Source organism: Spea bombifrons, chromosome 4 (assembly GCF_027358695.1).
Source record: "Spea bombifrons isolate aSpeBom1 chromosome 4, aSpeBom1.2.pri, whole genome shotgun sequence".
Lineage (NCBI taxonomy): Eukaryota > Metazoa > Chordata > Amphibia > Anura > Pelobatidae > Spea > Spea bombifrons.
In genome coordinates this window covers 93,157,112-93,229,200 of record NC_071090.1, presented here as the reverse complement: position 1 = coordinate 93,229,200, position 72,089 = coordinate 93,157,112, and the positions used below count along the sequence as shown (strand labels likewise).

Sequence of the window (72,089 nt, the reverse complement as noted above, 5' to 3'; positions counted from 1 at the left end):
GTCGATCTCGGGCAAGCCCCACCTTTGGACGATTAGATTGAAGGCTCTCGGATGCAGAGCCCACTCGCCGCTTAGCACAGGAGTTCTGCTCAGGAAATCTGCTTGAGAATTCAAAGTTCCTCTGAGGTGAACGGCGGACAGAGTCATGTGATGGGCCTCTGCCCAAAAGGAAATCCTGAGCGATATACGGAGAAGTTGAGGACTCCTTGTGCCCCCTTGTCTGTTGACATAGGCTACCACTGCTTGATTGTCGGAACGAAGCAAAATGTCCTTGCCGGCGAGCAGATGCTCCCAGTGATGCAGAGCTTTTTCTACTGCAAGTAACTCCAGACAGTTCGAGGGAAGAAGTGTTGTAGCTGGAGACCAGAGACCCTGCACAAACAGGTCTTGATACGTAGCTCCCCATCCCTTGATGCTGGCGTCGGTGGTGAGAAGTACCTTGGAGACAAGAGACCATCTTTTCCCGGCTGCAAGGACGTTCCGTTGGAGCCACCAGGAGAGGGAAGCTCTGACCTGCGGAGGAAGACAGACACGCCTGTCCAGAGCCAAGGGGGTGTCTTCTAGATGGTTGAGGACAAATCTCTGAAGTATTCTCATGTGGGCCAGAGCCCAGGGCACTGCATAATTTGCGGAGACCATCTTGCCCAGCAGGGACATACATAACCGTAAGGGGCTGCGGTGCGCAGAGCGAATTCTGCGTACTAGGAATCGAATCCCCTCTATTCTGGCAGTCGGAAGGAAAGCCTTCCCGGAGCAGGAATCCAGGCGAAGACCCAGGAACACTAGATGTTGAGAGGGAATGGTGCAGGATTTGTCCCAGTTCAGAATCCAGCCGAGACTTTGTAATGTGTTGATCACCGTGGAAAGATGAACCCGAAGAATCTGCGCCGACCGGGCATGGATAAGCCAATCGTCCAGATAAGGAACGACTGAGATACCCTGAACACGGAGATGGGCCGCCACGACTGCCAAGAGTTTTGTGAAAACTCTTGGTGCTGCTGACAAACCGAATGGCAGGGCTTGAAACTGGAAATGCTGGACAGTTGAACCCCGAGGAATCGCCACTCTCAGGAAACGTTGATGAGACGGATGGATGGGAACGTGGAAATATGCATCCTTTAGGTCTAATGAAGCCATGAAGTCGTTGAGGCATAAGGTGTCGAGGGTGGATCTCACTGTTTCCATCTTGAACCTGATGAACTGGAGGTGACGGTTCAAAAAACGCAAGTCTATGATTAAGCGAAGGCCACCCGGTTTCTTGGGGACCAGAAAAACCGGAGAATAAACCCCCTGGCCTTGTTCTGGCCAAGGAACAGGAACCAGGACTCTGATGTCTGTCAACTGATGAATGGTGGATAACAGGACCGACCGCTTCACCTGGTCTGGAGGAAGGTGGGAGATCAAAAAATGGTCCGAAGGTCTGGTCCGGAATTGAAGTTGATAGCCGTGCGATACAACGGCTCTCACCCAGGGGTCTCGGGTGAGTGAGAACCAACTGTCGGTGAAAAAAACGAAGTCTTCCTCCCACCGGAATGGAGAAGGCGTCATGCAGCGTTCTTGGGGTCTTGAAACGCTTTGGGGAAGGCGATCCTGTCAAATCTCCCCCTTCCCCGAGGGAATCTGCCTCGAAAGTTTTGCTCTCTAGACGAGGGGTTGAATCTAGAACTATGGCCTCTAGATTGTCCCGGGAAAAAAGGCCGAAAGGACTGCCGTCTTTTCGAAGGAGGCTTTCGCTGAGGCATCCAATGCTTGTCCCCTGTGGTCTTCTCCAAAAGGGACTCCAGCTCTTCCCCAAATAAAGTCTTGCCCTTAAAGGGGATATTAAGAAGCCTGTTCTTAGAGGCATTATCCGCCGCCCAGGCCTTAAGCCACAAGGCTCTTCTAGCTGCCACCGAAAGCGCCGAAGCTCTGGCTGTCATTCTGATGTTTTCGATTGAAGCATCACAGAGAAAATCCACGGCCAATCTCACGGCAGCAACATTCTTGAGGATAGTCTCCCTGGAGGTTTTGGCAGCAATATCCTCTTCGATCTGGGAGAGCCAAATCTTGACAGCTCTGGAAACTGAGGCAGAAGCAATTCCAGGTTTAAAGGCCGCAGCCGAAGCCTCGAAAGATTTCTTAACTGCAGCTTCGGCTTTCTTTTCCATGTGGTCAGAAAAATGAGAGCCATCCTCAAGGGGCAGAGTAGTCTTTCTGGAGACCTTCATAACAGCAGTATCCACCAGCGGGGTAGCGCAAAAATCAGCAAAGTTCTCATCAAAGGGAAACATGCGTTTAACCCGTCTGGACATGTTAACCCTCCTTTCCGGGTGGTTCCATTCCTGCTTGATAACGTCAGAAAGTGCAGGATGAACAGGGAACGAGGCAGACTGCTTGGAGAAGCTGGCACCAAAGAAAGAGTCATTTTTCTGGGTGGAGGCCTCCTCCAAATGCATAGCTGACCTCACAGCAGAAATCAAAGTCTCAATTTCCTCCACCGGGAACAAAAAAGAACTTTCCTCCCGGATTTCTCCTTCCTCTGAGGAACCTTCCTCTACCTCAGGATAATCAAACTCAGAGTCTGAAAACAAAGGCTGACGCCCCAGGAGAGCAGGGTCTTGTACCGCGGGAAGGTGATGATAGGCAGGAACAGGAACAGGAACCGTCTGACGGAAGGCAGAGAAGGTAGACTGCATCTCCTCTTTAAGCCAGACCAAAAATTCCCTACCCCCAGACGGCTCAGAATCCGCTACAGATCTCAGGCAAGCGGAGCAGAGTTTCTTCCTTGAATCCTGCAAAGCCTTGTGACACCCGGAGCATTGGGCATGTTTAGACTTCATAACAGCTTTCTTGGGCTTGTCCTCAACAGAGGGCGGCTCAGAATTATCAGGGGCCGACATGATGAAAGATGCAACAGCACCTGACCAAAAGAAGCAGCAGGAACACACACAGCATTCAAATAGCTTACCTTCCATATATACAGTGAAAAAGGAGCTGAAATTAGGCTGGAATCTGCAACAGCAGAGAGTTTGGCGCCAAATTTTCAAATTCTGACCAAAACGAGGCTTGGAATGCACAACCAGAAGTGCAGAAGCCCAATCGGAAGACAGCAGACACCATATAGGCCGAAGCCAGTAAGCCGCAACAGCGGCATCTAGTGGCTGAAACACAGACCGGCAGGCGTCCCCGGCTATAGGAGGTGCTGGCAACCTGCTGGCATCTCCGTACACACGGCCGGTGGAGCTGCCGCTAACCGCCAGGACGGCGGCCAGGATCACCGCCGGGACGCCGGTACAGCCGAACACCGCCGGGGTGCCGGCACCGCCGCGATCACCGTGACGACGGCGCCGCCGGGGGCCGCGATAACCACCGGGACGACGGAGCCACCGCAGCCACCTCCGAGACGACGGCGCCGCCGCGGCCGCGAACACTGCCGGGACGACGGCGCCGCCGCGGCCGCGAACACCGCCGGGACGACGGTGCCGCCGCGGCCGAGATCATCGCCGGAACAAGCGCTGGGCGACGCAGCACCAGCCATCAGGCTGAGGTGCAAGGTATCCCCCAGGAATGGGGGCTTAGCCCGGGGAAACGGCTCAACCTAGAGCCTAGAAAATAATAAAAAGGTAGACGAGTCCCCTACCTGGTAGGGCAGGAAAAAACACTGGTGTTAGTAGGAGGGGAGGGCCCTTTTAAAGTTTGGAGTCCTGCCCTATCAGGTATGGAGGAGGAGTCTATCCTTGTGTCACCTGGGATGGCAGGGAAAAATCACGCAGATAACCAGCTACACGAGACATACTCTTTAACAAGAGGGTCGTCACGCACAGGGCCGGTGTGTGGTGGCCACTTTCACACAAACGCATCGGTGACAGAAACATGCGGTTACCTGCTAGCCAGTTGAGAAATCTGTGCCCAGCGTAACATTGTCCTCCATTGCAAACACTCAGATACCTGCAGATTACCCATCCCTTAAGAAGTGCTTCACTGCATGATGCAAGTCTGTGCAATCTATTAACCGATGTGTGGGTATCAGCTGAAACATCGCTGATATTGAAACATGGCCTCTTGAAACGCTTTTAATGTTAGAACATCTTCACATAAGATTGTGAGAAGGGGACACAATTTTACGGGACATAGAACAGTCATCAACACAGCCCAGCAGCATGCAGAATTCATATAAAGGCCATATTAAAGAAATTCCTTCATTGTACATAGGCATACTATGATGACTTCCCAGTGTAGGCTACATGAAGCACTCCTTCTAAAGGAACGGCTAGTCACATGCAGGCATGTAACCCGATTGCTGGGGCAAGTCCTTATTATATAGTTAATATGGGATGTCTACACACACACACACACAGTTATTTTATAAATATTTTGCAAATAATGTGTGAATATACATTATATTTAGCTATACTTTTGTCCCTGTCCCCCAATTACGATCTCTGGGGATGCCACTGTTTGGGGGTACATATGTACCAGCAGTGTCAGGTATAATTTTGACATTATTGTTGACAGATTTACTCTAGCATGGATGGATATTCAAGCAGATCACAATATTCAAATACTTTACTGCAATATATTCTTCACAGGACTTTGATTAGGTAGCTCTCAAACAATGACTGTTCGGTTCTTCAGCCATTCCAATGTTGACCTTGTGCTTGAGATTATTGGGTTTAGTGGATTGAACAGGACTTCCCTGCTTTTTGCTTCACACTCTTCCTTGAGTTTTAACAAGATGCTTGGACCTTGCTTTTTTGCAAACGCAGCCAGATGATACTTTAAGTAATAGATTTTGCTACCATCCCATACAGGCCAGGGTTATGTGGATCTCCAGATATGGTTGTTTAAAGGAGCTAGAGTTCAGTGTAATAGGCCAACAGTCTTTTTGGGGCACCTTTTGGGACTCTGACGTCTCCTTGTTCACATGCTGAGATTTGGGATATCCCTGTTTCATGACCTATGCATTTTATAGGCATCCCCAACATCTGGCACATCCTCATTGTTCTTTAACTCAGACCAATGATCCTTCAATAGGGTTTTTACACCGAAATTTGCCAGCAACTTGGTTCACGGGTGGGGATCAATGATACGATAACCGTGCACAAGAGTTGAATATTTATTTTTATTCAGCTTAATAAAATGTTACCATAAAATACTTTATCCAAAAACTGGCATTCTGCTTGTGCATGGATCTGCAGGATTCTCCCCAAACCCATAAATATTGAGATCCCTCCTCATGCCAAAGTCTCATCTGCTTACAGAATTGGAAGGAAGCGCAGAGGTGTTACTGCCAGGAGGGCTCAAGCGCTACCCGGGGAAGCTGTTCTTGCTGTCCCACAGAAGTTACCACCCCGATTCTCCCTACCGAATAATGAACTTGCTTCGCCATATATTCTCCTAAAGGTCTTAAAACAGTAATAGTTCAGGGAAGTAAAATGATCTCCATTTAGGTAACCCACTGTTGGATATTAAGTAATGTATTTAGTAGCAATAATTAGATTGTGGCCTTTTGACCATTGAACATAAAGTGAAGTGCGATGGGGGGAGGCTGGCAAATGCAATCTGCCCCCTCGCTTATAATTGCTTCCGTGGGGGAAGAAAAAGCCCCAGTCTTACTGTGATACCTTCGGCAGATGTGATTTTTCAATGTTGGCCCCCAGCTCTACTTAATGGCTAATTAAAATGATAACACACATGCACATCTTGCAGCCTCCCCCCAAATAACGATCAAGGCTTAGTTAGAATCTCCCATTTGTAGTTAGATAAATCATTACGCTGAGATAGAGTCGCTATTGATTGTATGAGCTCTGAAGGCTCTCGTAGTACCTGCTCTGCGGCTGGAGTGTTGCTGCGGTGACTTTCCAGCAGGTTGAGACAAAACCAGAGATGTTCTGCCAGAAGCATTGTGGCCCCCACTGGGATTCCCCGCCACCTTCTGACTGCACAGAGACATGAAATCAGCAGGCCTGACACTTGTTACAATCAAACACGGTAAATGTTTTTAAACCTGTGTTTTGTTCCTCTCAGACAAGCTGCCCACAGCTTGTATCCTCGTGTGGTTTGTATTATGTGTGGATACAATAGAGACCTCCACAACGGACAAGTAGGCTTTAGTCTGGAGCAAATATACCGTAACTCAATAGAACCCTTTATGCCTATCCCGTGCATGTATATATTTGATCAGTCCTGCTGAGAGGCTGTTCCATTTATCTACCAACCTCTCCGTAATGTAAAAAACTCCCTTACATCTAAGCCACTGATCTTCTAGTTTTAGATTATGATCTTGTGTTCCAACATTTCTTCTCTTTGAATGATGAAACCCTTCTCCCTGATCCAGGAGCTCAGATGTCCCCTAGACCCATTATGTTCTGCCCGGATGTGAAGGGTTAATCATGCAACACGGAAGGATAATCCTTGGTAGCAATAATCCTTTTGAAAGATCTTCAGACTACGCTCACTGCTTTAAAATAAAATTCGTATGCGTAAATAAAAAATAAAAAAATTGTATATGTGTATATATATATATATATATATATGTATATATATGTGTGTATGTATGTATGTATGTATGTATGTATGTATGTACGTACACACACGGTAAATTAGACTTTTATCCTATCATTTATCGTCTTGCAGGAAATACTGTATCTGCGTTTATAATTTCTCATCTTTACAACATGTTGTAAACATCCCATCCCAAATGTAAAAAGGACTACAGAAATGATGCGCACAGCTACTAATCTAATGATGGATCTAATTTTGTAATAGATTAAAACGGGAATTGTGTATTCAGCCATTAACCTCACAGAACAACATTAGCAATTTACCAGAAGAAAATCACACGGATTGGCAAAAGCATTTCACGATGTCTTTGAAATTCAACAGTGAGAACTAATCTGTCTTACAAAAAGTGAGCTGCAGGTGTTCTTTTTTGGTTTTTTAAATTTTTTTTAACCATAGAAGAAATCTGGGCATTTGGTTTTGGAATATGACAGCCACAATGCTCAGGTTACAGAATTACACTCAGATAAGGATACTTTAAATAATATTGTATCAATTCTCCAGCAGCATTAACAGATTAAAAATGCATTGTGCAGTCTAATATCAGAAGGTGACCCACTGCAGTCCGGGATTCTTCTGCTTTAGAACATGTACATAGGCATAAGATAAGCGCCTACGTATATAACAGATGAGAGTTGGTACCGTGTCAGCCGAAGAATTACAGGAGACAAGTGGAGTTTGAATGTTGTGTTGGTTCAAATACTCCTGGCATGCTGCTATGCCATCTCTGTGTGGGATGCTAGTATATAAGGATTCAATGTCCATGGTGGCCAGGAGAGTGTTCTGTAGGAGTGGGCCCAGGTCAGCCAGTTTGTTTAAGAGGCCTGTGGGGTCCTGAATATCTAAAGAACTTCAAGCAACACTACACACCGACGACAGACTCAGGGAAATTTTTCCACAGCCTCCCCTACTTTCCTTCAGACAGCCCCCAATCTTAAAACAACTGATAACCAGGAGTGCCCTGAACAGGACCACAAAAAATGGCACTTTCTACAAGTCAGGTGTAAAAGATGCACACACATCCACACGGTGGACTTACCAAATTCAAATACACATCATAAGATCAATGGTGCCTTCTCCTGCAAATCTTCAAATGTGGTATTCCTTGTGTGTGTAAAGTGTCCTACAACCCTCTATGGGTGAAACAGGCCAGCCATTGCATAAAAGGTTTAATTCACACAGATTCAACATCAACAACAAGAGAGCAGAGACACCAGTGGGAGAACATTTTTTGCCATCAGACTGGCTGTATTAATGGGACTGTTCAAAACTCAGAGGGAGAGAAAAATATGGGAGGTTCAATTAATACTCATTCAACTCTTTAAATGCTGGCCTCAACCAGGATAGGGAATTTGTATGCCATTATCACTTTGTGGATTAACAAACCAGACATGCACACAACCGGACCCCGCTAGAGGTGTGAATACCTCCTGACGCCTCCTTTTATGACTCCCATCCACGTCTGATTTTAACACTATTGACTGATCAAAGAAACTTGCCTTCGACTTTTTGAGGTTATCTGCTTCCCATTTTTAACCATGTTATTTGACTCATACTTAGAGATGTCTTTCACATTCTTGTATAAAACATGCCTGATGAAGGGACCTGAGAGGTCTTGAAAGCTTGCAATCTATATTTACTCAGTTAGCCAATAAAGGTATCATTCAAACTCCACTTGCCTACGTATATAAAACGAATCCTTACTGCCTTGGAAATGCTGCCCAGGCACTGCGCAGATCTATACCGCGAGACGTAAAGCTCACTTTGAATTTGAACTACTCCCAAATATCCTCGAATGGGAAAATAGTCAAAAGAACTAGAAGAATAAAAACCAAACTCCTCCATAGCCTAAAATGCGGCAATTCCCAATCATTCTTATATACTGAGAAATCACCAGAGGTAATTCTGCGAAAGCATCCCTCCCACCCGAGACTGAACATCCATCACGAGAGATCTGGAATGGCAGAAATAAAATAGCAAACTATTTTCCGCCTTTTCCATCGTGGAGGAAATGACTACCTGGGACTTCGTTAAAACTAACCCAGACTATCATTTATCTCCCTCAGACTTTATGCAGGTTAAAAGCCTAAATTTACAGAGTATTGTTTGCATATAACGCAACCACCAATCTCTACCATAATAACGAAACACAACCAAGAGCTGCTTATTCACGTCTTCCTTTGACACACGGATGGCATTATATGCTCTATTCCATTCAGCTCGGTTTTTGTGCGCATTAATGTACAAACACACAAAAAGCAATAATCCAGGCGCTGCTTTGAAATGAGATTTTCCTTCGTCTGTAGTAACCATGGCAAGTTACTTGTGCTACAAGGGCTAAGATTGCACTGTATAATACATACTTAAAACAGTTCTAACCCTAAATACATTTCCATATTAAGTATGGATTATTCGGGTTAACTTGCCAATTCTTTTTCGCTAGTCCTGGCGTATTCAGAGTGAATAAGCCTCTAGCTGTACTAAGAAAACTCCCATAATATTCAGCCAGATCTCCGAGACAGATATTGTAGCCCCTGGATTAACCAACTGCTTGAGGGTAGGGCATAATTAACAATTGGTTAATATTGTTATGCCAAGGGTTAAGGCTCAAGCCGTGGTAAAGATGCAGGACATCCAGTAATACCAATAACACATACAGCCCCCAAGTGTACAGCTCTCAAGAGCTATTAGTCCGTGACAGTCCGTTATTTATGCAGTATAATTACAGCACATTTGCTTAAACTTATAATCGGCATTTAGCAAACACCGTCTGTACTTATGGCTGTCTGAAATTAAACTGAAAACTGTATCAAAAACAAAGTCACTCAAGAGTAACCGATGATACATTATATGGACACAGTACTGAGACACCTCACCATTACACCAACAGGACATTGTTATGACATATCTGCAAAGGGGAGACCAATTACGTATTAAATTCAACTCTTTTGGAAGGTTTCTGTGGGGATTTTTGCCCATTTATTTTGGAAGAACTTGACCGGCCGCATAGAGCCCTGAACTCAACCTCTAACACCTTTGGGATGAACTGGAATGGAGATTGGGAACCAGGCCTTCTCACCCATGAGTGACAACAATGCTCTACTGGATGAATGGGCACAAAAACCCACAGAAACACCCAAAAATCCTGCGGAAAGCCTTCCCAGAAGAGTGGTAGCTGTTCTAGCTGCAAAGGGGGACTTCATATTAATGGATATGTATTTTGAATGCAATGTCATAAAAGTCCCTGTTGGTGTAATGGTCAGTGCTTTTGTCCACATAGTGTAGCTCTTTCAGATTTTAATTTGTTTCCCAGAATACATTCCCTTCCCAAACCTTATAAATTACAAAATGGTTTGTATCCATACATATAAACTGGATGACAAGCGATCCGTTGCTTAGAAATTTCCTATAAAGTCCTGATCACTTTAAAAGTGCCCATTACCTGAGCAGTTTGAAGTCACAGCACGAGGCAATGCCCTTTTTAATGGCAGGTCTTGTTTTCACAACATTAGGAGGCCAATAAAAAACAGACATTTCAATCACCACGATCCAACGAGAGAGGTCACAACCTCAATAATATGTACTCTAAACCAAGAAAGTGAAGATGGACTACGACCTCACAGAAGTGTTTTATATAAATGGTCACTTTTATGAAAAGTGTAATATTTAATCATATACTTGGCAAACTTCCTTCTATTTCAAATGAAGACCTCAGATTCAGAACACGTATGCAAGTTTACATTTTTTTCTAAGCAGGCCCAATAAAGGTGTCATCAACTAAAAAACTAGTCTCTAGGGCTTATAAATACACATAATTCCATGGAGAATGCCGAGTGGTACAGCCCTGCTGCCCTCTGTATTTGTGACAAAAAAAAAAGCCGGAATATGATGTGATATTGCACGCTAGGAGGCATCCGATGAAGATAAGAAGGTGGTATTAATGAACGGTTCTCCTGAGTAGCCTCAATCCCCCTGAAAGTACAAACTACAGAAAGTAGTTAGGCATGGGGACCCCAAAATAAACCTCCCTGCTATCAGATAAGACTATAGAGAATAAAATGAACACCTTTTAAAAAACAAAAAAGGTCATATCAGACCAGAGCAGCGTTGTACTCCCCCCCCCCCTTAGTGCAGCAAACCGGGGAAGCTATGAGAAGAGGCAGTGCTGCGTCTTGAACCGGTCTGAACCTCGCCACAAATAGAATATCTTTCTCTCAGCTTTGCAAAAATGAAATTTATTAAAATAAACAATTCCAGTTGGCATGGCAGCAGGAACTTGTCTTCCCTTAGGCCCGACGTTCAACCTGCTTATCAGCGGCAGCCACCTTCTGTAAATAGACAGCAAGAGCGAGCCAGCACCCAAGCTGTACCCACTAGCAAACTAGATAATGCACAATTCATTCATTTATTAACCACCCCGTAGGTGCCGTCTAAAAGAAAATTTGTGTATTATACTGTATTAGCAATTACATGGACAACAGTAGGTGTTAAGGGGCACTCTAAGGATCAAGCATGTCTATAGATGTCCACCAATTCTAGGGTGATGTCTTGAAGATCTTAATGGATATTAACAGTTATTATTCTAAAGAGGAAAAAAACAAAACAAAACCATGCAATACAAATATTTAAAATGCTCAAATGTTACAAAAATGTATAGGAGAGACATATATAGAAAGTAAGGCACTGGCACTCCAAAGAAATGAAACAGTCAAACAATGTATTGTTAAGATCATATAATGATTACTTTATTGGGGAATCATAGTCCGATATTAAAAATATATAATATCAAAATGCAAAGCAAGAGAAATAGTAACAGAAGACATACCAGCTGCTAGAACAGAGAACCTGCTTGACACGTTTCGCACCGAAGGTGCTTTGTCAAAATATATAGTAGTGCAGTATCATCATATCAAAGACATGCCAAAATATAAGAGACAGTCGTACGGGAGAAGTGGAGGTTAATACCTTGTGGGAATTCAAGGATGGACGGATATTATTATTATGCTGGAACATCTAAGAAAAAAAAACAAGCTTAAGGGCTTATAGCTCTTAGAAGAAGGTGCCGACTAGATAGTCCTTACTTGGCCATCATTTCCTCCGGACCTAAGACTAACCCACACTTGACCAAGGGTCATTTCCACAAATCAGTAGTTATGGTATATAATGGGGAAAGATAATGAAAACATTTCAGTGCAAGAGGGATTTAAAGTGTTAAGGGATACCCTGTGTACATGTATGCAGCTGTCTATTATACTCCAATAACAGCATATGTACAAAAAAAATGCTCTTATTAACCCATATTGGCCCAAGTCAAGCTAAACCTGCAGCATGTATGTACTGCTTCACCAAAAGAAGGAAAACACAGTATATCTTTCCACATCAACTAGTTTTTTTTCTCAGAAATAGGAAAGTAGAAAAAAAAAAAAAAGCTCAAGCATTGGTACAGGACGTACGACTCCTGTCTCATTAGAGATACACAGAGCTCCTCTGAGAAGGTTCAGCAGATGCAGCCAGTGACAAATTGCTGGTCTGGATTCCTGACAGGTACAGCCATGAAAGGCCCAGAGCATTCATACACCAGCTTCCAGCTCTCATAGCCAAATAACACAAGTTAAACTCGCAAGAAGATTTCCAGCTATGAAAGTCTCACTGCCCACGGATCAGCAGCAGGTCAATGAGTAGGACATGAAAGACACTACCAAATACTGAAGGTTATATTGAGTCTATAGAGTGAATACTTTAACTTTTAAAGTTTTTATTTTCACAAGAAATACAGAATTTCTGGAAAAATGAAAAAACAAACAAAAAAAAAAAACCAAGAATGGTTAGTTGGAGTTAAGTTTCCCTAAAAAGCCAGGAGTAAAGCATTCCAAACACAGACACAGGGTTGGACAAATAAACAGGACATTAATGAAGATGCATTTAAATATCATAATGGAGGCATCCAGAAGAACTGTAGTAAGGACTGCAGCGAGTTTGCCTGTTACATACATTATACTTTAGATAAGATATAAATAGACACCAAACTTGACCTGAACTACTACATGTCACATACATATTCACAGGAACAGAAGAATCAATGCAAAAGCGGAGGCTTTGCTGATCACAAACGCAAGCACTTCAAAATAAATTCAAATCGGGACGGCACATAGAGAACATTCAAAGCACAAGCGAATGAGGTCAGGCACGCTCAGGAAACCCAGAAACATGCAGGCTATAGAAGACACATTTCAGCTGTAACGCAGGTGAAGTCCACATACCTTGTGCTTTCGCTCTTCTTTGCTTTGAATGATGGATTTTTTTTTTACATTAGAAATGGCCACTGATGAAGACAGTACAGTGCTCTTAGTATAAATCACACATACACGCTACCGATGCCAGGGGATGAATTTAATAAACAAAGGCAGCTTTAATAATTCAGGCTCTCTCACAGAACCGCCGATGCGCCTGTCAGAAGCACTCAGCGGAGCGGGGGAAATTTCCACAGCCTCTCACAGGCTTTGCATGTTTGAAAAGGACTCCTCTGGCTGCTGAACACCCTCTATCCTGCTCATTAATGCCAGCCGACAGAGCCAATCATAAGCGCAAAGTTTCTTAACACTGATTACAGAGCCAGTTACTACCCTGTTAAACCGGTGCATATCGCCCAATAATATACAAGAGAAACGTTATACAAGGAGTCATATTAGAAGGAGGTCATCTATGACCTACCCCAGGTATTCAAAGACAAACACTTAGGGTTTAATGGAAGTCACTAAAAACTAGTTGATGACATAAGGAGATAAAATGTAGCAATTAAAGCAAAAAAAAGTTAAAATCTACTAACCCATTGAAGGCAAACAGATTGTAAACGAGTTATAAGATCAATATCCAGCAGAGACCAACCAATGATCCAAGAATGCATTTTATGCCAAGGAGACCTCAAGTACATGTCCAAGCTCCACACGAAATCTGACAAATGAGGCTGCCTGGCTTAATGGATGCACATTCGTTCCGGATATTTACATAATGGATGCTATTGATGAGAGTTACAGAATAACAGTGGTATAGAGTAGTGTGAGAGCTCTGTAATCAGATGCATTTGTGTCATCACTTTAAATGGCATATCAACAATGTCGCAACATGCTGAAATAAGCGAAGTATTGATCAGGGAAGAAACTGCGCCTTAGAGATATGGACAACTGCGTGATCCAAGAGGAAATGAATTAACGAAATATACCTATAGGATAAGTACCTATGCATTATTACGGATTCATAGACTTTTCCAGCCCTAAATACAACAGGTAATTTCCCAGAACATCCACGGCCTAACTAAAAATGCATATTTGGACGCATTTCAGAGTTTATATTTTAGAACAGGAGCTAGAAAGTGATATCAGCCTCATTTACCTCCTCCACCGGCTGCTTCTACTAAAGAAAGGCTTGTACATCACCACTACTGAGCGACCACTACACAGCTTGCTTACATGTACCAGCAAGCCGACCTCGTATGCCTTACTGTGCATGTGTGGACAGCAGAGAAGAAAACCTATATAAACTTCAAACATGCCGGTGCCGTGCATGACAACCATTTGGCAGGAATGCCGATTAAATCCGGTTTCGACTTCATGAAGACTTATGCCCTAAATTCTTCTCCATTTACCATGCATTAACTTTATAACAATACAAACCAAGATGTACTTATTACACACTTATGGTCTACAGTACTCACGATGTATGTATACAAATAAAATGTGTTTCTTTTTAACAGTCAGGGCAGGCGAGATCTGGAATACACTACATGTGGTTATTTTAACATTTTCAGTAAATACTTTATTTTTGCCTTCTCCTTGATTAATACATATGGGTGCTTGTAAGTGCTGAATTTCACAGACTTTGGGGTTTATTCAATAAGGCATTTATAGAAGAACTGAATATTTCCACTCCCCGACTTCACAATGTATTATGAAGGGTCAACGTGAGCTTCTCTTGTATGAAAATCTTAAGTGCCCCTAAATATCTAGTTAAATTGGTGAGCCTCCTCACCCACTGAACTATATACATTAGGGGCAGCTCAGCTATCAAACATATCCAGAAGTGGGATTTATTTAGAGCATGTGTATTTAAAACAGTGGAGACCACAAGGCTCAAGAGATGATGCACGGCTGCACTACTTCAGAAGCCAAAACTAGGACAAGCGTAATTACTAAACGTATAATTTACAAATAGAAAGATGTACACACACGTCCCATATATAGAACAGGATTTATACACAAATTGCAGATTTTGGCAAATAATTAAACTGCGTAGCCTGTTTTGGGCTGGTCAAAGAATCAAAGGACCCATGAGTGCTGCCCCAATGTTGTCCCTACAACGTAAACTGATGGATCTTTACTGCAGATTACTGCATAATTCAGTTTATTCCAGGACAGAACATGCATAACATATACAAAGCAGACTGCGATGCAGCATAGATGTTTGCAGCTGTATTTGTTTACAGTCCATAATAAAAAATATACATGAGACAAACACTTATCATACACGGACCTGAAACAGAGAAGAAAAAGTGGATTTGTAATGCGGGTGGACCCATGAGGATGGTGGTGAGGGAAGGTTGACAAGTGCTGTGGGGAGGGCCAGGACATTGAGGGCTGGGGTAGTCTGACAATTACGGAACAGTCTTTAAGCAAGATGACGATCAGTCTGTGACAGTCTCACACAGTGACCCATTCCCTACTCAGGATCAGCCGGTGGAGAGGACGTTCCTCTCCCATCAACAGAGTCGGAGCTAATGTTCAACCAAGTGTGCAAAAGGACACTTTACTGCTGAAAACATCCTTTCCCCCAATACAGATTAGATATAGCTTCTGTTTTGACCCCAGTGTTTTATGAGAAAGAAAATAAATACTTGACTGGCACAATATGGGCACCACTCAGCAAACAGCTTGAGCAATGATAAATCACAATAAAAAGGTATTTTTAAAGATAGAGAAATAAAAATCAGCAGAAATTAAATGGTACAGATTTTTGCCTACCAAACATGACAAGTCTAGCCAAATCAATACATACATTTACCTGTCCTGGACTTCCATGTTGAAAGCCAAGGGGGACAAAATTTCCTAAATTTGGCTGAAACCCTATGGTATTTCTGTACCCCTCCCAGCCAAAACACAACACAATGCCAGATAGCAGGCAAGTTATGGATTGTTGGCAGTCTATAAACAGATAGAATTGTATTCTCAACCAAGGAACAGAAACACTTAATCCTTATCGCTTTGCTTCTTATATAAAGGGGATAAAACAAAATTAAGCACTGTACAATATTTCTGTACCCTGAACAGCAGAAGGAGGTGTGTTATGGAAATCAAGTACTTAATGCGCAAGGAATTTAATGAGCCATAGACATCATCCAGAAAACACAAACTGCATTTCATTAACATAACATTTTTTCCCCCCAGACCTGCAGGTCCTTTAACATTGTAAAAGGTTGAAATTTACATTAAACCGGCTCAAACTGTGCAGCTAATACTGCAGGGAAAGGACGGTGCCGACTCACCTGTGTAAGAGAAATAGGATGTTTTTCTAAATGAAAAGATACACTATATGACCAAAAGCATGCGGACACCCCTCCTAATTGAGTGTTTCAGCCACATTCATTGCCACCAGGTGTATAAAATCAAGTAGATGGGCACAGCTTTTTCATAGACAGACATTGCTGTGACATTGTACTGTCATAGGCCACCTCTGCCACGGTAAGCATAAACCCCAAGTGCCACAAAGTGATGAAGCATCTCCTGACCTCTGAAGCATCTATTTCTAAAGAGTTTCAATATGAGCACAAGCACTGTGTGTAGAGAGATTCATGAAATGGGCTTCCACGGGCAAGGAGCTGCCGAAGATTACTACATGCAATGCCAAGCTTCTGCTGGAGTGGTGTAGAGCACACCATCACCGGACTCGGGAGAAGAGGAAAAGTGCTCTCAAATGAGGAATAACGCTTCATCTGGAAGTCTGATGGATGAGTCTGGGTTTGTCAGATGTCAAAAGAACGCGACCTACTGAAGTTCATAGTCCCTTTTCTAAAGCTTGGTGTAGGAGGGATAACGGTCTTGGGCTGTTTTTCAGGTTTTAGTTTCAGTGAAGCATAATGCTAAAGCAAATATTTAAGACAACTGTATGCTTTAAACTTTAAGACACTAGTTTAGGGAAGGCCCTTTCTTGTTCCAGCATGAAAGCAAGGTCCATAAAGACATTGTTTGAAGAGTCTGGAACTTAATTAGCCTACACAGAGCCCTGACCTTGACCCAACGGAACACCTTTGGGATGAATGGGAATGTCTATTGTGAACCAGACCATCTACTCCAACACCAGGGCCTGACCTCACAAATATTCTTTTGGCTAAATGGGCACAAAGTCCCACAGAGACGCCAAAATCTTGTGGAAAGCCTTCCCAGATGAATGGATGCTGGTATAGCTGCAAAGGGGGAGGGGTGGCAACAAAAGGTTAATGACCCTTGGTTTTGGAATGGGATGTCCAACAAGCTCATTATATAATATATATATACTTTTGGTCATATAGTGTACCATGTCAAGCAGTTTAGGGCAGATCAGTATTTGAGGACCAGCCTCCTTCCTACAGACTATGAGCCCTGGCCGTTGAAGGGGTTCTGTTTTTTGAGGTGGGTGCAGGGGGCCCACTGGGACTACTTCTTACCCCCAGAACAGAGTGCCATATTTCCCCAACTACAACAGACTGTGGAGCTCAGACACAGATTTGGGGGCACCTGCATTTTGGGAGGGGGTTTAGTTGGGATGTTTTACTCACCATCAGGCGAGGACTTACAGGGAGAAAAAACCCTCCAAAGCTAGTATATGCACTAAGATCTGATATCCGGCAGGTTTCAGACAGAAGTTTAAGTTTACCATCTTCCACACAGACTACAATAGTGACCCCCTACCGGGCCGAGTACAAATACTGAGCCGTGTGCAAAAGAGGACCTGTTGTAGAACTGTGTGTGGTTTGCCGTGTCTATTGTATGTAATATTCCCCGTTGTACTGGTGTGTTTCCAAATAAACCGCATTCCTGTTTCACTCTACATTGGTGTTGCCTGATGAGCGAGTGAATCGCCAACACTCCCTGCTGTTCTTGTTATTCACTCTACACTAAGCTTTGGCTGGTGGTTTGGGTGACTGATGGTGGTGTATATTGTGTTCCTCAGCTCCTGAGAGCTGGTCAGCGAGGAAGCAAGGTTCTGACGGAGGTACCAAGCCCTGGTACAAGGGGGTGTCGTCACAAGCTTACAGGTTGGCAATGAATACTACACAAGTATTAAGTGTAATTCATGCTTTAAATGCAAAGCACCAGTAGGGTGACCGATACATTACGAGGAACCTAAAGCAGGTGGAGCCATGCACATCTAGTGGCAAGAGGATGTGATAAATGGCATGATGTGGGATTCAGAGTAAATCTATTGCTTCCTAGTAGCACATGTAGGTACTCTGTAAATGTTTATCTTTTGTAAACTGCATTAAGGAGGCTAAAGAGTGGACAATTACACATTTTGCAAGCAATAAATGTCTGGTAACAGAATGAAGTCCACATTTGCGTTAAGAGATCAGTATTAAAGACCCAGGCTGATCTATGCAATGATCACTGCATGCCTAACCAGGCCATATGAATGGAATCCGAGGTGCCAGCTTAATTCAAACACATCACGAGGTGTGAAATTCAGACAAACACGTTCCCTAAAGCTGTTTTTCTCAATAACATAAACGAGGATCGGTGTTTAACCGTTAGTGTGCAGCCCAGGTCACAGCAACGAGTGGATGTCTGGGCTCAGTAGGGGCAAGTCATGGGATGTACGGTCTTGTCCCGCACAGCTGCTGTAGGACGCAGAAGTATCAAAGCCAAAAAGCACAAGAGCAACAACTGCTCCTGGCTGCGCACATCTGGCTCTCTGCAAGGTGCCACGTCTCCAGATCCAAGTGGTGCAGGAAGCGGGGCGGGACTCTACCCTCACCCATTGCTGGAAAGATTAACCCTTAAAGTTAAAAAGGGGTGAGAAATGCACTGGAAATCTAACATCAAATGTTAATTAGAAAGCAGACAGAACTAATTGCACCGATTTATATGGAACAGTGCTGGAACACGGCGCTTGGGGCTACTTTACATTTATTTGCTCGTCAGCTATTGTTTTTTTTTTTAATTTTTGTTGCTTTATTTAAAGCCAGGAAGATCGGCCCCAGTGAACACCTGCAACTCAGACACTGAGAGCATAAAAAAAAAAATCCATTTATCCCTGCATGAAGCACACTATTTATGTACTTTTGGTGACATTTAAAATAGGACAGTGTGACAACATTCAAATTCAGCGGATGAGACCATGGCAGGCGTTTAAAATGCTACCCAGCCATGATCTTCTAATATTTATACAGCGTTTAGAAACATTCGCGGAACAGCTTTCACTAAACAAGAGTGTTTCAGACTCAGGAGAATTGCAACATTATGTAACCAAAACACAAAATGAGGACACAAACACCCCATCTGCCAGACCGCTCAGGAACATTAAATATTTAAAGACTAAAATGAAGTCTCCAGACGCAGCGCTCCAAACGCTTAAATATTAAAGCTATTTTTCAAGCTTATAATAGGAAGATTTCCCAGCTTCTTCACCAGCCATCCTGTATTTAGAGCAATCAGTTCTTCATTTAAAAAAAAAAAAAAAAAAAAGTGGTCGAAACCCTAAATTCACAAACAATTCTGCAAAATTATAGGTTCTGAAGAGTAAAGGGGCTTTTACATTCATTTACTCATGCCCGAATTTGCTAGATTTGCAGAAGTGCCATGTACAGAAACATTGTGAAAAGTCTTCTGTTATATCCTCTCCTCTGGATGGAAGCCACGGTGTCACCGCTGAACGCAAGTTCTGGAGCAGCCCAACGTATATAGAAAAGAAAAAGAAAAAAGTATCTATATGTGGCTAAGTGCTCTGATGTTAACATTTTGCCTCCTTTCAGACCCCCTGACCATAAAGTGAAGTAACCATACCTGATACCAAGCCAAAATAAGCATACCAGGCAAGACCTAGCATTTTCCAACCAATTATTTTGACAAATATCCAGTTGCTTTACGCCATTAGTCTCTCTCATATATATAAAATTTATATAAGATTTTTAGGCAGGTGTGAACTAAAATGTAAAATAAGGCTGCTTTTTTTTTTTTTATCATTTCACAAAATGCAAAGCGAGTGATGAGAAGAAATCTAAATCAATATTTGGCACAACCAAACCGACTTCAATTCTTCTAGGTACACGTGCATAATTTTTTTTGGTAGATAGTTCGCAACATTTAAGAGAACCACAGTTCCCCTGTAGATTTAGGCAGAATCAGTTGCGTCTCTTTCCATGAAATCTCATCATGACTCAATGATGTGGAGATCAGGGCCCTGTGGGGGGCCATAACATCATTTTAAGGGACTTCTTGTTTTCCTTTACACTGAAGATTGTTCTGAATGACTTTGGCTGTACGTTTGGGGTCATTGTCGTGCTGCAGAATAGGGCACACACTATGACCAAACCAACATGAAAACATCAAGCCATCTACTCAATTTAAAAAGTAGAAACAACCTCCCCTCCCTCCACACACAAACAGTGGTTCAAAGTCAATTAAACCGAAGCAACAGCATTCATGAAAATAAGGACTCTAGGACTCTTTGATCCCTGACAGCATTTTTGAGTTACAGACCAACACATTCTGCCAAAAGAAAAAATAGACACGAGCAATATCTGAAACCAGCAATTAGCAACAGCACATAATCTAGGACATTAGCAGAATCCTCCTAAATTCAAGCACTCTTGACTTCTTTCCATTAGCGCTCCCGCATCTCATCATCCAACCTGACATCCGAGTCTGTCTGGGTTTACGTTGAAAAGAAACTGTTCCTTAGATCTGCCTTCTATTTTAGAGCGCTTGTATAATTCATTAAAGCGGATATGATACACCCGGTTGTACTATGCAAATGCAGTAAGATATGTTCTCTGCTATTTTTTTTTTTTCAAATTACATATGATATATTGTTTCTGCATTCACACGTTTGGGACTTGTAGGGCAACGGCAACAGTTCTGCTTTAAATCTGTCTGGTTATCACCTAGCTGAGGGTCATGAGAGTACTTGCGGTAATGGGTGTGAAAAAAAAAAAAAAAAATCACAAAGCAAGCTATAAAATGAAACACTGACCCCCAAAGGCAAAGCGTGGACACACTGGAGCAAAAAAAAAAAAATAGATTGAAAAAATGTTAGACCTCCGCTAAATAAGAGTCTTTGCGATAATGGTTCTTTATCTTGTATGCAGAACCTTGGGTTAAAGACTAGTGTTAAAGGGGCGATAGTGTTTTAGACAGCGGAACTAATTATAGAAGACACTGCAGCAGAATACCCCTATCCACGCTCTATGCTAGATTTACCCTGCATAAAGCAGCCAATCACTGGCAGGAAAGATCTCCCACTGAAATAAATGGGAGCACCTTGTGCGAACGTATGTGGGGGGGGGGGTCTAATTACACCAGGAACTAGAATGGAGAGAGCAAACATGGGGGCCCCCACTACTGTGCAGGAGATACGTCCTGCCAGTGGGGAAAGAGAAGACAGACAGGTGAGGCCCCCCCCAATGGCTGAGCACAGAAAACAAATTAATTCAAAGGTGACCCAACGCATTAATTTAAAGAGAATTACAGTGCTGGAGTGTCTTGTTAACGGCCAAGTCTCCTCTCATAAGTACAAAATATTCTGTTCATGCAATGCTTGTCAATACACGTGTAACCAGATTGATAAACATTCCCACATTCACATGGCTGTTGCCATCTGACTTTGTACAGTTATTGAGAACGCCCAATAATAAAGAAAGTAGAGAAAGGGTGATGGAGGAGTTAAGGTTACCTGCTTGAGGTTTAGATCTCTGCTACGGATACATATTCACGGAAATCGGTTCACATGGCTAGCATCGGGGACACATTTGCCTACGCTGCATGACACAGAGCCCCGGGCATCGACTCATTTGTTAATATTGTAGCGAAACGCTGCAGGTAGAGCATGTTGAAACATGACAACACAGCAAATTGCAGGTCATGTTCATACATGGTTTTGTTTAGTTCCTGAAGCGTAATGATACCTTAACTTCTAACAATATCAGGAAGGTCCACTGCTTGAAACAGGGGAAAGATGTCCAACTGCACCGCAAGTCTATAGGAGTCAGCGTCAGGTATTATTACTGTGGATACCAAATACGGCAAATGCAGATTTAATATGTATGCCCTGCCTATGAAGTACTAGCAAAACTTGGTAGACGATTTGGAGAAGAGATCCTGGAACTACTGGCGTCAGCGGACACCAGAGTTTTAGACCCAAGGGTTTCAGGGAAGCCAAATAAATGGAATGCGTTATCACTTCCAGCACAACAAAAGTGACTCCCAAATAGCGTCCATACCTCTAAGTTACGACTCCAAAGAACACCAAGCAGCTCATCATGTTTGCAAAACAGCAGAAACTAGTCATTTTATGAATGATTCTAGAGAGATTGTACTAAAATATTTCATAAACACAGATGACATTCTAAAAACATCATGCACCTGAAGTTATGCACAGGGATGGTGCGGCAGGTCCAACAGACCCCTGGTAGCTTGGATTTAAATGCTTGTGGCCACTGCTTGGATATTTTTGCACATTTTAACTACCCAATCTGCGGTCCCTTTACAGGTTTCCTGTGCATTTTGTTTCAGTTAACGTGTTTTGGACAGGACCAAGCAAAGCACATCTATTTTGTTGGTGGCCATATATCTTTTGGGTCAGTCTATTATTGGGCCGGTTGGATAGATGTTGACAACCCTCCCCAGCTACACATATACAGTCTAAGGAATGTTTGTCAAACCCCTCAAGTAGGAGATTATCTATAATTACTACTGGTTCTACGGTTGTAACCCTCTATATCAAAACAAAATTAATAATTGACAGCTGGCTTGTTTTGACTGGTGCCTAATTGTATCAAGCACTAATCTCCACTGCATGGCATCCAACTCTTTCTGAATACCGACAGACGTTGGCGCTACTGTGAAAATACACTACTCATCAAGCTGCACACGCCTTGACGTGATCTGACAATCCAAAACTATTGATTGCCATGGGCATTACATTTCCATCTAAGCCCCTTAGGAAATTGCCACTATATTCTTAGTGATGAGCCCCTGCTGGGTTTAGATGAACTCACAGCTGAGATCACCATACTGTAAACGCCGTAGGATCTGTCAATGCCTGTTTAGAAGCTGTTCAGTCACTGCAGTTTTACCAGCGAGAGCCCCTGGACTAACAGATGGAGGCGTGAAATTATAGAACGGAACACAGAATATAGTTGAAGCAGGTAAATAACATGTGCTCATCAATGCAAGCATTGTACCAACGCATAAAAAATATAAGAGCTTAAATGGAGAAACACTCAAAATATCTGCATGCAAACTACACATGGCATATGCCATTTTACAAGAACAAAATGGCAAAAAACATAAAAGGCTAGCAGGTACCATGGGTATACAGGGAATGTCTTTGGATTACACTCCAGCACTGGCCTGTTCTATAAAAAGCATGGCCACCAATTCAATTCTAGAGAAGGCGCTCCAGCATCAAGTCTTCACAAAATTACCAGTGAAGGAACAGAAAACGAGTTTGAGAAAACCGAGAGAGAACACAGCTGTGTCCCAGATGGAAGAGATGACCCTGAGAGCTTGGAACGCAACAACAAAGCAAACTGAATAAAAATTCTTGACAAAGCAACATGTCTGTCTACATGTCTGTCTATCAACCCTTTAGAGTGATTAAGCTCATTTTGAGAGGTGGCGTGATTATGCCAGGAAAACGCATCCTCTGTTTACATCTACAGCTGTTACCCCGATACCAAGTGCTGACCACAACGGTCAGTCTGGAAATGTAATCAGGAACAGGTCAGGAAGAAGAGACAGACATCACAGTGCTGAATGAGACATCAGATTTAAAGGAACGGCAGCGTAACGCTTAACAGTATGGTAGGTTGCCATTTATATCAGCACAGCTGCTTGGAAGCCTTTTCTTTCTCGATCAGGAGTACAAGCGATGAAGGTAAAGGCTCTTATTGTCCTCATTATGGATGTGATGCAGGAATTAACTGGTTAGGACAGGACCTTGCCTTCTCTAGGCTCTCAGGTGCGCCCACCACTCTTAAGATGGCATGCAGATCCGTCAGTGTTTTCTACTTGGCAGGTCGCCCAGACTTATTTTGCAACAGTCATATCACACTGCAAGGATACACAAGCCGCACACATACTAGAGAAGCCTCTATGGGAACAGCAAGGTCTGCCATACACTCTAAAGACAGCGCCCACTATATACTTTCCCCAAGACCGTACCCAGAGCCACGATCTGCTGGGAGACATCAAGCTTACCGGTCACTTTCTGGGTGACTTGGGTGCAGTTTAATGACCCCTTAGACTGACCGCCTATACACAACTGCATGTTAAAGGGAAACCAACCGAGAAACGCTGCACACCCCCATTCATTCCCGAAAGCTAACAGACGGAGCAGCCACAACATGACTACAATTCCCATCATACAGTCTGGTGCTTATGATTACACCTTACTACCAACCTACAGAAAATCGGCACCAGCAGGACAAAGACCGAATGCCGGCTGTGACACGGGTAACCGGTACCGGACTCCCTCCTTCAAGAGAAGAGCTGCCTCCAGCAAACGCCAGGGTCTACACCCACTGCAGCAAACGCCACCTAGCATCGCAATAACCCGACAACTTGTGAGATCCCAACCCCGCTGACCATTACCCTTCATTACTGCAAATACACTGAAGTCGAGCGCCTACCTACACCGCAGCACCAGTCAGATTCCCGCGCCGGACCCGGTTTTGCTTCTCAGGCCAGGCCTAAGGAATCAACACCAGCCGCCCTCCCCCAGGCACAAATCAACCAATTAGACCATTGTCGGCGGTACAGGATTAGCCAATCATATTGTAGCGATAGCTGTATATGCCACCAATCAGAAACAGAATACGCGGTCCTGGGGTTTGCCTAATACTCCGCCAGCCAATCACCAGGCGAACATGAAACATTCACGAAGTTGCTGGGACTTCTTTGCGGTTCAAGCCTCTTTTTCAAAATAGATGCATCGCTGGCAAAGCTCTCTAACACGAAGAGCAAGGCACGGGGGGGTCGATGACGTCATCAAACACCTTACTTGCTATTGGTCAGATTAAGGCACAGTGCAAACTAGTGACGATTAAAAGGTAATGATTATTATTCTCAGAAGTGTACAATGTGAGTGTTAGTGCTGTGTAATCATGTATACAATGCCTACTTCCAAAATGTCTTAATTTATTAGGAACTGCCCCTCTATGGTAGGGGACCATTGGACCTTCATCCTTTTGTCTCACCTCACCTGATGTCCCTCTTTAATAGAAGCTCATAATATTTTCTTGATCTTAAGTGTTCACAATAATATGTATACAAACAACATAGAATATGTTTTTAATTTAAACAGACCAAATAAAATCCAAGGGGAGATTGGCCCTGGAATTTCGCCCCCCGCTGGTCTAAAATTGTTTGCAAAGTCTGATGTGTGTGTGAGCATGAATGTCGATGTGTGTGAGGGAGTGTATATGTGAGTGTGGTAAGTGTGTATAAAGATGTGTGCCAGTGCATATGTGGCAGGGGGGGCACAAGAGGCGGATGGGCTTTACCCCCCCCCCAGGCCAAAGGTGTCAGCCCTCCCTGACTGCCTGGAATGTGAGGGGCATACGATAGGCCCCCAGCAGTAACTCTGGAAAATAATGTAATGTTAGTACAGGGCAAGACTTTTGAGCCTGCTGCAGGGATCAAGAGTCATTGTTATGGTATCTATCTATAGATTGTATAAATTATATAAATTAAATGCGAAGGCCTGCTATCTGTTGAAAAAGATATTTGGGGGGATTATCTATGGTTGGCATATGCTAGGATTACTTAGAGCACTTGACTAATTGTTCCCTAGCAATAATGTGAACTGTTTTTTAAGTTTGAGGTCAGGGGTTAACCATGCTCGCTCCATCGGTGTAGAAAAGCTGACAAGCGCTCCAAGTGGTTTTGGGGCCACAGGGAGATCACAGGGATATGCAGCCTCTTGCTTCCCTTCCAAACTGAGGTGAATGGAGGCCCGATCTCTGAAGAGGAGACCCACTGAGGTCTTCAAGGGGGGATGGTTGGCAAATGGCTTAGCCCCTTCACCAAAAAGCAGAGTCTTCAGGGACCTGGTTCCGCTGTGTAATTTGAACCAATAAACAATAAGAATGAGCTTACTATTTGGGTTACCTGTTACCGCGTTTCCAATGCTGCTAGGACCCCCCTGCCAACGTCACGTTAGCCTCAGGACTGTTATATTAAAAGGACTCCGTTATGGAAAATGGCATGACTATTCCTTCTAACATAGACTATAATAATATAATGTGTGTGTCTTTGTTTTGACGTAGAGGTGGTCTAGTACTCTCACCCCCCTTGCTCTTTATTTCTTGTTGTCTGCTGGCTGTATATTTAATATCATCCTTTAGCTCCTGAGCTGCACACAAATAGGATCTCATCTCCAGGTACAGGTCATGTAACCATAGCAACATTTACACTTCTTCTCTGTGCTTCCAGACATGACAGGTTAATAAGCAGGCATTGTGCATGAGTACATTGGTTATAATTACAGTGGCAGTCTCTCATGCATGTGGCAGCTTCTCAAAGCTACTGAATTCTCCTTTGCGGCTCTGAATCACCCGCCTGCTCGGCTGTCACATTGAGAATCGACGCACAGTTACTGAGAAGGGCCATGTCAGTGTGCTGTACTTGTAATTACTGCAGATCAGCTAATGTTACAAAATATCATTCTATTCACCAATTTCAAAATGTCATTAAGTTAAAAATACTTATCATTAGAATGTTAGACACAGAGTAGAGACTGGGTTTTTCCTGTGTTACACGGGAATATGCTTAACCTTCAATGGATTGTTTGTCCTGGAGTATGAAAGAATGGAGCCGTCTCTCTCCTTTTTTTTTCAAAGAAAAAATATCAGTTTTTGCTGATAGTCCAATAAACCGGCAAATTTTATACATAAATTTTATACATATCATCTTTGGATACAACTCAAGACAAAATGAAACATTTAGATGATTATATTGGTAGACAATAGACTTGACAACAGTGCACGATGCCAGCAAGCAGCTGCGAGGGCCAATATGGTTTTGGCATGCATAAAAAGAGGTATTGATTCACGGGAGTAGGATATCATCTTGCCTCTTTACAGGTCATTGGTAAGACCTCACCTTGAATATGCGGTACAATTCTGGGCACTGGTCCTTAAAGAGGACATTATGGAATTAGAAATGGTGCAAAGGAGGGCTACAAAATTAATATGGAATTGGGAGATACTAGATATGAAGAGAGACGAAAAAACTTAAGATGCTAATAAATATCTCAAGCACATGTGACAGGGCACTCTTTTGGGCAGCACAACAGCAAGTGGATCACCCACCCTCCCCTATGTTCCCCTCATGCTTTCTTGGATTTGTATCTGCATGGTAAAGTGGCTCTGGAAGTACATATGATGACGGAGGAGGCCCTGGGAGACGTTTGGAAAAGGCCGCTTGGAGTGGCAAGAGGTTAGAGCTGGTGACGTCCCCTAAAGGGAAGCTGCAATGTTTGGTGGATCTGCCCCGCCAGGGTTGCCACTGATGGTTTGGGTATGGGAAGTCCAGTTATACAGATTCTCATAATATTATGATACACATTTGATACCATTTATGTTTACCAATGAAATGTTACAAGAACGAAATATGTTAAAATGTTCTAAATTATGTTGTGACCTTTTTTTAATAAATGTCTCTGCCTTTTCAACATCCAATCCTGCTGAAGCCCTGTCTCATTATCATACCTGGGAACTCTCCGGGTTTTGCCCAGAGATTCTTGGTGAAACGCCTTTATTCTGGGTCTCCGCGTCAGTATGGGAAAACTCCGGGTCACAGGGGTAGCGATGTGGCACAGCCCGTCCACTTTCCCTCCATCAACGGTGTGGGTCCCGCGTTAGCAGCCCCTAATATCAGTGGGACCTCCTAACTGCATCCTGCAAGGTGGGCTCTTGGTAGCCGGAGCCAGAAAGTTCCCAGCTATGGTCATTATTTGTGGGTAATTCACATGAAAGGTGAGGAACATGGGCAGTGCAAGGGCCAAGTGAATCGTGTTACCAGATATACAGAACATATAATACAGCAGGGATCAAGAGCAAAATGAACTTGCTATTTACCAACATTGCATTTGACACTTTTAAGTACCGTTGCTTAGAAGATGTTTGGCATTTGCTAGCTGCTTTATGTTGCGGTAGCCTTAATTACAAAATACAATAGTATTATAAGGAAGATAGCCTAAGCAAGGCAGAACCACCATGCTGACAGAGATGTCTGAGAAAAGAAACAACGGATTAGGTACTTTAATACCTGTGAATAAGAAAAGCTACTAGCCAAACATCTCCACAGCATCGGCACATTGAGCCCATGGTATATAAATCACATGGTTAAATGGCCCCAAGTGGAGAATGTTTCTTTAATCCTGCAATCTCTCCCTTGAGGACAATCAATAAGAGAATAAGACAGTGAATGCCACAGCACAGCACAGAATTACTGCTCGAGAAAGCCCCGGGTTTATGGTGGATGAGAATTGCAAATAGTTTTGTCACTTTTAGAGACTGGATGAAACCCGACCTTGGTATTTGTAAGTTTATAGTACTGATGTGAATTTTATTCTCCGTTGCACACACATCGCGCTGTGTAAATGTTACTCTGACCTGGATTTTATTTCTAATATTCTTGTTCTGCTGCTGGTCACAGTCATGGTGGTTTTATTATCAGCTTAGTAGGAGTTGCCAGGTACACTGAACATGTCCTTGGAGGAACAGATCTGACACCGGCAGCTAGAAGCAAGTAGATTTAACGCATCAGTTTTTGTTCAAATAATACATTTTATTTATTTTAATACATTTATTTTAAGAACATTTCCATGTAATTGAGAACATCTTTTTAAAGATGGACTGTCACCATTGTGGTTTTAGCATAACTAAATTAGAATTACTTATAACTTGTGCATTTTGTTGTGTTATTGTGTAACGGCTTTGTAGATATTTGGTATATTTGGTAAAGAAAGGGGCTATTGTATAGAATCTGAGATGGGTGGTGAATGATCACACCTAAAATGTACTAATGTTAATATCTCACTTCTCCCCCACCCAACCCGTACAATGAAAGGCATAAAATGGGAAGGAATGCAGACGTATGTTTTCTGATCACGTCTTGCAAATTTCCCAAATGTATCAGCTCCCGCTGGAATGCTGTTGTTATTGTTATAGTCGGCTCCAGCGCTGGCCCTGCTCATACTGCAGACAGGGGTCTGTTGAAATCCCCTATGCACACCAAGTATTCCTATTGATTTCAATGTTGGGCCACGGAGGAGGAGAGCAGCTGCTTTCTTTTGGATGAATTTGTATTAATATCCATTCTTCTTTAGAGGGGATGTGAGGGACATTAGACTTTCCTTTAAGTTGCTAACATATTCTGCACCACTGTAGTACGTTCAAATATAGGAAGTTAACAAGTACTAAAAAAAAAATCACTCCCCCTCCCCGACAATATGGCAGCGAGCAGTGCCCATAACTTGCTGGGAGATCCTCTCTGTTGGGTAGTCCATATGGACACTCCTGACGCTCATTCTATCAGAGAGCGAAAGAGCAGGAAGTGCTTGACTGTTCTCAAACGCAGGATAGCCATCAGAAATCTTGGGGCTAGATATAGGTTTAATGCCTTGGCCCCCATGCCCCTCTCATCATCCCGCCTCATGTCCATTCCATTGTCCACCCATTGTGCCACTCATCACTCTATCTTTAAGTTCCTCCCATAAGCACACCTTATAAGAACAAGGATGAGTCTAGGGTTAGTAGTGCCAGGATGCAGTATTTCTTCAGCACCCCTATAACTTATTTGCATACATAATAACACGCAAACTCACTCTAACACCATACACTAACATACATACACATTCTTTTTCCTGCTCCTCTTCTCCATCTCTCCGGTACCACTAACTCTAGGCTCGCCCCTGACACTCCAACACCATACGGTGACATGCAAACTCATGATAACATCATATACTGAGAACCACACACACGATAACACAAAATACCAACACACATACACTCATGCTAGCATCATACACTAACATACACTTACACACTCTAACACCATACAGTAACAGACACACAGATGCTAACAGCATATGCTCATAGACACCAACACCTTACAGTAACACACATGTTAACACCATAACTCATGCACAGACATGCTAACCCCATACACCAATACACTAAAACTACATGTAGCTATACACTGATGCTACTGCCACAGAAGCACACTCACAGGACTTGTTGCAAACAAAATATTCAGTTTTTCAATAATAGGTCATAGCGAATACATCAACATTTCAGACTACACTATAGTCCTTTGTACCTAGAACTGTTTTAAAGGTTGGTGACACCAAATATTGATTTGATTTAGGTTTTTCTTCTGTTCACTCACTTTGTGTTTTTGTTAAATGATAAAAATAAACTATTAACATGTCTGTTTTTGAAAGCATTCTTTCACACCTGACTAAAACATTTGCACCCACACTCTACTCCCCCTACTCCTCTTACCTCGCCCAGTCCTGTCTCCCATGTAGCTCACACTCTCTTTCTCTCCTCCTACACACACACGCGCAGTAACATATAAACACCCCGACATCCTTACACACAGCAAAGTACTTACACATACTAATATATTTACAGATGCACCAACATACTTACACAAAGTTACACATAGTATCCTACTTAAACACACTAACACATACATAAACTAACATACACACACGTTAGCATACTAACATACAGTGATACACTTACACACCTATGCACCATACCTACACACACAGTATCACACTTACACACGTACAGTAACATACTTACAGAGACTTTTAGTGTTATAGTACCTTACTCAAAAAAAAGCAGCCCTGGCCCTCATCGGGATATTCGGGTAACATATTTCAATACATTATCAAAGTCATGTATCTGTTACTAAGTATAGCCTGGTATTTATGCATAATTTCCCAGCGATATGAATGCCAGTAATAGCTTTTGTATCTGTTTGCTGTCAATCTGCTTAATCTTTGGCTGCGGCGAAAGACTGCATACTGTTTGCTTTCGCTACTTCTGCTTTAGACATGTAAATGTGTTCTTAAGTGGCTTTTCGCTTGACAGTGTTTAATTTAAACAAAGCTGCTCTGACTGTGAACGACCCTCAAGGACCGATTTGCAATCCTGTGAGTCTGTGAGCGCTGATAAGCTACAGATTAAAAAGTGGAAGCTCGCTTTATAAATTCCATTGTTGGATGCTTGTTATTCTTCAGGATAAATAAAAGATTTGAAGGAGGCTATTGGCGGGTTAAGGGCAGCAGACACGGATGCTTGTAAGGGTGCTCAGGCTTTTGCTTTTCTTGTTTACAAGAGAGGTAAATGGATCTCCAGACAGTGATCCGGATACAATTAGAAAGTATGTCTTTACAGCTACCAGCAGCCATGAAGATTGGGATTTTCTAAGTCACTAAAGGCTCAGCTTTGATTATTGTTACCTTCGTGTTCCTATTCTGGATACATCTAAAAAGAAACAGTTACTTCATGGAAATAAAGAAAAAAGTGAAAAATCAACAGTACACAACAAGGTACAATGAAGCCTACAAGTTATTTGAAGAGGACATTAAGGGATGCGTGTAGCCAGTGGGTTTTATGTGATTTGAAAGTAGGGCAACATTACTATGTAAAGCAGATTTTCCACGAAGTGGTTTTCTGATGTTACAGCTGTAATACATGCAGACAAGTCATATTTCATTTGTAACGCGAAGCTGCCTAAGAATTAAGGGTTTTGCATTTTATTACATTTGTAAATTTGTAATTTGTTTTGTTACGATATCCGAGCTGAAATTTTTTAGTTTGGCATGGCTCCAATTGCACCCTCTCCATTGCTGCATCTATCTCATGTAGTACATCGGTAATCCAGATCTAGATATTTTCCATTTCTAGAAATTTTCCTTGAAGAATTTGAAATTGAACCTCTCACAGTGAGATTTAATCACTTTGGCCAGTGCTGGAGATCCACAGAAAAACACCTGGACTTTACCCTTATTTTCTTGCTCAATTTTCTGGAACACCTGCAACAAAAAAGGACAACACAACATTTAATTTTTTAGTAATAGTTGACAACGTTAGTCACAAAGTCTTGTGGTTGGTACCTTGTTCCAGTCAGGCCGTCCTGGCTGTGTGCGGGTCCTCAATCCAGTGATAGAGTCTTTCTTTTCCTTCTGTGCCAGGAGGTCCAGAGCCATTTGTAGGCCAATGGCCTTCATGTCATTCTTGCAGAGAGCTGAGGTCATGTACATATGCATCTCCAAAAAGCGACCTGAGAGTTCCAAAATGTATTTTGTACATGTTAAATTGGTGAGATTTTGTCAGATTTCGCAATGTATTATGCAGCGCCAACTCAGTCCTTTTTGTAGGAGAAACTTGTCAAGATTGGCACTTCATAATACATTGTGAAGTTTGTGAGATGGAATCTTTATTCTCACTTTAACTTGCATACAAATCACACTTTACAGAATGAACCCAAGAGAATGGAAAAAAACAGGGTTCATCACAGGGAGCCCAGTTAGTAGATCTGATGATTATTAATCCGTTGGTTAAAGTGGACCTTTTGGATGACAGGGTGCATTACAGGTAAGTATGATACTTCATATACACATTGTGCTAATGAACTCACCAGCAAATGTATATATAAAAGTCATACTTACCCGATAGATGCCAATGACGTTTCTTATCTTTTCCAAGATTGGCACCTGGGTGTTGCTCGTGCATGTACTCTCACCCATACCTCCTTCTGTTCTATCACCAGAATTCTGTGGCACTGTAGGGAGGATTGTGGATCCACACGCAACCCACCAAGTGGCAATATTTGTAGTTTTTATCTCTTAAGTTTTAATTTTTCAATGACAGGTGAACATTAAATGCGAGAGGATAAACAGTGGAACATGTTGGATGCCTTTGTAGATCACTGTACTGCCATCAGAGTGACAGAGACTCGAAGTGCTGAGCAAGCATGGACACTTACCCTGTGGTTCTTCATCTGCCTGGTCCATTTCAAGCTTGGTCAAGAGACTCACAAACCACTCAAAGAACTTCTGATCTCGATTTATCCAGATAAAGTCTACCTACCATACATGAACAATGAGAATTTCAATTTTAATTCTAGCACAAGTGACAAATACACTATTTTCAATTTCTTTCAGTGTGGAACTACCCCATATAAGTGGTGCTGTTGGAAAAAAAAGTAAATTCATTGCACTCACTAGTATGTAAGAAAAACCTTACCAGATTGCATAAATCATTCATTGACGTTTTTTAAATCACATAAAAACACCACATAATATTTTTTTAAGATTTTTTTAAATTAGTTTAAGGCAAAATCTATTTAATGATTGGCTTCTTCAGAATCTAGGATCCCCCTACACATAAGTGCATAAAATAACACTCTAGCCATCATATGGCCTGCGATCCCCATTACAAAAACACGAAAGGATTCTGCAGAATCCCCGCATATGCATTTGACTCTTTGCCCACATCCCAGCTCCTGCCTGCGCCCGCATGATATACTCATCACCAGACAGCTCCAGTTCTGACAGCAGAGAACTCATTTCCCTACTTAGAAGGTTGCTGGGTAAGATAATACAATTAGATAGGACATTATACAGTAGTCAGGTCTGTGTAAAGAATAGTAATAGGGTTACGTGGGGGTAAATGAATTATGTCAATGAAATAAGATTCAGTTATCAAATAGGATGGATGAGAGGACCGGAAAGTAATGCAGACCTGCCTAAGGGGTTTAAATAACTAAAGTGGGAGATTCCAGCAGGGCTGCCGTTTCAACCCTCCAAATTTACATGTGTTATGGAGGGCCGACTCGAGTGAGCTCCTCTTGAAAGAAGAGCTTGGTTGACCCGTCACTTCTAGAAGTGGGAGGAAGGACCCCTGGGGCATTGTCACTGGTTGGCTGAAGTGTCTCCTTCACATTGTGGCACCTGGGCAGCTGCCCCTCTTGCCCCATGGAAGCTAAAACCCTGTCCCAAAGCACATGTAATAAGAACACAAGGTCACATTGTCATTCGTTTACTCTCTGTTATATTCTTACCAACTTTTAACTACTTTTGTTACACGCAGGACATCAAAGCACATGTTGGCAATGTATTTACCACCAGCGGCCCATTTTGTCTTTCCTGCTAAGTGTGGGGATATAATATAATATCCTAACACCCCGCCTTTTAAGGACACGTGGTGCCGGACATAAAGTGACTATAGAGGCCGTGCCGACATGGCACATCCCTTTACTGTTTACTGCCAAATGGGGAGATCAGTGCTCTCCCTTGTAACCAGCCATTGCATTTACACTGCCCGGTTCAGGCACGGTGCATATCGAGATGCCAACAATCTTAATATGCTGGATGTTTGCCAGATTTGCCAGCAGCTGAACAACCAGCAACATTGGGTCTGTTAGCTGACATGCTATATATTATTCATTTGGAGTATAAGCCAGTGAGGAACTGGAGAAGCTAGACAATTCCACCTACAAACAGATGATCTTGTCACTTTTTTCACTGGTGTAGGATGGAAAGTCTCTTTCTTATGCTAGTAATATACTTTAACAGTTATATGCCACTGAGTCTGCTACCAGGTCAGCAAGCGACAAAATGCCCTCCACCGAGTGCCCCAAGCAGGAGGTTCACCTGCTAACATGGGATGCAGTGGTTAAATAAAGGAAGCTTGATTCTAGGTATGTAACTTGCATCCTTCTTTAGGATGTTTTCACATAAAAAAACCAAGCTATGTTGTAACACCGAAAATGTTGTGACAAGAAATTCATTTGTACAGATTAGGCCATACCTTACCTTTTTGAGCTTCATTTCATTATCTTTTAGTGTCTCACACCAAGAGTACTTGCAATTTGGACAGTTCTGCTTCCTCATTCGGTATCTGTAAAGACACAGAATAAAATCCTAAATCTTACAGCAACTTGAAATATCATGACTCACAAAGATAATGGTGATGACAAAGAATATTATATCGGGAAAGCTTGGCCAATAGTGTACCTAAATTATATGGATACTCTATAGAAGGAAAAGTGATACTTGATATCCAAGACAAATGTAGTATGACAGGCTTGAAATCCTAAATGACACTTTACATTAACAGAACCAAAAGAGTCCAAACAAATCAATACAAAATATTGACCTAATTTCTTATCAGTAACTGAACTGTCATCCATAAAACACAGACCGCAGGGACCGTGAGCCAGTTGGGAAGATCATTGTCTTACGCTCCATACACTGGGGCACAAAAAAGCTGGCCATTGTGTATTTATTTACTAAAACTACCTATAGCATGTGATATTTGCTTTCAATGTAATTACCTAGTTTAAAAGTTCACCTTACGGAAACGAAGGTTAATGGCAAATATCCTACCAAAAAATCAGTAGCATGGTCTTAGTTTGTAAACCCTTGTTGTCTCACTAACACTTGAGGCTCTTGAATGTTCAACAATGATGTCGCGAAACCATAAAGATGTCCCATGTTTGCATCTCAGCTGTTTGTTTGTGACTTGAAGTATCTTCTTTTTCATGCAGAAAAGCCCTCCTTGTGAAGAGATATGGAGTGTGTGTGGATGCCATATGTTCCATGTTTGGCTTCCAGTGTGCCAAACATTTAATAAACCCAATCATTGTTCTTTGGCAATATGTGATAGAGGGATAAATAATAGTGACACTGAGCAATCCTCCAGCAGCTGTCAGCAAATAAGCAAGTAAGATGGAGTTAGCTGGCTCAAAAAACCCACTCATTATCCACTCACCGACTTTGGATCCTTAAGAGTCTGCAGAACATATGGTGCTTTACATCTTTGTCATGCCAGATATAGCTCATTAAGAGTAACTTGCTCAGTGTCAGTATGTATCATTTCATCTAGGTCTATTTGACTGGAAGATAATAATTGGTGTCAACTGATCACTTCTATCACTTTTACCTCTGGTAACTCCAGACCTGGAACTTTTACCCCACCCCCTTACCTCACCTGGAGATTAGGGGAACAATTGTCCAAGCACATCTTTAAGGTCTGGTACTACTGTCCCAAAACCACTAAACTTGGTTACCTCTCACCGACACAGTAACTACATATATTATCTCCATTTATAGGTAAAATAAAGAGCAAAGCCGCGTGCCTATAGTTGTCTGGCCCTGTCAGAGCCATGGGGTTCCTGTTGCTTGGGGCAAGGTCAGAGGTCCCACTATGCGCTGAAGTCACATCAGCAACTCAAGCTCACTTGGCGGCACCTGGGACTGCTGCTCCTCTTAACCCATACAAATTACAGCCTTGGTGTCTATCAACTAGTTTTAATATGTTCCACACAGGGCAAAACTTGAGCAGGTATCTTTAACACAGGAAGGCCCTCTGGCTGTCTAAGCAGCGATTCCATATCAACCTGTACATGATGCTCTGCAGGATTGAAGCAAAAGGTGTGATTCCAATCCCTGCTCCAATCAACACGGCGTGGTCTGATGTGAAGATGCGCCGAGTTGGGGTCCCATATGGGCCATCAATGTAGCACTATTAGAAGGAAAAACAAAAGAGGTGCCAAGAACACACATTTTACAGAAATCTTAAAGTTTATGGCACAAGAATGCTTGGTTAAGGGAAAAGTTGTCGCTCAGAACAGCCCTTTTTCAATGCTGTAACATAACCCAGAAACATAGTTAATGCATATCCTTATATATTAACATACCTAATATACCTGTCGGCAGTTCACCCATAGTATCAGCAGTAGGTTAACCCATAGTATTTCTGTTACATTTAAAAACTCAACAGAGCACTTGGATTGCAGGATACTCACCTTGATGTTACAAAAGCTGTGGTTGTCACCACTTTTCAAGGCCATCTACAAAATAAATGGAGACAGTTGTTCTTTGTTTAGCAAAGGTGGACCTCTGGAACAGTTTTCAGAAACTTCTCTACGTTCCTACAATATTTGAGATTTCCACAGTTGTCCTGAGTCGCTATTGAAGGAAATGTAGAATCAGGCCAGTAGCTGAATTTGGGGAAATCTCCTAGAATCAAAGTTGAGCAACATAAGAAAGCTCTTGATGGAGCTGTTCTTTACCTCTGGGCTTTGCAAACCAGCTTCATCCATGCTAAGATGGACATCCTCAATCAGTGGGTTTCTACATGGTCTATATGAGGTCAACTCAATCTGATCATCAGCATTGGTAGCAACACCTCCAGAGGATTCCCCTGAATTAAAAAGATGCTCCTGGAGAAAACAGAACATTAACACATACACTTTACCATATGTATCTTTATAGTTTATAGTTCGTACAGGTATATTAGACCGGTTAGCTTTATAGTTCGTATTAACTCTGTGGACTGTGCAGCCTTAAAGTTCATATAAAACATTTGACCTTGTAACTCTATAGTTTATATAGAAACTGTGGACCTTGAAGCCCCAGGGGCTCATCTTGACATGGTGGACAATGTAATTATACAGTATAGTTTATAGAAGTTACATGATATGCATGCCTGGGAACGCACACCTGGTTTAACCCAGAGTCTCCAGGTGAAGCCCTGCTTCCACAGGGGTCTGGATCAGTTTTGTGTTTCTTCAGACAGGGGTGCAGCATTTGGTCATACCCGCCCCCCATGCACTGAAGGCCATCTGGGGCTAGCCCAACCTCACAGCCCGGCCTCTAGATCAAGCTTACTCTGTCCCTCCATGAAACAATTTCTCTGGAATAGGCAGAGCACCGGCTAACCTATTCTGGGAAGTGTCTATGTATGATAATATTTCTCATCATTGAAGGACAACTCCCTACATTTTCTAATACTTGCATCTGCTTAAAAATTAGTTAAAATGGAGTTTCAAGAACAATATATAGAACAGCTATATATTAGTAATTTATATGTGTTTTAGCTCTGTTATTGTGGCACAACCTACTAGAGAGACACCCGGACTCCTTGTAGTAAGTGAAATAATGGCTGTGTTCATTGGACAAGCAGGACTCTATTAGCATTACTATAAAGAATCAAGTCAGTATGGTGTTTAAGCAGGAAAAGTGATCCAAAATGACTGACAACAATGACAGCCTCCAGATAAAGGGTATTTACTGGACACAAAATGAAATAAAACCAAGTTTACTTCAATGCTAATCTACACCTCAGTATACAGCGTGGTACTCAATGCTTGAAGAAATATAAATATTTTAGTGCAATAATACTTTACTTTATGTAGTTTATAGATATTCTACTCACTGTAGCTTTACTTGTCATATAAATCCTAGTATATACTGGTTTAACTGATTGACTTCTATACCCGGTGGTACATAAGCACTGCTGCAGATTCACACTACACATTTACAGTATGTGTGTACTTTTACAGTATGTGTGATTGTTGAGACCTGGCTTTGGTGTCTCCTCTTCAGATTCTGTGTCAGTCGTTTGGCCTCCTGTCTCTTGACTGTCTCTGTCTTGCTGAAGTATTCATACAAACGGTTTGTCCATTGCCCCAGTGATCGGATGTGCAGCCAGAGGGTGTCTACAGTGAAAGAGGTACATGCAGACATAGGTAGTGATGGCAGTAAAGAACCAATGGTTCCATCTAGTCGGCCCTTTTTGAATATTTTTTTCTCAATAATTGTTGGGGGGGGGATTCCAGGCAATTCTTGGGAATTATAATGGTTGTATTTTTTTATATATCTTATAAGATGTGTAATGTGCTTTTGGAAATGGGAATTTCATCAGTTTTTAAACATGGATATAATGCAAACAAGGCTGCTATGGGATCACTACTAGTATGAACAGATCAGCAGTAGACTGAACACTGTCAAACACTATGACATATTACCTTCCTGCTCAGGGGCGCTGCTGATGGTGAATGGGTGCCACTCATACCTAGCGATGGCAGGTATATTCAGATAAATATAGTCTCCAGGCTTGTACTGCAAAGACGAGGGTCTCTTAATAACAAGATGTGTCACCTTCATTAAGAGAACGAAAAACAAAACACAAAGAAAGGTTTGTAATGATTGTAAGATTCTCTGGGTTTTCCTAGAGTTGAGTACATTTGTGTTTAACAAGAGTTCAAACCCGAGCAACTCAAGAGCCATTGTGAATGCAACAGAATAGAACGTTTTTCCAAGTATATCACTCAGGCCAATGCCACTTGTTTTGCTTCACTGATGGTCTTCTTTAAACTGAAGAAGCAACCTATTTTACTGACAAAGACCACTCCTTGGCTTTCCTAATAACTCTGTCCCGTCCCAATCTATTAACCCCTTGTAGTTGGGTTGAGGATTAAACCCAGCCGCAACCCATCCACACCATTACCATCAGAGTTTGCTGAACAAGCTTATGTGGGAAAGAAACAAGCATACTAAAACACAGCAATATATATTTGCATGGAATAATCTGTTAAGAAAGAAAGGGTGAGAGTTGGTAATACAGCCAACATTAAAACTGGATTATAACATTTAGCAGTGGCATCTTTAAACAAGGTAAGCAAACAGATAAAAACATATTAAGGAATATGTAGACACTTGCACCCCTCTCACATTGCATACCTTTATTTTGCCTTTATTAGTAAGTGAAGATTTGTTCGCCCCTCGTACAGATCTCTAAAGCTGGCCCCTTAAAAAACTGCAATGTGTGGAGCGCTACAATATGATGTGATATACCATTACTTTGCATGGTGTGACCATGATAAGAAGCAGACCTTGGAGGAGATATACAGGGCTGCACTCTTTGGCAGCAAGCTCATCACCCATCTCATGATCTAAATTGTAGGTCTAACACGCTACTACCTCATTCAAACACAAAGTGTCAATCGCATCAGTATAAATGAAATAAACATATCTGGAATGCAAAGGAATCACCTTGGAGGGCAGCAGATTCGCCTCTATGATGGAAAGCCCACCAATACGTGAAACAGCTACTCCATACAGTTTCTCCAGCAGGAACAGGAGTCCGGGGACCAAAAACCATTTCCAGAATTTAGGTGTGTGGAGAAACAAGAGAATCCAAATCAAGATGTAGGACAAGTGTGTCCAGTAGAAGATCTGAAAAGAACAGGGTATATCTAAAGACTGTGTCGCTGATGGAAGAGTTTGACTTTGTATAGACTGTCTGATTTAGACACTTGTAGTCATCATTATAACTCTACTTCAAAATATACAATTGTATTTGCATTACCTATTTATTGTGCTTAAACTGCAACTATAAAACTGTAACTGCAACTGAAAGATTTGTATAGATTTTATGAAAAGGGTCAAATTCCAAACAAAAGGTTTATGGGTTTGAGATTAATAGAGTGTTTTTCGTGTGACACTTTCACTGGCCATCCTTTATGAATCCCCTATTGCTGCTATCCTGTCAATCTGTCATTTATTTAGAATGCAAGCTTCTGAACATTTAACATATTAAACGCCAGTAAGGTGCGCTTACCTCAAAGTGGCCGCCCTTCCTGACAAAGGTACTAGAACACACCAGGGTCAGGCAGATGAGAAGCTGCAAGAAGATTCCTGTGATAGAGGCAGTTCCATAAATCCAGCCAATGCCTGGTGCCACAGTGAGAAGATACTGCCAAAAAGTATATGTCCCTTGATTTACAGACAGTTTTACTGAAAAGATAAAACATGTTTATTTCATGAATAATGACATAGAAATATAAAATGATTACAATGATTGCAATGTTACAGTTTCTGATGAACTTCAACAGCCATGAGTGGCCATGGACAACTGATCACGTGCCTTTAACTGGAGATTTATTACTTACTGAAGTTTATAATATGGGCAGCCGTGTGTATAACTGTCAGAACAAAGACGGCATATCCGACCAGCTCATGCAGGATGACATTCTGATCCAGTGGAAGAAAGTGGACCACCCAAGTGGTACGGAGCCAGGTCAAGCAGCGGCGAAGCATCAGGACCTGGAGACATACAGTAGTGTTAGCCAGCTCCAGGGCTTCCAGCAGCCTTAGCAAACTGTGTTTTCAGTTCCCATGTCCTACATAAAGGAGGACCCAATAGTGGCACCCCCATCAGCTTAACACCCTAGAGTATACCTAGAACCCCTACATGATGGGGCTAACCCTGAAGATTATTACTGTATGTCAAGAAAAAATACACCATACATCAGTAAATTCATTTATTTACCTGGAATCCGGAAGCGTTAACAAGCTAATATCTCATTTTCTGTTTCATGTGTTTATTCATTAGGAAAAAGAATATACAGTATATAAATATGTAATTATGTTTATGGTAAGTATGCAGTAGATGTGAGACTCAAACATAATGGCTCAACTTGTTTGACATGGAGATATGATTAAGTGGGCACCTACCACAATAAAAGTACAGTTAAAGTTAAGACACTGTCCGCAGCCCTTGGCCAGCATGATCCATGGCCCAAGCATTTTGTGATTGACTGCAGCAAGCGTGAAGAGAACAACGTTAATGCACCAGTATGAACACATAAACAATAGCTTGTTGCGATTGTTGTGCCAGTATGTGGGAGTCAGATAACGGGGAGTGTGATTCTTCTTGTTTACAGTCGGAGGCTTTAGCCAGTTAGCCGCACTGGGGAAAAAACATATAAGTATATAAATACATTATTGCACATTCCAATATGATAGGACAAACTGATGCTACAGTAGTTGTGCTCCTCAGGTCAGTCTAGCATTTTATGGGAAGGATGAGCCAGAAGAAGACTCATACAATTGATTCATAGTGTACTGTGAGGGGCTAAATGATCCATGTGTGAAATGTTTAAGACCTCTGCACTAAGGAATTTCTTTTGCTAACTTGACTCAACTAGTTTTCAGGCTGTTAGAGTCAATTCCTGGCTCAGCTGGCTCTGAAATATGTGGTTTGCTAACCTCTACATATACCAAAGTCTTGATAAAAGTCTCACAGAGTGATTGTAATGTCTATTGAAAACTAAAATGTTTATATCATGAAATGAAATATATAACATGCATTATAATATGTATTAACCAAAATTCAGTTCCGCTATGTTGTGATGTCATTGACATCATTCTAAGCAATGTTACCACATAATAGAAAGCATTGCTCATTTTGGACACATTAAGGATAATGAGCTTGACAATTCAATTCAATTAAATATTTTTTATCTAAGATCAGTTGAGGATTAAATCTAATGCTATTCAGCTTGTAAATGATTTCTTGTAGAGAGAGGACATTACTTCTATACATCTGTGTTAGCCAAGGGGCTCCATCCTGGGACAAGCAGTTCACCTGATTGTTAAGTTCTCCATAACTTCTGGAAATCGTTCTAGTTCCTCTTTCAGTTCCTGGAAAGTAATGGACCCACTGCCATCCTTGTCAGCCGACTGGAAGAGTACTAAGGTGAGGTCATCCAGCTTCTCCTCAGACAGTGAGATTGCGTTCTCAAGCAGACATGATTTCAGCACTGTACGCAGCTCATCTGGGTCAATTGAGCCACTGCCTGAAATGTAAAGATTCCAAATCTGACTTGGGATGTGTTTGATTAGATGTTTTGAATGAACCCAACATACAAAGGCTAAAAATAGGTTTCTTAAAGACATTGTGTAACATTGTAACATGTCACATTATATTATATTACAAGCAGTTGTCAGAGCGTTCCATTGCATTACATTTAAGTTTATAGCACCAGCAGAGTCAGTAAAATAGTTTAGACTGATGACCCTGCAATCTTTTAAAACCTCTCTGAAGGCCCACCTTTTTCGAGAAGCATACAACCTTACTACCCAACACTTTCAGCAAGCCATCTGAATGACCAACAATCTCTACAGATCACCCTCATCCCCATCCAAGTAACAGTGGGAGAGGACTGCTTGCTGAGAAAGGTTGTACACTTCTTGAAAAAGGTGGGTTTTCAGTAGACTTGGGCACCAGGGGGCTCTTCGTGTTCGTCTTCGTGCTCGTCTTCGGCAAAAAAAAAAACTTCGTATTCCGCGAATATTCGCCTGGTCCTGTCTTCTCTTCGGGCGAATATTCGCGGACATTCTTCGTGCTCGGGTTTTCTTCGTTTTCCCCGGTTAAGGGGTTAAAACGGAGTTAAAGCCGCTCTGGCGCCAGGAGTTTAAATGTCCGTATGAGCAACTCTATTGGTCGTCAGCAGGGGGCTCGTCTGCCATTGGTTGATGGCAGACGAGCCCCCTGCTGGCGACCAATAGGGTCGCTCGTACAGACTGTTATACTCCTGGTGCTGTAATTGTTCGGCAGATCCCGCTGGTCTCCCTGTTCTATCATTTATTAACTGATAGAATAGGGAGACCAGCGGGATCTGCTGGGTAAGTTGCAGCATTGGGATTTTAAAAGTCTGCACGAGCGACTCTGTTGGTCGCTCGTGCAGACTTTTAAAACCCCAATGCTACAACTTACCCGGCACGTCCCACTGGTCTCCCTCCCTGTTCAATTAATTAAATGTCCGTACGAGCGACCAATAAAGTCGCCCGTACGGACATTTAACTATCTGAACAGGGAGGGAGACCAGTGGCATCGGCAGGGTAAGTTGCAGCATTGGGGTTTTAAAACCCCAATGCTGCAACTTGCCCTGCCGATGCCACTGGTCTTTAACTAATTGAACAGGGAGGGAGACCGATGCCACTGGTCTCCCTCCCTGTTCAATTAGTTAGTCCGTGCGGGGTTAAATGTCCGTACGAGCGACCAATAAAGTCGCTCGTACGGACATTTAACTCTGTACAGGGAGGGAGACCAGTGGCATCGGCAGGGTAAGTTGCAGCTGCAACTTGCCCTGCCGATGCCACTGGTCTTTAACTAATTGAACAGGGAGGGAGACCGATGCCACTGGTCTCCCTCCCTGTTCAATTAGTTAGTCCGTGCGGGGTTAAATGTCCGTACGAGCGACCAATAAAGTCGCTCGTACGGACATTTAACTCTGTACAGGGAGGGAGACCAGTGGCATCGGCAGGGTAAGTTGCAGCTGCAACTTGCCCTGCCGATGCCACTGGTCTTTAACTAATTGAACAGGGAGGGAGACCGATGCCACTGGTCTCCCTCCCTGTTCAATTAGTTAGTCTGTGCGGGGTTAAATGTCCGTACGAGCGACCAATAAAGTCGCTCGTACGGACATTTAACTCTGTACAGGGAGGGAGACCAGTGGCATCGGCAGGGTAAGTTGCAGCTGCAACTTGCCCTGCCGATGCCACTGGTCTTTAACTAATTGAACAGGGAGGGAGACCGATGCCACTGGTCTCCCTCCCTGTTCAATTAGTTAGTCTGTGCCGGGTTAAATGTCCGTACGAGCGACCAATAAAGTCGCTCGTACGGACATTTAACTAATTGAACAGGGAGGGAGACCAGTGGCATCGGCACTGCCGATGCCACTGGTCTCCCTCCCTGTTCAATTAGTTAGGGGTTAACTTTATTTTAAAGGGTTAAGGGGCCGTGCAAGTGAGCCTATTGGTCGCTTGCACGGCCCTTTAACCTATGGATTTCCGCTCCCGTTAACCCCTTCGATGCTGTATTAGATAACGCAGCATCGAAGGGGTTAACGGGAGCGGAAATCCATAGGTTCGCTGTCAGGGGCTACAAAGACCGTGCGAGTGAGCCTATTGGTCACCTGCAGGGTCTTTCTCTGGCATCAACCAATTGGTGAATTGATGAATGCACAAGTCTAGTTTTCAGAGAGCTTTTGAAAGTCAAGTATGATGGTGAAAGTCTAATAAAATGGGGTAGGGAATTCCACTGAATGAGTACAGCACAGGGTAATATGAAAGTGGGAAGAGGTAATAGCTGTAGAAGAGAGAAGCAGTTTATGACAGGAACAAAGTAGGCGGTTAGGGATGCATTAGGATAGGGTAGAGATATAGGGGTATGGGGGGTGTTAAGGGCTCTGTAGGTGAGGGTCTGGAGGGTATGGGGAGCCAGTGGAGCAATTGGCACAGAGGAGCCGCAGATGAGGATCAGTGACAGAGACAGGTTTATCTAGCTGCAATGTTGAGAATGAATTGGTGGGAGATGTTAGTTGGTGGGATCAGTTAGTAGGGTGTTGCAGTAATACAGATGGGATATCACAAGGGATAATATTAATATTTTGGTTGTTTTTTTGTGTGAGGAATGTCCGAATTCAGGAGATGTTTTTCAGGTGAAGGCGGCAGGATTTGGTTAGTGACTGGATGTGAGGGATGAAGGAGATGTATGACACCAAGGCAGCCAATTTGGTCAGTTGTTTGGATGGTGGATTTCTCAACAGCAATAGTGATGTCTGGGACTGTTGACGGAGGGGATGACGGGATGACCATAAGCTCAAGCTTTGAAATGTTAAGCTTCAAGTAGTGCAAGGCCATCCAGATGCAATTCCAGAAAGTCGGTGAGGCGAGTTAGAAGAGAGGGTGAAATTTCAAGAAAGGTAATGTAGATTAGGATGTTGTCCACGTATAGATGGTATTGGAAGCCAATACAAATCTGTTATAGATCAGCCTTTATGTAATGAACTAACTCATGGTTTAAAAGTCATAGAGGAGTATTTACTAACTGTCACTGAGCTCCCTAGCACATTATGTAAATAATCATCATTAGATGTCTCATTTTAGTCCTTTTAAGTGTTCCATGATCAGTCTCTGCTGTCTTTAGCCCATAATCTTTTTTTTTATATATAAAGAAGTGTATTCCATTATGGAAATCTTACCATCAACGTCATAAACTTGGAAGAGGAATCGCAATTTGTCGGTTTCATTCCCATGTATTAACAGGTTCAGGGCTTTCAGTAATTCATCAAGACTGATCGATCCACTCCCATCTGAATCAAACAGGGCAAAGAAACGTTCTGCAAAAAATGACTGAAGAGTACAGAGAAGTGAGGTTTCAACCTGTTGGGTATGTGTCTAACAGCATCACTGTAAATTAAGCCGAAGTAAATCAAAAACTCCATATAATTATAGTGCTATATGCGGAATGGGTAATGTGGGAAGGCAATGTATTCTAATAGTAAATATCCGGTTAACATAACTAGGCAGCACTGAGGATAGGGATGCATTCTAAAACATTTGAATGTATTGACATACAATAATTAAATTGTATTCAGTGTACTTGAGTTTTAAATATTAAGCAATTATTCCAGAATCCACGGATTAAACACAAACTTGCCTCTTTCACTTTTAGTGCACTTTTAAATTCTTCCAGGTCAATTTCTTTGTCTTCTCCAGCAATAGTTTCAAACTGTTTTGTAACCCACTCCAGCCACTTGGAGTCATCCTCTGTGCTCATGGTTCTAGATTAGGAAATAGAAGCCAATCTGTCAGGGAAGCACAGATTACCGAGCCCTTTAAATCAGCTACTTGTCATGCTGCTTGGTGCCCCAAGGGCATCATTTTGGTGGTGATCCGTCAACACCTGGCAATTGCAATATAGCTGGTGCTTGCTGGGTCTTTTATGAAGTGTAACTATTATCCAGCGCTAAGCGACATAAAATATATTGCCATTATTTCAAACATTTCCAATGACCACAGATGGGGTTTTCGTTCACATTGATAGGGTTGGAAGAGACCAAAACTTTTCGACTTTTTTCAATTCATGATGATAGCTATTAATGTAATAAATCAACAAAAAGAGCAACTTGGATTTACATATCTCTGCCATCTGGGCCTATATGGGTGTATTCACTATACATTAAAGGCACACTAAGTGAGTAAATCCCTGTTTTACCATGTTGTTACATGCAGTATGGCTCTAAAAGGAATTTCACCCCAATGTGACCACCAGCAATACTCAATACTATAGGATACAAGACTTCCTTGCTCTAAACTCATGCCTGAGACGGTTCTAGGTTTCTACTCCAATCACAGTACCTCAATCTAGAGTTAACTTCTACAAAATATATATTGTGTTGATGATACTGGGGCCAATTAGAGCTTTTTTGTAGGTGTCTCATAGCGGAAAACTCTAGAGATGCGTAACTTATTTGTTTAATTCTGGAAAATGTATTGTCACATCCAGTATACAAACTATTTACTTATCAGAACTGCAGAATCAGTTCACAGAATTCTAAGTACACTCTGTTAAAGGGCCTGAGTCGGCCTATTTAGGTTTTTCTAAACATGCTCATACCAGACCATGCTTTGTTCTCACAGACAACTTATCTCGTGTTTAAAAAAAAAACTGCTACATTGCTGAGACAAAATAACATATAACACGCATAGCATGATTTTAATGAAATTTGTACCAGTTTGTTACTCCTACTTTTAATAATTTAAAATAAAATAAGTGAACTGCACAGTCAGTAAATTAGTTTCCAAATGGAGTTTTACTCCTTACAGAGTCACCAAATTCAGAAAAGAACTTTGGCTTACTTGGAGGAATTATCAAATTATTCTTATTATTATTTATTATTCAAAAAACTTTGATCAAGATATGATCAAGATATGATGTATTTTACTGGAGGTGGTGCAGACCAGCAACCTGCTGGGATTAGCAATGGTAAATGTGGTCCTCTCTTCCCATTCAGTTATTATTTTTATTCAGTATCTATAGGTGGGAGTAATCAGTTTGTTACTTCAAAAATACAAGCTGCTTTGTGAAAAAGTTCATCTTAAAAAAAGAAGCTACAATTATTTTAAAAGTTTACTGACTCTTTACCAAACATAATCATAATCTAATGATGTTTATCTAGAGCCAACTTTTTGATCAATTACCGGTATGTTTTGTTATCTTTAGGCACTATTGCGCCATCTAGTGGGCTTTTTGTTCTTTAACAAAATTCTGGAATGTTGAGAAGTGAAGAAACATGTAGAATTTGACAACAGATAAGAGCCATTCAGCCCTTCTAGTCTGTGACCAGTGGCCAGTTTTACATGGCTATCTTGGTGGCATTCCACCTTGCCCTGTGGATTGAAAAGTTGGATAGCATCAGGCCCGGACTGGCTATTTGACAAAGTTTGCGACTGGCCTGCACAAACAAAGAAACATAGAATTTGCCAGCACATTAGAACCATTCGACCCACCTAGTCTGCCCATTTTTCCTTGGAAAAGACTCATTCCTTAATCAGTTCTGGTCTTGTCTTGGATGTAGGATAGATTTATCCCTGTCCCAAGCATTTTTAATGTGTAATGAAACATGAAATGCCGGCACAGCGGCAAAGCGGGAAGATGATAATGAGAAGTAGAGAGAGGGAGTAGATAGTTAGAAGGGGCAGAGGGGGGTAGTGAGAAGGGGCAGAGGGGGGGAGTAGTGAGAATGGGCAGAGGGGAGGATATAGTGAGAAGGGGCAGAGGGGGTGTAGTGAGAAGGGGCAGAGGGGGAGTGTAGTGAGAAGGGGGGTAGTGAGAAGGGGGAGAGGGGGAGTAGTGAGAAGGGAGCGCCAGAGGAGTAGTCCGCACAGGGCGCCAGAGCACTTAAGGCCGGCTCTGCATGTATATGATACCTTTACAATACATATACCTAAACTGAATAACTGCAAATACTATCAGAAAATGATAAAAAGTTATTAAGCACCACTGATAAAGATTTCTCAGGCACCACAATCTATGTCATTTCATTTCCGGAGGAACTTAAATCTAGAATTCAGAGAAGAATAAAAAAATAGGTTTTGACACTAAGAAAACCTATGTAATGGGCTTTACACATTAAAATAAGCAGTATGCATTAGGAATCACTGTATGTGTATATGATAGCGATGTACGGTCCCTTCTCTTCTAACACTAACACTGGCCCACATGGCATTTGCCCAGACCTCCATTGTACACAGGGCAGAGATTCCCATATGTTTCCTGCAAATTTACTTGCCTGGACTTCATATCAGAAATGTATGAATCCTAATTGGTGAAAATCTGACAATAAAATTATTTTTTATATTTGTAGGAAACAGTTGAATTAGTAGCTGTAATTGAGCAGCAGTTCTGGCATGAACCCCAGAAGTCTGTTGTTAAACATAGGTAGGGAAAAATGTGTTTTAAAATCAACCGCTTTTAATGCTGGTTTATGGTTAATGATGTTATTTTGTCATTGAAAGGGTTAAATTATTAGTGTAAAACTCCACTCAGCGTATGCCGAGTGTCTGTTTTTCACTTTAAACCTGTCTAGAAATCTCTAAATATTTTAATTATATGTTACATTAATTATATAGATCTCAAACTGTATCCATTTACAATGGGCTAGTATTATGCACGCCTCATTAAATTAAATATTGACCTCTGTTTAGCCAGTGTTTTAGTTCCTTAACTGCTTAGTGATTCCATGATAAAAATGTATGTATGAAACAATGCTATCCAGGGCCAGACTGAGGGGGACACGTACTTTAAATCCTGAGGACGGGATTTGACCTAAGGGCAGCATATCCAGCCAGCAGCCGCACACTGCAGCACCTGATCTGCCACTGGAGTGGGCATTAGCCTAGTGTACCAAGCTGCCCGTCCGGGCCCGATGCTATTTATTCATTTTAATTACAAAACAAAACTTGTGAATCCACAAGAATAGGATAAGGAGGAATGTCAGCATGATCGCCCTGTTTTACCACTTCAGATGCACCTGTTTTTAGTGACAGACGCATGGCATCTCCTCTGGTTTTGACAGCATCAAAGCCATGTGTCCCCAGCGGGGGATCCTCTGATGGAGACGAGGCAGCCTTGTGTCCATGTAACAGAAGCAGCTGCTTCCCAGAAGGACATACTCAACAACAGCGCTGAGTGAATATTCACCTACTATTCAGGTTTAAATGAACTCAGCATCCTTTAGAAGCGTCATTATGATAAGCCAATGACATCATTCTATTGCAATGTATAGGAGCAGATCATGAGAAGAAATAGCCTTGTATTGGCTGCTAAATGTATGTACAACAGCAACAATCATAAATGATTACCTATAAAACATTGCAATTTATAAAATTCACAAATATTTATAAATGCAAAATGCAATATGCAATATGCCCCGAAGGAACATTATTTCTCACTGCTTATTTGATATTTGATTCTGATCATCACAATTTTATTGAGCCATTTAAGAATAAAAACTAATATTAGCATTTCTGGAAGAAGCCAAAGTAATTGTAAAGATGCCACTAGAATTTTGAGATAATGTTGTATACCCACAGCTGTATATTTACAAACACATAAGACGTATTATGTCACTAAAAAAATAGCAGAAATGTTTCAATTCACTCTGTCCAATAAGTACCTAAACTTTGGCTTAAGAAATCGTTGAAGCATCTTTGAGAAGATTAGCTGGTAATAACTAAGATTCAAAAGGAACATTCAGCTCATTGTCACGTGTTACCATTAAGACATTCAGGAGGAACATTTTTGAGCGTTCTACAAAACCACCTTTAAATATTAAATAGAACATGATGGCAGATAAGAAGCTTCCGGTCAATCTAGTCTGCCCATTTTTGCTGATGTAGAGACTCAGATCTTATTAAGTCCTTGATCTTGTCTTAGATTCAGGATAGCTTTATACCTTTATACCCATTCATGTTTAAATTCCCTAACTGTATTCTTCATACAATTATACAATAATGACGTTAACAACCAAACATGTTAGATTATATTAAAAGAGAAAATACTTTTATATTTTACTTACACAAAACTGTGGTCCAAGTCTCAGCAGAAGTTCCTCTGGGACGTCAGATGCAGGCAATGCTTACCTGCCATAACAGCATCCAGCAGTCTGCCCCTTAACTGCCTGTTAAAGGGGGAGGTCACACTAGATCTCCCGTCAGTCTGTTCCTATCTCACCCGCCAATTGTATGGGCGCTGCTGTTGGTGACAAGCTGGAGATGACAGGACATTAATCCTCGAGATCTTTGGTGAAATATTGTACACAGTCTAACCACTCTTTTTAGGATAAACTCAGCTGAGTACGTTTATGAAAACGTGAACACAACATACACATTTTCATTTTTAATATTAAATACCGTATTAGCTCGATTATAAGCCGCACCCTAAAAGTTAGGTGCTTTTCTAAAGAAACATTTTTCTTAGTAAAAAAAACCATAGAATAGATATGCTGCCACTCTGCCCTCCCCCGAGACATGCTGCCACTCTGTCGCCCCCTCAAGATATGCTGCCACTCTGCCCCCAAGATGTGCCCCCCACCCCTAGACTTACCAAAGCAGACTACTTACACGTAGACAACTTCTGATTGAGATTGTTAAAGCGCATCACGCAGACGTTCACTGGCTGCGGCGATGCGAGTGTAAATGGCCTCCGCTGCCAGCACGTCAGCAGGATGTGCTTTAACAATCTCCCTTGCTGGGACTTCCCATATTCTTAAAGAACATCGAGCAGACGTGCCAGCAGTGGAGGTTGTTTACGCACACATTGCCGCAGCCGGTGAACATCTGCGCGATGCACTTAGACAATCTCCCGTGCCGGCACTCCCCTCGCGGAAAGCACCGGCAGGGGAGGCTGTCTGAGCATATCAGAGAATAGGATGCAGGTCCCCTGCACCGCTGCGGGGGATCTGTATCCTAAACTTGCTGCCTACCCGGCGTCCAGAGCTGCATGTCCCGGGCGTCGGGCAATACGAATTGCGCATTCCTGCGCTAGACCCCGAATATAGGCCACACCCCCACTTTAAAGACTTAAAGTGGGGGGGAAAGTGTAGCCTATATTCGGGCAAATACGGTAATATAATGGAGTAGGTCGTATATTAACTTTAAATTATGACGAAAGTGAATAAACTAAAAACTATCCTGAAATGAATAACGACAAACGAAAACACAATATATATTTTTATTGAAGCTATGTGCCACATCACATATCAACCAAACTTCAAATCATTGCCGATTATTCAATCAGCTTTCTCTAAAAGCAAATCAATAACTTTTATTTCATCTGCCAAAACCTTCCTCACAGCCTCGTAGGTGTTTCTGTTGATCTTGGAGTTATGTGAACACAGATAGCTCTTCAGAACCGCAAGTGCTGCAAATGCCTTCTCTGTGGCATCCATGTCAGTGTTTTTATAGAGAATAGTTTGGATTTCAGGAATATAGTTTCCTAGTAATATCATCAATTTGTTGAACTCTCCATAAGCTTTTGATGGTGGAATGGTTTCTGCTTTCTCTCTGTTGGTCTGATCAAAATGTTTATTCCTATTTCTTTGAAAGTTATATTTGATATGTCTGGATATGGGTGTAAAACCATGGGAAGCAATCAAGGAGTTGTGTGGTTTCCCTTCTGCAGATGTTTCTTGCTTTCTTCCAGTTTTATCTAGATAGTGTTTGCTACTATTTATTTCTGCACTTTTACCAGTAATATTTGGAATGCTTATTGTACCCCTTTGAAGCTTTTCAATGTTTTGAAGGGTTAATTTGCCGTCTCCATTCTTCATTGCAGGGTTATTTGTTTCAAGGTGGCTGAACAAAGGTCCCATATTTATATCAAACACATCTATCTCTAAATCCTTCACTAAACTAGTTGTTTTATTAAAAGCATTAACAGTAGGTTTGTTTGCTGATTGTGTAACACTGGATAATGTTGTTTGTGGCATGACTGTCGTCCTCAGGTAATTCTGCCCGGTTGTATGTGTTGTTGTTGTGTGTTGTTTTACTGATGGATGAACAGTTACTTCTGGAAGAGCGTTTAGGAGCTTAAGTAAGATGTTTCTGAGATTATTAACAGTTTCTAGGTCCTCCATTCGTTTGAGGTAAAATTGAAATCCTACAAGATAGTACACAATATGTTAGCAATACAATAGAATGGCAAAGCACACCACGATGAACACATATTGGGTTGCTGTATGGTCGTGTCATTTATCAGGAGCTACAAATTCATACCTGAAATACAATGTGTGTTAAAAAAAAGACACACAAAACATGACTACAACAAACTTTGACAAAGGCCGGTGGTAGAATGAATGCATGGAACCTGTTTAAATACCAATATTTGAAATACCCTGGGTTGTCTAGTTTTGGGGGGGGGGGGGAGTTTCATTGGGGTGATCAAAGAGATTCCTAACAGGACATGAGGGCAGAAAGACCAACTGTGCATGCCCTAAATGTGGCCTTTTAGCCCCCACATAACCTGACATTAGTGCAATGAAAGTGTGAACATACCAGCATGTTGGGGCGTCTAGTTTTCAAAAATATATGGTTTGATGGAGTACATGGGGACAGAATTACCAGATTTCACAAAAACTGGGTATTTCTAAACTCAGGACAAATGTATTTAGCAGTTTTTTTCATTAGCTTTTATAGTAAAATATTTTTTAAATAAAAGTGAAAAAGGTGCTTTTTTTCACCATATTTTATTAAAGGAATGATATGATACTATCAAAAGAATATTTTTAACAGGGTGGTAGATAAATGGAACAGCCTCCTAGCATAAGTGGTAGAGGCTAATACAGTGAGGAAACTCAAACATGCATGGAAAGGCATAAAGTGATCCTGACCTAACCCAAGACCAAGGACTGATTAAGGTCTGGGTTTTTTTAAAAAATAGGCAGACTAGATGGGCTGAATGGTACTTATCTGCCATCAAATTCTCTTTCTAAAAGTGAATGCAAACTTCTCACATGTACCCCTAAGTAAATGTAATTAGTATATTGTAAACCTGAACAAATGACACCTTTAAAGATTAAAAGGCACCAATTCTGTCCCCACTGAACTAAGGCATTCCTTTAATTCCCATGGTTTCCAAATCCCCCCTTACTTTTACATTGCTAGTAAATACATGTACATATATATTTTTAATCATAGGATTTTTTATTTGTTTCTGACATTACGATTGCGGCATTTACGAAAGAGGGTCACTGGGATAACGGTGAAAGCTGCTGTCAAGGGGCCCTTGACTAAACTGACTGATAGGAAGTATCCGGTAACAAGGCGGGAGGAGGTATAAAGTAGCCGTTACTCTTCTCTCTATGGTCTGCACCATTTTTTTCTTGACTCTTTATAGCTCTCTCCTCTAACATTGAGTTTCAACTTAGTAAGAATTAAGTACATTATTTACCATCCGAACATAGTAGGCCTTGTGTGCAGATTATATTAAATGCCCTTCACACGCAGCATATGTTCAAACTAACGGCTATTAGCGCCCCATTATCAGTAGGACCCTGGCTCTTACATGACCTTCCATTTCCAACACAGTCTCTCCAGCTCTTACCTGTGCCCGAAGTCGGGCTTGGTCCTCTCATGCTGACGCATATCCCAAGGAGCAGACAGGCGGCCATGGACCACCCCATCCTGCCTTCCGACAAACGCAGATCCCCAACTGCCTGCGGAAGGCTGTTAGCAGCGCGCGCGGAGCGACATGCGCCGTCACGTGAGGGCGGGAAAGTGGAGGAGGCACAAGACTGAGAGAAGTTTCTGGCGAACCAGCAGCGACAGACGAGAAACGTCCTGAGGTGAGGTCGGGAAACCCGAATCGGGTACGGGGTATAGTGTGTGTGATAGAAAACGAGCGTTGGTTTAGCGGAGAATGAGCCTGCGTGTGGTATGCAGTTCGCTGGTATGAATGTTTACCTCACGATTATTGCTATTCCTGGGACCAACAGATCTCTGTAGTCATAGTATACAGCTCTCACCCGGGCACTTTCATTTTACCAGTGTGTAATAATAAATGCACCCTAGGGGCAGTCGGGGCAGTGCAATGAATGGCATGGAGATGATTTATCGTGTGGTAATTTAAGTGTTATTGTGAGGGTTATCCAGGTATTACAAAATCATGTGTGGGGGTCTCTGGGGTACACAGACATCATGATACAGCAGCAGTACTGGGGGCACTACACTAAAGGTGCTGTCCCACCTACTCGTCGAAAAGTAACATTTTTATAACCAAATGGAACGTAAGAAGCATCATGCCCTGAACTGCTGAATGCCTGAGCCCATGGCATAAATATATAAAACTATAACCATAATTATCATTTTCATGGATTACTTCAATATCATGTTACTAAAAAGCAGGCACTTTGTTGTCTAATCTGAAAAGCACTTTAAAAGTGTATGTGGTGTTTTATTGGCTTTACTGATAGAGCTCTAGTTTGTTTTGTGTTAAGTGGAACGGCACCTTTAATGCCCATTGCAGATTGTGTAATAAAAAATAGATAAAAAAAAGAGTGGGTATCATGGTAAGCCTGATGGTTTGCCCTCCATAAGGCTAAAAGTGGTTATGTGACAAGTGATATGAAGATAATATTTGCATTATATAATGCATTTTGAGATTCTAGAGTCATGACATACATTTGTTCTGTATTAGGGCAGAAGCTGCTGCAGGGTATCGTGTAAATATTACTAATGTCTATGTATTACTTTATTAATAGTATAGGTGTTACACTGTCAGCTCTTACTGTACATAGTGTCCGTTAGTTGCTTCAGTCGAAGGACACATTAAATGAGGGAAGATGAAACTAACAGCCTACCATGAGAAATGGCAGAGGGCAATACAGAGAGGGAATTTAAGCATACATGGGACAGGCATAATGCTAACCTGAATCTAAGACGAGATCAGGTCTCTCTACATCAGGAGAAATGGGCAGACTAGATGGCCGAATGGCTGTTATGTGATTGAGTCCAGCTACTCCAGTGACTGACTGTCCTGTGGAAGTTGGGAGCCAGGCGGACAGCATCAGCTGTAGTTTCTTAGCCAGGATAGATGCATATAAAATCATTTAGGAGCTTCTGGCTTTTTGGGCTACATTAAAGAGCAGTAAAACCCCTTATCAGACCTTTAGCTTTTTATTTTTAATCACATGGTATCGCCTACAGTTTGGGGTATTTTTGTGTTGCGATAGATGTGCTCCTAATTGACTAGCATAAGACTACTTCAACAGTAGTTGCATCCATTTATTCCACCATTTTTTTTTTCTTTCACTTGTGAAGACACAATCCACATATGCTCTGACAACATTGATCTAAATATCAGAGGAGGAAATATACCAGCACTAGTTTAGGCTAATATTTTATTAAACGATGATAAATGTACAGTAATATTTTGTAGGGAAAACACACAAACATTAAAAGGTCCTGTTTGGTTCCCACAATCTCTTACGTGGAGTCTTCTCTAGTATGTTGAGCAGGTTGTTATAAGCTGTTCGCCTCGACAATCACCCAATTAGCCTCCCACTTATCAGAGTTTAAAGTGGTGGTATACATAAAAATACAATAAACAGTGATATTATCGGACATAAGAAATAATGACTCATATTAAATAGTATTATAAAGCATGATTCATTCATTATAAAGTATAATGAACATTGTAACAGCTAATACATACAAACTGAATGTTTCTTGCCTGTTTATGGATCCTTATTTTGCATTGCACTGCTGACATATTCCTTACCACAAAATTATTCAAGATCTGTAACTCCACTGGCATGACAGGTTACAGTATGCTTAAAATGTTTCTAAGTGATGATCTGACGTTTAAAGGATCTGACTGTTAAATAAGTAGATGATTATTTAAATAGCAAGTAAAGTTCAAGCACCAAATTGGAAGTGATTTAAGTAAATTAGAAGAATGGATAATAGTTTGCAGCTGCTGTTTATGGTTGATAACTGTAAAATAAAGCATGTGGGATGTAAACATCCCATGGCAAAATACACTATTGTGGGCACTGTTAGTTCAGTGGCAACTGAAGAGAGGGTCCTAGGAGTAAATACTTTTGAAGAATTAAAGGTAAACTGGCAATGCAACAAAGCTTTGGGAAAAGCAAGCAGGGTGCTGGGTTGTACAGCAAGGGCCATCATTACCTCAAAGAAAAAGGGGGTTCTGCCACTTTACAGATCTCTGCTTAACCTCATTTATACCACAATAGGAAAACCGCAATGTAAGAATGTTCAGTGACAAGCAAGTAAAGCCTTTTGTGTGTCTGTTAGGGAGGCAAACATTATCTTTATGAGTTTTTGTGTAAACAGTGCAGAAGATGCCCTACTTCATCCTTTGCTGTGACAGAAGCTCTGCACTTCCATCCATGGTGAGATCCACACAGCTTGTTTGTGAATTAGATGACAGTGTAACTAGGGTATTAAATACGTGCAAGTACATAGCTTTACATTGATTTAAATGTAGGAATAATTGTAATAGATCACAGTGGTTTGCTTTGCATTGAGAATACACATTAATTTACAAACATTGACTGAAGAATAATTGAATTTCTCCAATGTGCAATACAAAAAAAACCAACATTCCAATATTACTGTGTAATATACTAAGTGTTAGCATGCCAACCTTGTGTGCGTGTCACTCGGGAAGACTGAGGTTTGATAACCTTGTGCTATAATAATTATATTTATACCTTTTTTTTTTTAATTGAGGGATACTCCTACATTGAGAACAAGGTCGTAGATGCACATGTGCACCGGCTTGTATTTGCACCCATACACCCCAGCTTACACATATAAACACAAAACATCATATTAGAAGTGGCGTGTAAGAGCGCTAGGGTCTCATCAGTTGTCAAGTACAGTAAAGTTCAATATACAGACTTGGGCATTCAGATTCATTAGAAATTGCAAATTTAACATTTGCATATTTTGTCAATTCGCACAAATCTCGATAAGGCAAAATCCCCCACAAAATTAACGAAAACAAAGCAAAAAGCTAGAATTTTTCGTTAGAATTTCATAAGTGTCATTCATATTCTCTAATCCCCTAACTCATTCCCCAATTGGAAGGATGTCACCGGAAGCGCCGCCATTTTCACTGGAAGGTCTTCTCTGCGAAGATGCAGGCGAAGAATAAAAATGGAAGACAAAAGAAAGAGCAAGAAGGCGAAGAGGATGACAGACAGAGGCAGAAGCGATCAGCGGAGAAGGTAGGGAGAGAGAGCATGAGAGTTAATGAGAACGAGTGGATGTGGGCATCAGACAAATTTTGTTTCTGAATTTAAAAAGCCAGATTTCTTTCAAAATGAATGAGCAGGAAACAGAATTTGTTGCCCAAAAACTAACCAAAGAGCCTTTTTGGCCCATTTGTACATACACACATATATATATATATATATATATATATATATATACACACACACACACTTTTAACAGATACAGAACTGCTGTGATTACCTTTTTTCGTGATTGGTGTACCACACAAAAGAGCACAAGAAGATCTTTCATTTGAAACATGTTATTTATTAGGACAAAAATATAAAAGTTTGAAAAGAAAAAAACATTTAAGCACAAAAAATAACGCATTATTAAATGTGTCAGAAAAAAACCCTTTAGAAAGATACTGCCTACCATCCAAAAAGTGTTTTTATATAGATTTCCTTATACAAAAAAAAAAAAAAAAAAAAAAGGGATGTTTGGTGGCTTTTTAAAATATTTATTTAGTTTTTTCCAGTGCTGTTTTTCATGACATGTACACCACAGTGACTAAAGGATACCCATAACGATGTCATGACTCCGCTAGCGTCCCTTAAATTTGTATTTTATTTTTTTTCCGTTTTTCATCCGACACTCATGTCCCTGCTAATCGCACAGACGCTACACTACCTCTTGGCCTCAAATAACCTCTCTCCCCACGATGATCAAATGTAATGTGACCAGGAACGCAGGCTGCACCGCCAGGCCTGGAAATAACCATGTGCGCAAGAATCAATTAAAATAAAAAGGTCAAACTAAATAAATTATAAGGGCCCACTAGGTTACAAGATATGTGCCTGATGTCTATATAGACCCCAAAGAAATATATTAAGAAAAAAAAAATTTTTAAAGTGAAAATAACCCCCCCCCCACAAATTTAGCGTTAGAAGAACTAATATATTTCAAACAAAAAAAAAAACAATGTATATACCGTACATAATATATTATTGTGTTATACAATTTATTATTGTATATATATATTTGGGCATACCAAACACAAAGAAGGAATTATAGTTGAAATAGTTACATAAACGTCCCAGTGCTTGGGTGTGAAAAGCCTGTTATGCATGCACGTTTATTAATGTTTTGGTAAATTCCCCGTGATAACGCTTTAGCGCATCGTGCGTTATAAAGAAACACGTTTATAGCTTTGGTGCTGCATATACTACAGCGGTACCGCGCACAAAAAAATTGCGATTACTCACATTTAGTACATAGAGCCAAAATACTCAGATTCCGGCGGTGCTGCACACGGTAGCCAACAGGTAGCTCCCCAACCGTAAGACTACCACTACTACGAAGCGTGCGTTATACTCAAGTCTGGAGAGCTAACCGTCGGCTTCCCGGTTGTAGGATGCAGAGAGCGTTCGTGGCGGATACTAGATAGAGACATAAATGTCTATACTGCTGTTAGGGACAAGGATTTTACATTTACCGAGACGCAGCTTTCACTACAGCGAAGACTCTCCGCTCTGACCTTCCGGGGGCATTACAGTCACGCCCACACGCGGGACTCATGCATCCAACTTACAGACATAGAAGGTTACTGTCGGTCAATCAGCTCAGTACCTCCTAATTACCGTAGAGTAGTATTTGCGCCATAATCAACCCCGATCCCGTTCTGTAGCTAGTTCTTGCGTCTCCAGGCGGGCTCAGCGCGTGTTAACAGTTCAGCAGATCGTCTTACCAGCACTAGGAATGACAGGGCAGTGCCGTACACGGCCATCATGTCAGAACGGCCGCACATCGTATGATCCATCCTCTCCATTCCAAAGCTTTCACACGATTCACAGCAGGCAAAGGGGTACAGAATATCTACAGGAGGCGCCTCGGGGTTAACACAGGGAACTAAGACCTGCGACCACCGCAAGGCGCCAGCCCGGAACATGAATGCCAGGCTCTTCCCTGCAGTGCGCGCTCCCTCCTGCGACCCCTCTCTAGGCAGCTCTGCGCGACGCTGGGCACTTCTGCCTGTCACAAACCCATTGAAAGGCTCGTGGACGTGTGGCAATTGGCTATTCTCTGTTGGTCCTGTTTTACGATTGGGGAGTTGAAGTGTCAGTCAAAGGAAAGGTTTCCGCCCACTGAGCCAGCAGGTTAGTGTTCACCGCGGTGCAGCGCAGGACCCGCGAAGCGCAGAGCCCGGATTCGGGTACGGAAAGAAGGCGTTAATACATTGTGAGAATGGATATGAAAAAGAGAATTCACCTGGAGCTGCGAAACAGGACGCCGGCCGATGTAAGAACTGTTGCCCTTGTGGCATCTCGTAGTGTATGCCAGTTATGGGTGTACGGGGGAGGGTCGTCTGGTAGAAGGGAAAGTAGCCGGAGAATGGGGGTCTTTTTATCAGGGGAGCGCAGCATTTAGTATCTCCGACCGTCATTGTGGAACCGGTAATCTTATTCGTAACTTTGTATCCTGAGGAACGCACCGCCCTCCCGCAGCTTATTCAGTGTTCTTACTCCGCTCCTTGGACATGAGTTCATCTCATACATAAGCAGTACCTAAAGCACACGGGGGTTTAATACTACATGATCCAGCGCAGCGCTACAGCCTAAACTCCAAGCACATCGAGCGATAAGCACCCGCTCTCCCCGCCCCAAAGCCCCCAGTTCGCTCACACCGCTATTCACCCTCTCATTATACGCTGTCCAGTCACATTAGTTGCCGATCGCAGCGCGCTCCTTTGCTCCTCTCTACGATCGGTCACTTTATTGGCAGCCTATTTCGTGACCAACCGCCAATGCTGTTAGGCATCGGATATGGCACCCCGACCGCTCCAACATACGCTGTCGTTTCAGATATATTCACACCCCTCCGGTTATATAGATCGATGATCTCACCCCATGCCCGCCACCTGCCAGATCACTTCCCCATTCCTTATTTATACGATGTAAACAGGGACAACGGGCTTTCCATTTGTGTCCACAATTCCTTGTTGACACGAAATACCTCGTCTCGGTTTAAGTTCTTGTTACAGATTGTAGCCGCCTCTTCTTCCGCATGGCAGTGGGTTGTTAGCGCTCGTATTGTGATGAAAAGACTGGGCTGAGAGAACGGGTCTTTGTCGATATAAGCGGGTGACAGACAGCCGCGGAACCAAGTGTCACGACGCCATTTATTTAGTGTTATGGTTCGAGTAATCGCGTGGAAATTAAGGCTGGGTGTGGCAATTCGTGTTGCTCCGCGTCAAATGTTTTCTGTGAGGGGATGTCCGGTCTGTGTCCTAAATATACTTGTACTAATCCCGGCCCTGCCAAGAACCGGTTCCTAACGCTATGTGCGAAACCTAACACCGCGCCGCCATATTTACCCGCCACCAGCTGTCGCCTTTCTGTTGAGAATCCTCCGACCCCCGAGCTTTCCGCGCTCTGCGGGTTCAGTTGATAATACAATGGCGGATCTCCGGTCATATGACAGGCTGATGATGCCATTTTATGTCTCCCGAAAAGGACAGCCAGTTACAAAGAAAATTGGAGCGTCAGCACACGCTCCACGGAACACATTCGATGCTTCTATAGCTCCTCGTGTGTTACTTCGGCATTAAAGTATCATAACGTGCCGGTGATTAATAGGATTTAGAAAGACCCCCGCCCTGGCTACGCACGAAGTATCCCACCACAGCGCCCCCCGCTGGACGGAGGTCCAGTGCGCTCCACAGTGACAGGAACAGGTGTAACGCTCGTGATCGTGAGATGTTTTTTGGGATTTTGAGTGCAGTTATTTGCGTAACTTGGAATTCTCAGGGTCCCCCGCCACGTCTCGGGGTACGGGGCACGTGGAGCGGACTCCTCCTTATTCCAGCCTACTGGCATCATATGTAACACTGTCAATTAGTGTTTTTGCTACCAGTATATTATAGATAATCCTGCTTGAATGCAGGTTACTCAAGGGTATCTTTCAATAATGACAAGTCAATGTATTCGTGAGGACCTGTATTAAAGCCAGTCACTACATAGAATATTCATGCTGGGCTATTAAATGGTTAATGAATCAGAGTAGGGTTTTGAAAATGTAGCTGATGTTGATTCCATAGTCACTGATTAGATAATTAACCTAAATGGTTTGCTAGTTATCAGCTAGTTTCCTTCTTGATATTTCACTTTGGTTACCTTGGAAACGTTCTGTTGATATGGAAGATTCTTGTTTGTATTTGTGACCGAGATGGAGATGCTTACATTGTGACTCTGTTGGACATGAGCTTATACTCAAGAGAAGCCTCCAGCGAAACACGGGGATACCAACGAGGCGGGGATGTGCATATGATCACTCGCTCACACACACTTACCCACCTACCTACCTACAAAGCGGGATTCATCTGCTTTTGTGAGATGGAGTAAAATTACTGTGACCTCCTGAGAGAAGTTGAAAGTCCTAGTTCCATAGATCCTCCTATGAGTTTCCCCAGTCTTTTCACTAAACCAAAATGATTTAATATTTCTATCAAAATTACCAAAAGTAGTTTTTTCTTAATATATTGCATTTTTTCTTTAAATGAAAAATCTAAGGTTTGGTGGTATGCAGGTCCTGGCCGGGTCTAGGGGTTAAGAGGCAGATGCTCAGGGTCAAATAGTCTGGAGCTGGCTACTTTCTATTCTACACTGATGTACCAAAAAACCCTGCGACTGAAGCGAGTAAATGGGACAATATATTATATGTATATAAAATATGCATACAACACCGTAGATGAAGCCATATTGTTGGCAATTTATATACACACAATTCTGCCTTACAGAATGGGTTGCTTTTGAAATAAATGTTTTGGTTTGTCTCTAGGTTAAAGAGCTTGTCTTGGATAACTGCAGATCCAAGGAGGGCAAAATTGAAGGCCTGACTGATGAATTTGAAGAACTGGAATTTCTGAGTACAATTAACGTCTGCCTGAGCTCTGTCGCAAACTTACCAAAGTTAAACAAACTGAAAAAGGTAAAGACGCTGTTACTAGCGTGGTGTTACGCAGGAAAATCCCTACAGCCTTTTTTCTGTCTTCCCTTTTATTGTGCTGTGTCAGAATATGCTGCAATTCTCTGCAAGTAGAGTTACCTCTATTACAGCGTTTGGTTACCCAATCTCGTTATATGACCATACACCTCCCTTAGACTTAAACATTAGATACAAACTCAAACCTACTGATCACTCAGTCATACTGATACAAACTCAAACATACTGATCACTCTCAGCCATACTGATACAAACTCAAACCTACTGATCACTCTCAGCCATACTGATACAAACTCAAACCTATATAGCATATAGGTCCATTTATTTACCTAGGGAAAGGAGACATCCATAACACCGTAAAGACAAAGTTTTTTTTAAGTTTGTTTTACTTTTTTTCATTTGTTTTAAATATTGTTTTATTTTATAAACTTAATGGTGATTGCTTCCTGATTTTGTGTAGCTGTGTATTCTCAGACATTGAGAGGACATATCGTTGGGTTCCCAATATAGTTGTCCCCATGTCTGGACTGGTCATCTGCCACACCAGGCAAATGCACCAATGGCCACATCCCCACAAACTCACCCAATGTGCCGCTCCAGAGGCAGATTGAGTGCGGCAGCGTGCGGCCAGCAGCTGGATGTAAAGAAAGTTCCGCCTTGACATTGCCAGTCTGTCCCTAGGAACTCAATGGCGGGCCAAACTAAACTGCAACCCATCCATGCCACATGAGTCTTGTACCACATCACTAAACGTGGCAGGCTTAAGAGTATTTCACATAGAAACGCTGCAGGGCAGGGCGTGACCGGGCTGTTATCATGCAAGAAATATCTAAGAACTCTTATAAAAATCTAGACTCCCTCAGTTATTCCGTCAGACTTTTCGTATGGGTTAGTTTAGTCTCATGGCAACGGTTTTCTACGCCTTCCCCCGCAGCCACGCTAAATACACAGTTCCCAGGTTAATAAAATAATAGTGTAGTTTTGATCTGTTTGGCTCTATTGATCTAACTATTTATCGTGACATTTTTCATAACCTAATGTAAAGGAAGATGATCGTTTTGCTTTGTTTGATCCCCACTACAGTCCTGATCAACAAAACAGCTGGTAGAGCATGGCAACCTGGTCACATCTTTTGTAAATTATAGTATGTTTTATCCTTCAGTTTCTGCTTACTTTTTTAAATGACCGTATAAATTAGTTTTTAAGTCCATGAAATAAAGGCTAGGTGACATCGGAACGTCCCAAAATATCCCTCAGGTCATCTGTTGATGTTTTTTTTAAAATAAGGTCTCAAGCATTTCATATCCGCATGCGATTGGGAGGCGGTGCACACGTTTAAACGTCATCAGTACGGTGATCAGGAAAACCCTGTCGGAGCACCAGAAACGCACGTGTGCCTCATGAGACCCTCTGGGGATCTAAGGCGAGCCAGCTTTGGCGTCAACTGTAGATAACTATCTGCGCATGCATATAACTCAACAGTAGATGTGCATCTCCTCAAAAGGCAAAGAGTTAGGTATAGGGAAACACAGAAATACACAGACATGATTTTGATTAATCCCTCTATGCATTTGGGTAAAAAAAAGGTAAAATGTAAGGTTACGCTCATATGCATTAAAGTGCACGTGATGTATGGAGTGGATCTTTAAGATCAGCAAGAAACATTCTGGTGGTGAAAATAAAAATAAATATTCTACCGTCTGCTGTAGTAACAGCATTGGGTTTGCTGATTTGTTCCATCTTTCTGTGGACATAACCACCTGAATATTAAAAAATCCTGTTATCCACATATTAATGGATGCCAAGCCGTATTAAACGTAAGTTTTGTTTCATGTTCTTGTTAATGTAAGGTTATAGTCCTGAGCGAACGGAATGTAATGCTTCCATTTTTCAACTTTCAGCTGGAGCTGAGCGATAACAACATATCAGGAGGACTGGAAGTGCTGGCAGAAAAATGCCCAAACCTTACACATCTCAACCTGAGCGGGAACAGTATAAAGGATTTAAGCACGATAGAACCTCTGGTGAGGCATCCTGACCTTCTTGGCTACTAGGGGACTACTAAGCGGGGAGGAATTTGGAAGAATTGAAGCATCTAATGTTGGGCCGGGACTATCATTTTTTTTCATATCAGTTTTTTACAATATTGTGCTGTTTTCTTTTTTTGTTTAACACTTTTTTTGCATAATACAATGTTTCCAGGCAGCTGTACATTAGCCATGGGTATGTGTTTAGCTCTGTTATCTTAGCCCAATTTACGAGACAAACACCCCGACTACTATGCTGTCTGCCGTAAACAATACAATGACGCAGTCTTACATCTTACACCCAGACAGACATTTTAAATCATTAAAAAGTCTCTGGAGGGACCAACTTCTTTAGCACTGCTATAAAGAATCAGCTAAGTGTGGCGTTTGGGCAGAGAGGGCCACCCAGGGCAGCCTCTAGGGATGCAGATAAAGGATGTTTATTAGCGTAAAATTAGATAAAACCAGGTTTTGGTCAATGATAACCTACATTACGGTATAAAGCAAAGTATTTTATGCTCAAGGAGAAAAATATTTATTAGATGACAATGAAGTTTCCGAAACACAGTTTTGCTGACTCCTATTATTGTTTTGTGTTTTAAGAAAAAGTTGGAGACCTTGAAAAGCTTGGACCTGTTTAATTGCGAAGTCACCAATCTCAATGATTATCGAGAAAACGTCTTCAAGCTCCTCCCTCACCTCACTTACCTAGATGGCTACGATCGAGATGACAAGGAGGCCCCAGATTCTGATGCAGAGGCTTATGTTGATGATGATGATGACGACGAGGAAGACGGTTAGTACTGGAGTTCTAGTTTGTGCAAGGCACTATTTAGTCAGAGACATTCCATACCTGGATGTTATATACTGGGTCGGAGAACTTGCAAGAGGCCCGTGGTTTTAATGCCTTGAATTTACTATACGTTATGAAGATGCAATTTCTTCAAAGCCCCTTCACACATTGAATTATACATTATAGAGGGTCAGATCACCCTTCAGGGCCAGAGTTTGACGTTTATGATAAATATTATAGTCAGGGATGGCAATTTTTACAGTAATATAAAGTCTGTTAGTCCTTCAAACTCTAGGGTAATCCTCTAAAGCAGCTGTAAGCTCTTGTTTTAGTTAATACAATTCTCTCTCCTAAATTCTGTACAAAAGTCACTTTAATTCACTAAGCAAGAAGTTTAAAATGTTTTAACTTGTGCATTATGAAGGGTGAACTTTGCAGCTTTTGCAGGAGAAAAGGTCGGCGCTTTATAATTTTATGGTTATATCAGTGGCATTGCATGATTAAACCCACCAAAATTCCCCTGAAAAAAACAATACGGAATATACTTCACCAAGACTTATCGAGTCTGTTCTGCAGACTGTCGTAGTTTCAATGATCGCTGAATACAATCACTAGGTGGCATGTGTTTGCAGCTTTGGAATCCACGACCAGAACCAAATACTTATTCCTAAACGTATTCCCACCTAATGCACCCCCCTCTGTCAGTGCTTCCCAACGCAATTGTACAGGTTTTTCAAATGTCCTATGAGGAAAAGAATAGGGATGCACCACCCCAGTCCTCAAGGGCCAGACAGGCCAAGTACTTTAATGAATATTTAATTAAGATTCCTGTGCTCCAGCTGGGATAACGGGTCAAAAATTGTGGCCTTTTTGTGGCCGCAGGCTACTGGAGCCGTGCACCCCGTGTTAGTTTCTGCACACTTCATGTGTTATGCGGTGCCGCGGCATCCATTCCGCCTGTTATCCACCTGACTGATTAGCCAAGACATGAAGCCTGTGTGAGGCTCTCTGTAGAGCCGCTCGTCTCGGCTCCTTTCAGGTTGACGGCACATTAGCCGGTCTAGCAAGCTATTGTTTAATTGGAACAGACAGGTCTCATCAGGCTTAAATCCCCAACCCTGCAACCAGCGGAGAATACATTGGCAGTGCATGAACACACGCTACCATTCATGTGTGCGGCAAACATGTGGACTTTCTAAGTGAAACTGTGTGTTTGCTTCACTGATCCCTGGAAGATATAGTTACTGGACGTGTACTGTGTATACCTGCAGATTATCTGTACTGTAGTTCTGCTGCAGACTATTACTAACTAAATAAGATAGTGAATAGAAATATTCCAATTATTCCCTGTGCTTGTTGCCTTGGAAACCATTCCAGTCCCTACTGTTAACCTAGTTATCGTTTAACGCGTAATTGCTTGCGTGCTTTATGTGTGGGATAAATGATTGCCGTGATTTCTTTCACCCCTCTATCATATTACAAGTCTTGATGGAGTCCATGTATGCATTGAGATAATTTTTGGTAAAATATCGTTTATACATTAAAATTCCTCCAAAACATGCTAGTCGATCATACTTTCAATGCTTCAGTGGAAAAGAAAATACAATTTAAAAATGTACTTTACTTTAAAAATGATACCGATCAGCCGGTTCTGCACCATCCGTAGCTGTAGTATTATCACAGGTCACGTCTTCTGTTATTTTTTCTTACGTTATGTGACAGCACACAGAGTTCCTTTTGTTATCCAGAAAGCTTGTTTTAACACAGAAGGGGTTACAGAGAGAAGTGGGCAAAGGATACGGATCAACTTTTTTTTCATGTTTAAGGTAAAAAGGCAGGATGTACATGAGCGAGTTTAGGACTTAGGTGTTTCCAGAGGACGAGAGACAATGACATTGATTATAGAAACACACAAGCTATACATTTCAGATATCCCAGTCACAGAGCGATCAGTAGCTCACGTTTTACAACCTGGAGAATATTCTTAAATAAGGAATTTGTTCCAAGAAGTACGATATTTTTTCATCATTTATACTTGATAGCTATATGTAACATACTGTCGTACTTTCCTTACCACATTAATCTGCTGAGGCAAGCGTTAAAACCTCCGCTTTTTATGAATTAAAATATTGGACCAAATGAGAGACTTTCCTCTGGGCATTATAGTACAGAGTAGTTTCCGATGTTGATCCCAGCCCCTCAGACAGAGGAAAACTATGTTTGCCTAACAAACTGGAGACTCGGTTATGCGCATCTCCAGTCTATCGGTGTCTGAGGCTGCCCCCTCCCTCACACAGAGGAAGACTATGATGAGGACGCCCCACCAGGAGAAGAGGGAGAGGAAGACGAGGATGAAGAGGAGGAAGAGGAAGTGAGCGGTGAGGAGGAGGTGCGGTTCCTGACCCTTGGTTTTATGTTTTATTTTTTTTTATTTATTTTTTTTGGGGGGGGGGTTGTGTAGTGGGAAATTTCATACTTATAAGGTGTTTGTGTGATAGCCAGCGGCAGCAATAGACGCCTATTACACAAGAACAGGAGCTAACTTTAAAGAGGAAAGTCACTCAAACTGCTCTTTGGTTGTGATCCAAGCCAAACACAGCATAACTGAACAGATCCCTAGGTATTGTGTTCTCAACAAAAACAACTTCTTGTTTGCTGTGATAAACACTTGATCTCTTAATAGGACTGACCAGAAAGTATAAAATGCAACATATGCCTTCAGAAAATAACGTTCCCCACTTGACATGGGGGTACACACTGGAGTTTTTTTATTTATTTTGTGAGCTTAGGTTTACAAAGTACATTGTATACAGAGGAGTGTGAAATAAGATAGAATACTCTGCTCATCGACTGTCACCAACAGCGCTCTTGGTGTAGTGAAAGGTATTTTTATTACCCGGCATTTCTGCTTTTTTTTTAAAAAATTCGGTTATTTAGATAAATAGTTAGGGACAACGTTACCCTTTTACCTAAGGTGAGGAATATCAAATTCGGGGAACAAGCTAAAAAACATAAGTTGAAATAAGTAATCTGGGTCCCTATGAAACGCTGTCAAGCTATATTGTGAGAGCTCAGACACGTAGTGCTAATATACTTTTTTTTGTTTTAAAGGAGGATGAGGACGCTTACAAAGAAGGAGAGGAAGACGAAGCTGATGAGGATGGTATGTGTTTTGTCTTGAAGATATTACAGGCAGAACTCAGCGGGTGACATGATGCCCAAAACCCTTCTCAAATCTTTGAATAAAATTGCAGAATAGCAAAATCAAAAAGTACCATTATTCTGGTATGATGCAAACACATTCATTTCATGTTCTGGAGTGCAATGGGTTAAGTCCCTACCTTTCTGTGCATCATACATTGTATGCAGATCTTCCGAATTACTTATAGGCGGACCTCGAGATTCTGGAGACATTTTGTTAGATATATATACTCTCATATTGTATATCAGAATGCATACGCTTATATATATATGTATATATATATATTTATCATTCTCAGCAGATCGAGGACAAAAAAGGAAACGAGACACAGAGGATGAGGGAGATGAGGAGGACTAAGTTCCCAGGACACAGAATTATGTCTTGTGTTAAAGAATGGCAGATATTGGAGGACTGGACCCCAAGACCCTTTCAGAATCTCCTGTTGTAATTTGACTGTTTATACCTTGAATTATCCTTTGCTTTTTATCTGATATGTAAGGTTGCTGTGTGCCAGACGCACCATGCAAGGAGATTCACACCTAGTAGTTCTACTATTGCCCCTACACGTTTTCTTGGATTTTTTGCTCCTGTGCATTTAATATTTTTGAGGTTTTCTTTGTGTTTAGCGCAGATTCCATACAATCCGAGTCATGGTGTCATTCTAAAACCCATCGTGTTTTTTTAAATAGATGTAGTTTGACCTCGGTAACCACTTTACTGGGAATGATGAAAGTCTTAAATAGTAATTCATACTAACCCCTTGTGATGAAATGTCCTGTAGGATCTCTGGCAGAAATGTATCCAAAATTAACAAACTATTTGTTGGTGAAAGCAGTTGTACTGGGAATCTACATTTACTCGCTCTCTCCTTCTCCCTCTCTCCAAGCTGGCCGGTTCCAAACGCTGACTACTTTTAAATTAAGCACCCCAAATGTAAACGTGTATATTACACCGAAGGTGACTGCCTCCCCGAATACAAAAACCCTATTTGATGCAGGTAATTTATGTAGTAGCAAGTCCTTCACATACATACGTGTGAGGAAGAAAATCCAGACTATCCTCACCCTAGTGATAGATTTTGGCTGGATTGCATTTAGTAGCCTGTATCTTCGCATCCAAGATCCCTTGAATAAACAATACGATCATTGGCTTTATACATAAAGTATAGAAATCTGAAAGGAGTATTCCGTGCTATTAAGATTTGGTATAATATTTACTGCCCAGTCTGTATGTCGATCAAGCGATAGGTTGGTGATACTCAATTAAGACAAAGAATTAAAGCAGGCACATTTCTCATTAAATCTGGTGACGTTTTTTTGACATCCATACATTTCATTGCCGCACTTTCAGATTTAGTTTTCCTCTTGTCTCATGCCATTGTAAATGTTTGGGTTTATCCAGTAATAACCTTTTTAATTAATTCTTACTGCCCCAGGAGAGCTGTACACTGCAATTTCCGTCTGTCATCGGTGATTTTCAATAAACCTGTTTTTATACATATAATTTTATTTTGGCATGTCTGTTTCTTTCTTTTATCATGGTTATAAATGATTATACAAACAAAATAATATAACAGCAGAGTGAAAGCATGTGTTCGCATGTATAATAAAAACCTGTAAGCACATTCTATAATAATAATAATTCAAATCATAAGGCTATATATATATATATAATATATATATATATATATGATATATATAATTAGACTTGGGCGCCGGCCAACTCTTCGTGTTCGTCTTCGTGGGGGAAAAAATCTTCGTATTCCACGAATATTCACCCGTTCCAGTGTGCGGTTTGGGCGAATATTCGTGTTCGTTTTTTTTCTTAGTTTTTTTGTAGAAGGGGTTACTATGGGGTTAACTACGCAGCAGCTTTGGCGCCAGGATTTTAAATGTCCGTAAGAGGAATTCTATTGGTCGCCTGCAGAGGCCTCCTCTGCTATCAACCAATGAAGTACACCTGTACTTTATTGGTTAACGACAGACGAGCCCCCTGCTGGCGACCAATAGAGTCGCTCGTACAGACTTTAAAAATCCTGGTGCTGCAACTTGGCCGGGAGAGACCACTGGTCTCCACGTTCCAAGAGTTAAAGGTCCATACAAGCGACTTTATTGGTATCCCCATGCCAAGTTGCGCCGTCAGAAGTTAAAGGGCCGTGTGAGCTAGTCTATTGGTCACCTGCAGGGTCAACAATAGAGTTGCTTGCACGTCCCTTTGACTCTTGATGGGGAACTTGGCCTGTCTCCCCTCTACAAGAGTTAAAGGTCTTTAACTCCTGGCAGCAAACCTACGGAAGCGGAAATCTGTAGGTTCGCCGTCAGGAGTTAAAGGGCCATAAGATTGATTCTATTTGTCGCTGGCAGGGCCCCTGCAGGCGACAAATAGGGTCGGTCACATTGCCCTTTAACACCTGACATGGAACATTGGTCTTCCCGCTCCAAGAGTTAAAGGTCTGTATGAGCGACTCTATTGGTCGCTGGCAGGGAGCTCCACTGCCATTTGTTGATGGCAGACGAGCCCCCTGCCAGCGACCAATAGAGTCGCTCTTACAGGCTTTTAAAACCCTGGCTCCAAGAGTTAAAGGTCCGTATGAAGGACCAATAGAGTCACTCGTACGGACCTTTAACTCTTGGAGCAGGAAGACCGTGGTCTCCTCAGGCCAAATTGCGCCATCGGGAGTTAAGGGGCCATGTGAGCGAGCCTATTGGTCGCCTCCAGTGGCCTCCTCTGGCATCAACCAATAGGATTCAGGCATCCAGTGTACTGATTACTCCCAGTCCCATCATGTAAGATTCTATCTCGTATTATCTGCCCAGCACTGATGTTATCTTTATTCAGTATACATCAATGCCGATTCTGTCTATTTTATTTATTAACATAAAATGGCCCAAAATCCTTAGCACCAGGCCCATGATGCTCTTAATCCGGCCCTGGCTCCAGTGTGCATCAGACCGCTTAAATCCAGCTGGTACTCACAGTGTGCTCCAGCCTTGTGCGGTTTTATTTGGCTAAACTTGTTTTAAATGGTTTGTATTAATATGCAGTATAAAGCTAAAAGGCCATATTTTCTCTCAGTGAAAAATTAGTGCGGCCCACACACACACACATATTTCTGATGAAGTGGCCCGCTGCAGAAAAAACTTGGACACCCCTGTTATACACGCTAATGCAAACATATTCACAAATACACAGTAATATACACATACATACAGTAACATACGTACACACGTACTCGCATACAGTAACGTAATTACGCAAAAACACATACAGTAACACACTTAAAACGCACCTTTGTTGGGTGCCTGGCGGTGTTGGTGTGGGGGCCCCCATGTAATGCGGGGGCTGCGTGGTCTCTGGCACACAAATACCCCCTCACCTTTCTGCCATGATGCAGCAAGTGAGTTTGCATAATTTGGCCAAAATTAAAGCCCCACGTTTTTTAACCTCTAAAGGATAAATGATAAGTATACTTGTCAAGGAGCAATGCAAGAGAGGGGTACTGGTGCTGCTGGCTACCCCGGCAAACCAGCAACAGCCGGTCTCTGCTATTTCTATGCATGTGGTTGCTCGTTGGGTTACTGGATAACTGACAAAAGCA

General features: G+C 41.9%; 3 protein-coding genes and 1 long non-coding RNA gene across 8 annotated transcripts in view; 1 reads left to right on the top strand and 3 right to left on the bottom strand.

The window, feature by feature from the left end:
- The window catches only part of GLCE (glucuronic acid epimerase), a 31,670-nt gene extending 6,940 nt beyond the window's left edge, over nucleotides 1-24,730 (bottom strand). Inside the window, exon 1 of one of the 2 annotated variants that reach the window (XM_053463592.1) lies at nucleotides 24,416-24,730. The gene's annotated coding sequence lies outside the window, so the exon portion shown is untranslated. Of the gene's footprint in view, nucleotides 1-3,862; nucleotides 3,900-24,415 lie in introns of those variants that run through there. The other variant, XM_053463593.1, reaches the window with a different exon arrangement.
- Nucleotides 24,731-31,709: 6,979 nt separating this feature from the next.
- Nucleotides 31,710-46,006, bottom strand: NOX5 (NADPH oxidase 5). The gene is made up of 16 exons (XM_053463782.1): nucleotides 45,887-46,006; nucleotides 45,429-45,579; nucleotides 42,029-42,239; nucleotides 41,116-41,350; nucleotides 40,551-40,704; nucleotides 40,220-40,395; nucleotides 39,652-39,834; nucleotides 38,625-38,757; nucleotides 38,179-38,315; nucleotides 36,888-37,037; nucleotides 36,621-36,665; nucleotides 36,213-36,337; nucleotides 34,627-34,711; nucleotides 32,796-32,895; nucleotides 31,924-32,090; nucleotides 31,710-31,842 (listed from the first exon to the last, which is right to left on the bottom strand). The coding sequence occupies exons 1-16, from the start codon at nucleotides 46,004-46,006 to the stop codon at nucleotides 31,711-31,713; spliced, it is 2,304 nt and encodes a 767-aa protein (XP_053319757.1). The 3' UTR covers nucleotide 31,710.
- A 5,440-nt stretch (nucleotides 46,007-51,446) lies between these two features.
- Nucleotides 51,447-52,061, bottom strand: LOC128491295 (uncharacterized). Its single transcript, XR_008354030.1, has 2 exons — nucleotides 51,872-52,061; nucleotides 51,447-51,553 (listed from the first exon to the last, which is right to left on the bottom strand). It is a non-coding gene; the product is annotated as an uncharacterized LOC128491295 (long non-coding RNA).
- Nucleotides 52,062-59,458: 7,397 nt separating this feature from the next.
- ANP32A (acidic nuclear phosphoprotein 32 family member A) lies at nucleotides 59,459-69,994 on the top strand. Of its 4 annotated transcripts, none has more exons than XM_053462669.1 (7): nucleotides 59,473-59,766; nucleotides 62,305-62,454; nucleotides 64,371-64,493; nucleotides 65,100-65,292; nucleotides 67,587-67,678; nucleotides 68,401-68,452; nucleotides 68,793-69,994. In XM_053462669.1, the coding sequence occupies exons 1-7, from the start codon at nucleotides 59,713-59,715 to the stop codon at nucleotides 68,846-68,848; spliced, it is 720 nt and encodes a 239-aa protein (XP_053318644.1). In that variant the 5' UTR covers nucleotides 59,473-59,712; the 3' UTR covers nucleotides 68,849-69,994. The 4 variants fall into 4 exon arrangements, with proteins under 4 accessions (XP_053318646.1, XP_053318645.1, XP_053318644.1 ...); XM_053462668.1 differs by having other exon boundaries at nucleotides 59,478-59,766; nucleotides 68,790-69,994; XM_053462671.1 differs by lacking the exon at nucleotides 67,587-67,678 and having other exon boundaries at nucleotides 59,459-59,766; nucleotides 68,793-68,865.
- Nucleotides 69,995-72,089: the final 2,095 nt, after the last annotated feature.

Bases quoted from the DNA above. Each gene is read 5' to 3' on its own strand.
- NOX5 (XM_053463782.1), bottom strand. From the start codon at position 46,006: ATGAGCACAGAGGATGACTCCAAGTGGCTGGAGTGGGTTACAAAACAG. The intron at 40,705-41,115 runs GTAGGTGCCCAC...GTATGTCTCCAG, and splicing joins TTAACTGTACTTTTATTGTG to GTCCTGATGCTTCGCCGCTG. The intron at 36,666-36,887 runs GTAAAGAACAGC...TTTATTTTGTAG, and splicing joins CTGGTTTGCAAAGCCCAGAG to ATGGCCTTGAAAAGTGGTGA.
- ANP32A (XM_053462668.1), top strand. From the start codon at position 59,713: ATGGATATGAAAAAGAGAATTCACCTGGAGCTGCGAAACAGGACGCCG. The intron at 62,455-64,370 runs GTAAAGACGCTG...TTCAACTTTCAG, and splicing joins AGTTAAACAAACTGAAAAAG to CTGGAGCTGAGCGATAACAA. The intron at 65,293-67,586 runs GTTAGTACTGGA...TCCCTCACACAG, and splicing joins TGATGACGACGAGGAAGACG to AGGAAGACTATGATGAGGAC.